This window comes from Homalodisca vitripennis, unplaced genomic scaffold (assembly GCF_021130785.1).
Source record: "Homalodisca vitripennis isolate AUS2020 unplaced genomic scaffold, UT_GWSS_2.1 ScUCBcl_3494;HRSCAF=9056, whole genome shotgun sequence".
NCBI classification, from domain to species: Eukaryota; Metazoa; Arthropoda; class Insecta; order Hemiptera; family Cicadellidae; genus Homalodisca; species Homalodisca vitripennis.
In genome coordinates, this window is record NW_025779607.1 from 1 (window position 1) to 57,137 (window position 57,137).

A 57,137-nucleotide genomic window follows, 5' to 3' on the forward strand; every position below is an offset into this window, starting at 1 on the left:
AGCGAGTTACGCCTAGCGAAAGATTTTCGCCCGGATTTCAGAACCATTGGTGAAGTCAGGCCGTATAAAAATGGTAAAGGTAGTTACAAAGATACAAATACGATTGTTTTTTATGTTTTTATATCTGACAAATTTATTAAAATTCGTCCCAGAGCTGTAAATGCAATACTTTCAGAGATATCTTACGTAAAACACAAGAATTGGGTGCAAACACATTTTTGTGTTTAACGTAAGATTACTTCCATAAATGTTAAATAAAGGTCATTTTTTTCTTAAACAGATTTGTAGAACATTTAATTCTGAAAAGATTCATGTGAATTACTTAGGAAAAAAATTAATAATAGGTATTGAAATTTAGCTTTATTTAAAAATAAAACAGACGCACAAAAATGCATATTCTTATCTGCATAAAATATTAACTAATGTTTAGGTTGTGAGTAACAGCGGATCATTTATTCAACACTTTTTATCGTCATATTTTCTTTGCAAAGGTTGGCAATATCAGCTGATCAACAATTAAGTTCATGAAGTAATATTTGAATAACATTTATGGAGGTTTTTTGTATTGTGGCGTGTGAAGATTGTATTTTGTGAGATCCTGTGATTATTTGGAAATATTTTATACAAGTGTATAAAATATTTTATTAAATATTTATTTTTAAAATATTTTATTAAATATTTTTATAAAAGTGTATGTAATTATCTTAGTAAATAATGGCAGATAATGTAAATGGTATGTATTCGTTTGAAGAGTATACGGACATGATACTGATTTATGGCAAAGTTAACAAGAATGGTTTAGCTGCAGTTCAGGAATATCGTGATACTTTTCCACATCGAAGAACACCTGATCGCAAAACATTTGAAGCTGTGGAGAGACGACTTAGAGAAACTGGTAGCTTTAAACCGAAGCGAATAGATACTGGTCGTCAACGTAGTGCAAGGAACTATAATAATGAATAAGCAATAATAAATGCTGTAGAATTATCACCAACCACAAGCACCAGACGATTATCACGTCAGTTAAATATTTGCCAGTCAAGCGTATGGCGGACACTTCATGAAGCACAGTTGTACCCATTCCATATAACACGTGTTCAAGACTTATTACCGCAAGATCTTAATAAACGGAAGATGTTCTGCCGCTGGTTAAGAAGAAATTGTTTACGACATCAGTATTTTCTTCGGCGTATTCTCGTTACTGATGAATCCTGTTTTACTAGAAATGGAATTGTAAATTTTCGTAATACCCATTCTTGGGCGTACGACAACCCACATGAAACTGCGACGAGGCATTTTCAACATACATTTTCAGTCAATGTATGGCTTGGTGTTCTGGGTGATAATTTGATTGGTCCATTTTTCCTCCCTAATCGACTTAATGGAGTAGCGTACTTAAATTTTTTAAGAACAAACCTGCCTACCCTCTTGGAAGATATTCCTGTTCAAAACAGAATAAATGCATGGTTTATGCACGACGGAGCACCTCCACATTTTTCTAATGATGTGAAAAACTATTTAAATGATACATACGGTAGACAATGGATTGGTCGAAATGGACCAGTAAAATGGCCACCACGTTCTCCTGACCTCACGCCAGCAGACTTTTTCTTATGGGGTTGGATGAAGTCAATTGTTTATTCAAAACGGATTAACACCATAGAGGAGTTATGTAATCGCATTACAGAGGCGGCAGAAACTATCAAGAATGCTCCAAACGTTATGAAACGCGCTAGAAAAGAGTGGATTCGTCGTGCGAAAACGTGCATTGCTAACAACGGAGGACACTTTGAGCAACTATTGTAGGTGATTATTACAGTTTTATAAAGGTAAATACATTTTATGTTAATGTTCAGTCTAGGATAAATGATCAGCTGTTACTCACAACCTAAACATTAGTTTAATATTTTATGCAGATAAGAATATGCATTTTTGTGCGTCTGTTTTATTTTGAAATAAAGCTAAATTTCAATACCTATTATTAATTTTTTTCCTAAGTAATTCACATGAATCTTTTCAGAATTAAATGTTCTACAAATCTGTTTAAGAAAAAAATGACCTTTATTTAACATTTATGGAAGTAATCTTACGTTAAACACAAAAATGTGTTATTTCTTTGCACCAATTCTTGTGTTTTACGTAAGATATCTCTGAAAGTATTGCATTTACAGCTCTGGGAAGAATTTTAATAAATTTTGTCAGATATAAAAACATAAAAAAACAATCGTATTTGTATCTTTGTAACTACCTTTACCATTTTTATACGGCCTGACTTCACCAAGGGCTCTGAAATCCGGGCGAAATCTTTCGCTAGGCGTAACTCGCTAACGAAGCGTTTCCGGGCATATGGTTATATGAACTTTTTTACTTGTTTTTAGCTATAGAATAAGCTCCCGAGAGATTGCCGTTTAGTTTTGAATCACCCTGTATAACGCCAATCTACATCCTCATTATCGTGGTAAATAACTAAAGAAAAAATCATAACTAAATATTATTTTCTTACTCAGAATATGTCATAGTATCCCACACCAGTTACTGATAGTTTTTTATTGATGATCATTCAGTTCTAGCTACACCAGGTTTCACTGTTTTAATTATATAATAGAGGCGGAACAATGGAAGGGGATAAAATATCTAATTTACCACTTTCATGCAATATATTTTGATTGATTGTATTCTTTTACACAAAAAATCTCAAATATGCTGGAAGTGTCCAGATTGATGTTTTGTCTGAATCAACAAATCCATTTCAATAAGTCTTTCATACAAACGATTTTAGTATAAATTTAAAACCACTGTCTAGTGTTCAAATCAGTGTAACTCATAAATATAATTTTATTTACCACCACAGAAAATGCCAGTTGTTGGTTATGCAGTAAGTTATAATTTTAAAGAATATAAGAAATAAGAATATAAGATATATATATATATATATATATATATATATATATATATATATTAATCCATTATACAATTCAAGGAAATTATATTATTAGTTCTGTATTATATGAATATTATTTATCTTGGACAGAAAAATAATTATGATTATTTTATCAAGATAAATATTAAAGCATGCAGGTATGAGTCACACGTTAGTACAACAGCTCTTTATTAGTGTCTTGTGTATCTATTCCCCATATTAGTCTCAGAGCTCCTTTCTGGAGTAGGAAAATCCTTTGGAGGAAGGACAGTGTATTCTCCACAGTGGCGTAGCTAGGAGAGCCTCGGCTCTACCCAAAATATTAAAAGAAGGTCCCGAACTCGTATTTTGTAAGTAGTTTCAACGGTTGTAGTCACTGTAAAAGTATTGATACAAACTCATATGCTGTAGGTTACTGTAGGTGGGGCGGGAGTCACGGGAAGCGTAGAAGCTCAGCTGTTTTTTGTTTCAAGTTAACACAAGCTAGCTACATGTGACGACGATGATTGGTAGGGTTGTCTGGCTTGGTGCAGTGATGATACAAGGGATGACGGTTGGATGTTTCCATTCATGTGTAATATAGTTGTTTTCTTATTCAGCTTGTTTTTATTACTCTCTATGACAGGCTGTTTTAACTTGTATCTAACTGTGTAGTTTTAACGTAAGTTTATTTACAATTATGAGGAGACACACAATCAACCAGTTCTTTAAAGCTAAAGCAATAAAGACTGAATCTGTTTCTGAGTATGAAGCACCGACTGTGATAACCAGCTGTTGCTCTCCGATATCTGATACCTATGAGACATTGACATAGATATAAGAAAAAAACCTTACTTTTTTGACATAGGTGTAGGGTAATATCTTCTGTATGCCAGTGAAAAAGGTTGTTATAACCAGTTTGGTTAAAGATTTTGACCAAACTGTTTGTTCTCTGAAAAACAATTTAATTACCCAATAAGTGAACATAACAATAAGAAACATAAGTTTCAACAAAGCTGGTTATAGAAGCATTGGATTGCATATTATAAGGAGAAAAATTGTACAAATTACAATAATTGCATTATTTTTGGACCTGAATAAACTGGCAAATTAATTAACTAATCCAAAATGGAGTTTCTGTTGGCTACTCCATTTAGGAAATGAAAATATGCAACAGAAAAATTGACAGTTCATGCTAATTCAGACTACTATAAATCTTCAACAAACATTGTTGCAAACTTCTTCCAAGTGTATAGTGGTAAAGTAAGTGAAGCAGCTACTCTACTTGACACTCAAAGGGCCAAGGAAAAGGAGCAAAATTGTGAGTACTTGCGGCCCATTGTTGATTCCATCATAGTTTGCAGAGAAAATTAAATCCCCCTTCATGGTCGTTGAGATTGTGGGCAGCTAACTGTAGAAAAAACTCCAAATACAGATGGAAAGTTCAGAGCCTTACTTAGATTTCGTGCTGAAACTGATGAAAAATTCAAGTGGCTTTTAAGGAAGTGGGTGCAAAACACAACTTATTTAAGCCTTGATGTACAAAATGAGATTATTGATGTTTGTGGGAATTTGATACAAAGAAAACTGTCCGAGAGATAAATAGTAGTGATTGTTTTTCAACCCTAGGTGATGAAACAATGGACGTCTTAGGGAAGCAGCAATAATTGTTGTTATGCATTCGCTACATTAAAGAAGATGCTAAGTTCTAAAAGAGGGTTTTCTATCTTTAACACAGATCTACGATTTATCTGCCAAACAAACTTTCACAGTTATTTTGAAAATATATATGTAGTACACTAGGCTTAGATATTACTAAACTCATTGGCCAAGGCTATGATGGATACTCCACATTCAGTGGATATATAACTAGTGTCCATCAAATATTTCAGCATCTGTATCCAAAAGCTATATATGTTCACTGTACGTCCCACAAGTTAAATTTGGTTTTGAGTGATTCACTTAACATTCCTGTTGTAAGAAACTGTTTAGGTACTGTAAATGATAAATCAAAAATTCTTAGGAATACTATACAGGCTAGTTTTGAAGACCAATATTTCTAATCTAGTCACTGAAATTAAGAATACTCAATTTTGGGATTGTATGAGACTAGGTTCATTGAGCGGCAGGCTGCCATCAATACAATGTTGGAGCTCATCCCAACTATAATAGCCACTCTTCATGAGTCGTCTGAAAGTAACAGGGCAGTATAATCATCATCAGATCTTCTCTCAGGAATTGAGAAGAGTAGTTTTTTCATCTCACTAGTTTATTGTGAGTTTTTATTTAATCTCACTTTGCCCTTATCAAAATACCTTCAAAAAGTTGAAAGTCATAGATCATCACCCATGAACTATGCTGCTAATGTGATAAATACCTTACAAAATCAACATGAAACAAAAGAAGGGAAGGAAAATGACCTTGAAGCCTTTTCTGCATTATTCAAGAAAGCACAAACCTTGATGAAAGAACACTTTGATACAGAAATAAGTATTCCTTGACAATCTATCCTCAAAACAATCCCTACCCCTCACTTCAACACAGAGGAGTAGTACAGGAGAACAAAATTCACATCATGCATAGACATGCTGATTTCTGGTCTTGTAGATTAGTTTGGTAAAAAAAAAAACCACTGTTATAAGCCTTTTATGCACTGCTACCAAGAAATGTAGATACAACCAATTTAAGGTTGTTAAGTGACCTTAAACTGTTCTATCAAGATAGAGAATTACAATCAATTATTGAATCTAAGTACTTAATAAGGTGTAGAGAATGGTCCAACAATAAACCAACAAATTTATTTCATTATTGAAACTGCAAAGAAAATGCTCAGCTAAGCATAGTTTATAGTGATGAGCCAGCACTCAGATAAGACGGATCTAGTAGATAACGCTCCGGTCTCGCTCGTGAGTATTAATTTCGCGTCCATAAGTGCGTGCCAGATATAAAAAGTAAACATTTTGCCGGAGTTTTATTTTTGCAAATATATATTTTCACTGCAATTCGATATATTCGACTATTAGAGATGTCAAGCTGTGAAGTATGTCTAAAGTCAATAACTTCAAAGCAAGTAAAGTTACAGTGTCGTGATTGTGAGAAGGAATTTCACGGCAGTTGTCTCCGGATGAGTAAAGCGGATATCGAATGTATATCGGTCGATGGCTTGGTGTGGAGGTGTCAGGCTTGTGCTCAGACGAGACGTAAGAGCATGAGATTCGACTCTGAAATGACGGAAGGAAAACTTGCACTGGAAGATGTAATGAAAAAGGTGACGGAAATTTTTGAAAATCAAAAACAAGCTGAAAAAATGTTAATACATCATATGAAGCTCTGAGTGATAAACTGGAAGACAACACGAAAGCTGTCAAAGAGCAAACTGCTTCCCTTGAAAAGTGCCTCAGGATGATTGACGAGCTGGCTGCGGAAAACAGAAGCCTTCGAGAGAAAGTGAGCAGTCTGGAGATGCGTATTGACGACTTGGAACAATACTCTAGAGTCAATTCTGTGGAGATACATGGCATCCCTCAACAGAAGAACGAAGACGTAGTGGCGGTCGTAAAGGAAGTTGGAAAGGCGCTCGACTTGGAGATCACGGACTCGATGATTGACAACTGTCATCGCTTGGGAAGGAGACCTGGCCCGAACAGTCCGCAACCAGGAATTGTGGTCAAATTCGTTCGACATCTGGACAAAGAGGAACTGCTGAGGAAGCGCCGTGTCAAGAGCAACTTCTCCACCAGACACATGAACCTCAGCATGGATCAGCCCATTTATATAAATGAGGCTCTATCACAGGCGAGAAGGCGTCTGCTAGTGGCGGCGCGACAAGTCAAGAAAGAAAAGAGCTTCAAGTATCTCTGGGTTCGAGGTGGAAAAATTTTTCTCAGAAAGGAAGAGAAGGCGCCAGTGTTTCAGGTGACTTGCCAGGCGGACTTGGATAGGTTTTAGATATTATTAAAAATTGCATTATTAATCTTAATACAGCTTAATTATCATGTTAAAATAGTGTCCATTAGTGCTCAGATGTATAAACATAATACACCGTAGTAATTTTGAAACAGACAGATAATCATAAATATTTATATTTATCCGTGTGCGTATGTGAATGCATATGAAAATATTCTTATATTAGTTAATCTCTTTTCAAAACACAAATATCTGAAATATTCTATAATACTGTCATTGGCAAAAATTAATTTACTCATTACTATTTTTTAAATATTTTAAACTAACTTTATTAAGTATTATAATATAATTCATCAAAACATTAGAAGTATAAGGAAAAATTTTGACCTATTCATTGTAGACTTGATTGCTAAAGGTAACATACCGGATATAATTATACTGTCTGAAATATGGATAAATTCTAATGAAATAAATTTATACGAAATTCCTGACTTTACAATGATAGCGAAATGCAATAATGATTATAGAGCGGGTGGTGTAGTTATTTATGTAAAGAATGGCATAAGTTTCAATACAACTGAGGTGCATTTCACGTCAGCTAATGCAGTAGGTATAGTTATAACACACTTCAATACAGATATCCATATTTTAGCGCTATATAGATTGCAATTTTTATCAGTGGACTCTTTTATTACTGATTTAACATATTATTTTAGGGATTGTAGTAAAACTAAGAACATGTTAATTGTAGGGGATTTAAATATTAATATTTTAGAGAACACAGTTGCAACAGACAGTTATAAAATGGTAATGGCGGTAAATGGTTTTGAATGTCTGTTAAATGATCCAACGAGAATAACAGCAGATACAGCAACATGCATCGATCATGTCTTTGCGAGGGTTTCACGTGTAGACATGATGTCTGTGGAGGCAGACGTTGAGCATGCAGGCATAACTGACCACTCTTTAGTACGCGTGTGTGAGGCTAGAGACGGTGGCGGTGGCCTTGCCTCCCCCACCCCCGCCCTGGCTTATAGAACTGATTACGATAAGCTCAATCGTCTGTTGGTCTGTGAGGACTGGGCTGATGTGTATCGCCAATCAGATGCGTCATCTGCTTTCGATTGTTTCTTTCACACTTTCGTTTGTTTTATTTCTCAATGTAAAATCCCTATACAGAATCAAACTAAGAATAAGAAACTTAAGCCTTGGATAAATGAATCACTCTGCTTCAAAATAAAGAGAAGGAATTTACTTTTTAAAATTTTAAAAAGACACCCGAGTAACGAAAAATTAAATAAATATTACTTAAGATTTAGGAATGATTTGCAAAAGGAAATTAGAAAAGTAAAAAACGAATATTATTTTAATAAATTTGATAAATGTAAGGGTAATTCTAGAGCTACTTGGAATATTGTTAATGAAGTGACTGGACAAAAGAAAGAAAATAATAGGATAGTGTGTTTAGAGGTGGGCGATAGGATTGAACAAGACTGTAGAATAGTGGCAAACGAATTTAATTCATATTTTCTCAATATAGTAGACAATCTCGATTTAGGCAATACTCCGCCTATTGGGTTCTCTTCGCTGATATTGAAAGACTATTTTCCGGTAACCAACCAACTGAGTTCAATATTTATCTATCCCGTCTTACCACAGAATGTTGAAAGTGTAATAAAATCTCTAAAAAATAATACAGCTCCAGGAATGGATGGAATTAGTTCTTTTTTATTAAAACAGGTTTATTGTAATATATTACAAATTCTAACTTATTTAATTAATTTAAGTTTTCAGACTGGGGTTTTTCCTGAGCGTCTGAAAACTGCAGTAGTCATACCTATATACAAAACAGGCTCGAATAAAAAATGCAGTAACTTCAGGCCTATATCTTTGCTTTCATGTTTTTCTAAAGTATACGAAAAGATTATGAAGCAAAGATTGGTTAAGTTTTTAGAAAACAACAATTTCTTTAGCATGAATCAATTTGGTTTCAGGGAAGGGATGAATACTGAAAGTGCTGTGTCAAATTTTATAACTGATATCTATAATGGAATCAATGAAAACAAATGTGTCAGTGGGTTGTTTTTAGATATAAGAAAGGCTTTCGACACTGTTGATCATGGTATTCTGTTAGACAAATTGTATAAAAGTGGAATAAGGGGTGTTAGTCTTAAATGGTTTAGGAGTTATTTACTAGAAAGAAAACAGTGTGTTAAAATAAATTCGTACATCAGTGAAATGGGTATAATAAAGCAAGGGGTTCCTCAGGGCTCTGTTCTGGGAGCAACCCTTTTCATAATTTATATAAATGATCTATGTAATGCCAGATTTCAAGGAAAAGTTACATCATTTGCCGATGACACTGCCCTTTGCTATGTTGGTAGAAGTTGGGATCTGGTTCAATCGTCAATGCAAAACGATCTTAAGGCAATTCAATGGTGGTTTACCAATAATAATATGCTATTAAGTGCAGAGAAAACCAAGTACGTAAATTTTAATGTAAAGAAGAACATTATTTTTGATATTAATCTGGAATATAAGTGTGCTAACTGTCTTATTTACCAGGGAGTTTTGTGGGATGGGTAAATGTGCTGTTGTGGAAAGAGCGGAATACATTAAGTATTTAGGAATTAATCTTGACGAAAGAATAAACTGGAAAATTCATATCAATAAATTAAAAAACAATTTAAACAATATTTTGAGATACTTTTATTTTTTACGAGAAATGTGTAATGAAACATTGTTACGAATGTTATATTTTGCTTTGGTCCAAAGTAGATTAGAATATGGAATAGTTTTTTGGGGAGGGACATATTTTTCAAACATTAAGCCATTATACATTCTGCAAAAACATTTCATAAGATTAATATCCTTTAAAAATAGAACTGAGTTTTCACGTCCTCTTTTTGAACATTTAAAAATACTTCCATTACAGTACTTGTTTGTCTACAATGTAATGAAACTTTTCTATAAAAAGAATGGTAGCATGCCTCGAGATAATAATACATACAAGCATAGACTTAGGAATAGGAATGCATTTTTTGTCCCAAAACCTTGTACAACTTTTTTTACAAAATCCTATATTTTCGTTGCCCCTAGGATTTATAATAAATTACCGGAGAGTATTAAAACTTCTAAAAATGTAAATATATTCGTAAAAAGACTTAAAAATTGGCTATTTAGTATAAAAGAGATTAAAACACTGCTAGAGATTCCTGGATGAGTAAATTAAAGTTGTAGTAGCAAAAATTGCAGCAGGGTATTGTTATTTAATTGTTCGATTTCTTATATTTCAATATTCGTAGTAGCTGTATTAATATTATTTTATTGTTATATGTATGTATGTTTATATGGATATGTGTGTGAATGTATATTTTACAAGGAGTTATTTTATTTTACATTATACGGCACAATTTAACCATATTAAATAGATGCGTGTTTTGTTTTGATTGTTTATGAGTGAGAAGTTGAATTTTATGTTTTTGTAATTCTGAAGCTGGATAAACCATTTGTAAAAATACATTGATGGAACCTCCAAACAGGCTTAGCCTTGGAGGCCCTATTATTTCCTCATATATATTAATATCATATTTTTATTTTGTTTTAAAAACTATAAATTAAACTGGCGTTTTAATTGAATTTAAGTTTATTTTTAAGTAGGACTTATGTAGCCTAAAAAACCTGGCAACAAGACATTTGAGTTTTAGTTTTAGTTTTGAATTTTTCTATGTAAAAAATGAATAACTTGTAAATGTTTATTTTATTTTGAGGAAATAAATATATTCTATTCTATATATTATTAGTTACTGGGGAAAGCAGAATGTGAGGAAAGCCAGTGAGTCCTGTTTGTAAAACAACTCTCATCACTTGAAAAATTCCAAACAAAAATCTATGTTCATTTTATAATGAATTAATATGCATTACAAATTACCAGCACTATAATGGTTATTTGATTAAAAATTTTTAACATTATAACAGTTAAATTGATATACTAAATCTTTAAAATATCCAAGTAATCATCTCTACTTGTGAATTTTCAAGAAAATTTTGTAACTATTAAACAAAGTGGAAAATTTAAAGAGACCTATATTATGTGTTCTTACCATTTTATAAAGGATAGTTTTGTACACACCAGTAATAAAAAGACCTAGAATTAATTAGAATACACAAACAATATTAGACATAATGTAGCTATGGTTGGAAGGGTTAATTCAATCTGAATGTTGAGTTTAGCTCTAGTTCTCCTTACTCTTAGTGTAGTGTCTGGAATCTGGAAAAGGGAAGTGAACTGGAGCTAATCTCAACATTCAAACTAGATTAACTCATAAACATACTAGAAGAATTTTTGTCTAGTATCAACTGACCATATTCCTTTAGATACTGAATCTCCTAATATAATAAATAATTTATAATAAACTACCACCATTATCAAGATTAATAATATCAACCCGAATGGTGGATCAAATGGTTTAGATATTTGAAGATAAATATGTTTTTAATTAGGAATGTATGTTACTTTGTTAAGGAATTTTTTGAATGTAAATAATGTTAAGCAGGTATGTTTTGAGGCAAATATGAATTGATAAGAGAAATATGTGTGACACTATGTCTCTTTATTGAAAAATATGCATTAAAATTGAAGTAACTGCCTAGTTTTGTCTCGCTTAGAGTTAGTAAGTATTAAAATTGCATTTGTAATTAGAGTGAAATTGTTTGCTTATTGATGGCATTAAAATTAGCAGATTATTGTGGTGCCAGCTACTTTGGGAAGCACTGATTGTAATCTACAAGATCTTGACATATAAAAAGGGTGCATCAGAGTTGTTCTCTGTGGTGCACCATAGTTCCTAACACTTCTCATAACAAGACTGCATCACAGGAGTGTGGGACACAAAGCCAACTAAGATTTCTAAATATAATAATATTTAAACATTTAATTATTAATTTTAAATCTATATGGATTGCAATAAAAACACATACAGGGTCCTCGAAAAAGGTGGCCTTAATTTTGATTCTCTATTGTAAAATAAATAGTTAAGCGATGTGTGCGAAACAAACATCATAATGCAGACAAATTGTTTGTTTTAATTCCGCCACTGGGCTGCCCTTCAAGTGAGCTCTGCGCATGTGCAGGCTTGGCGCGCATCGACCATTTCAGTCAGTAGAGGTGTCGCAGTCATAGCAAGTGTGCAGCAAAAAGCTCAGTGTGTTTCGTGGTATGCTGAATTGAAGTCAGTGACTCTTGTGCAACGACGTTTTCACCAAACATGGACAAAACCCACCTACTAATAAACCTACCTTCATTGGTATAGGTAGTTAAAAAACACAGGAAGTGTAGACATAAAGAAATCGCCCGGCTGACCGACAACATCTGAAGAAAATGTGTAACGATTGAGACAGTCATGCTTGCCTAGCCCTAAGAAGTCCATAGCTCGACGCAGTTTAGAACTAGGTATACCAAAAACCACAATTCAAAATGTGATTCATAAACATCTGAGACTATATGCGTAAAAATTCAATTGCGGCATCAATTTAAACCCACAGACCGACCTAAACGTGTTGACTTTGCTGCTGAAATGCTAAATCGCATTGACGATGATCCAAATTATCTCAACAGGATTTGTTTTAATGATGAGGCAACCTTTCACATTAATGGCAGTGTTAACCGACATCATTGTAGAATCTGGGGTTCTCAACAACCCAATAAAGAGTTTGAATACATCCATGATTCCCCAAGGTAAACGTGTGGTGCAGTCTCATGCAGGATCGTGTTGTTGGCCCATTTTTTTAAAGACAATCTGTGGAACTAACTACTTGAACATATTAGAACTCTATATTTTTCCACAAATTGATGATGTTGAAAGGAAAAAAGAATAGCTATTACTTTCCAACAAGATGGAGCACCGCCTCACTACAGTCTTATTGTGCGTGAAGCACTCAACAGAAGATTCCCTAATCAGTGGATTGGTAGAGGTGGTCCTCTTGCGTGGCCGCCAAGGAGCCCTAACTTAACTCCTTTGGATTTTTTCTTTTGGAGTTACATAAAAAAAATTGTCTACACTCAAAAATATCCAGTGCCTGCAACATCTAAAGGACTGAATCACTGATGCAATAACAACTGTAACTTCTAACATGATAAAGAGGACCAGGACGGAGGTGGAGTATTGCTTCGATGTGTGGTGTGCCACAGGCAGAGTTCACATCGAAACATACTAAATATCTTAATAAAACTTTATGATTTTGTCTATCTTTTGGTGTAAAAATAATTCAATTATCTTTATTGCATTCTGAGTTATTAAAAATCAAAATTAGGGCCACCTTTTTCGATGACCCTGTATTGAATTTATTTACATAATAAATACAATTACTATAATTTAATGCGTTTCAGGTTGTACTCATAAAATCTATCTGAAAAGTAATTTATTATTCGTTAATTCTGTTATATTCTGCAAATTAATTAAGTAACGCCATACTGTGCTTAATAAGATTTATATAACAGTTAGAATCTGACTATTCTTTCAAATTTGTAAATGATGAAAGAAAGATACATTTTTTTAAAAACATTTTTAGCAAATGAACCAGGAAATCCAGCAACTCAAAAATGAGAATTGACTAACATGGCAGTAATATAACAGAATTTATATGTTGTGGCTTTAACTAAGTTGATAAAATTTTCAGGGAATGATATAATGAATCATCCTCATGGTTTCTTCAAAGATTTTGAGCCAGCCCAATGGATGACAGAATCTGGAATGCTATCAAGTTTTACATTTAATAGAACTAATGGCATTTTTATGGTTAAAGAACCAGGAATTTACTTCATGTATGCTCAGGTAATTTTTTATCTCAAAGGATATGTTCATTGTAGAAATCATAAAAAATTTATTAAATACTTTTAAAGCATAAAATATACTGTAAAATAACCATTTTTTAGAAAAACACAACATCCTAAATGATTATCAATTTCATTATAGACTAAGAAAATCATCTTTTCAAATAAAATATACATTGTAGTCACTCACATAAGGTAAACATTGTGATAGTTTTTTCTTCTTTTTCTTCTATTTGTGTAAATTGTGTGATAAATGTTAACAAATTTTTTTATCTCATTTAAGCCTCAGCGCCAGCTATGCCGGCTTCGAAGTGCACTGGTTTTTATTATTATTACTATTAGTACATGATTGGACCTCCCCGGAATTTCAACCCGTGATCTCTCGGTTAGAGAGCCGAGACTATAACCATTAGTCTATGGAGGAGGACTATCAAAAAGTTCCAATGTTAACCTTATGAGAGCATTTTTGTTTAGCGTAAGACAGCTGATTACTAAAACCCATGTGTTATTCTCAATCAATTAAGCAACTAATTATCAGCTGATAGGTATAACATTCTCAAACCTTGCCAGCTTATTCTTTATGATGGTTTAAAGTCTTTACCATTTCTTTTATTAACACAGAGGGAAATTATTTAATAATTAATGATGATGAATGCAAGGTATTTGTACGTAAATAAATGCACTTGAAATAAGTTTTTAAAAAACATTGAATTATTTTACAATCTGAATACTGCTACTAGCCTACAATGTTGTAATAATATTTATAAAATGTCTGAGGTGAATAATATTGCTAAGATATGCTGGAGGATCACAGAGCACACATGCAACCTGAAGTAAAGTTGTTAAATTTAGTTTATTTTTTACTGCATTTACTTCAACATTATGTTTCCTCAAGAAGTTATTCTTCTGAAATATCTATGTTTTGATATATTATGAGTTAAATAATTTTTAAACTATCATCTTAAAATAAATAAGTAAAAAAAATTAATGTTTAATTTTGTAATATACATGATTAATGTTAACATACACACAAACTTTAGTTTATGTAGGTTTTAAACCAAAATAATGCTAAAATTAAAAAATACGATTAAAGCTAAAAACAAGCTCACTAATAGTATAGGAACAATCCCTTCAAATATCAGATGAGAGTTTTGAAATACATTGTGTGCTTGAACGTAGCCAGGAAAAATTTTGGTGATCAAGACGACTGATATTTTTCTGTAGTGCTCATTCCCCATTTTAATCCTTGAACATTTCTTGACCCGTTTCTTTGTTGAGAACGATCTTTCAGCACTACATGTAAGTAATACTGAATTATTTAATAATTGTTAAATTATTTAATTATATAATAATCGTTTGCTAAAAATGTAAATAAAAAAATAAAGATTTGGGTGGTTCAGCTAGCCCACTCTCTGGCTATGTCCTTGCTTGTGTGTACATTAGTATTTACATTTAGGTAGTCTACTTTTAAGAAATGACTGAAATTAAAGCAAAGGTACTTATGTGTAAGGCCGAATTTCTATATATTTAGAACTCCTAGTTATATGTAGGTGAAATGAGGTAAAATCTTAATTCCCTTTATGAAAGAGGAAACATTCATTCCCATCCACTACTGTTGACAACAGATTTAAATGTGTCTGCTTTTTATTTCTACATGGTCTAAACATTAATACTTATTTGCAGATCTTCTTCACAGCAAGACATGAACGCAGTGGATTCTACATTAAGAAAAATGGAGACAATGTCGCTCAGTGCATGACCACAAGCCACACTTCAGGCAGTGACGTGAAACGTAATACCTGTTTTACTGCAGCTATAATACACCTGCATGAGCATGACAAACTGTCTATCAGAGAAGTAGATGGGTCGAGGTTTAGAGACACAAGTTTCAAGGATTCTCACAGCTTTTTCGGCTTGATCCAGTTGAAATCTACATAATGCTGTAAAGTGGGACTATAACGAATTAAGACCAAAGACATAGTGAATTTTGTTAATTATATCGTCTTTCTGTATTACTTTTTAAGTATTCTTAATATTATTAACGTAAAATGTTTAAATTATACAAAATTTAAACATCACTATCTGACCAATTTGCTTATTTGGACTGTATGAATTCTATAATCTCATTTATCTCATCTTATTACTGCTGTATAATAGTTCCACATGTGTCAACTAAAAGGAACTCTAGTCAAGATTATAACAATTTCTTGTTGCATCAAGATAATGATCCACTTTGTGTTGTGGTAACCATACAGATTTTTTAAAACATTTGTATTCTATTCTTGTATATTAATTAGCATAACAAATTCATCTGTATTGTTGTTGAACTTATGTCTCACATCCTTACTAATCCAGGGACTAAGAAGGCTAAATATAGACAATACTTCACATCACCACTATATCTAGGAAATCTCTAGTATTACCTAGGGAAACTAGAAAATCTCTAGTATATCTATCTAGTATTCTAGGAAATAATACAACTATCTGACCTCTTCGGTTTATTTGATAGATATTAAAACAAGATAGTCTACCCTGAGCAAAGAGAATAAGAATAAATTGAGAGGTTTTGGTAGAATTTGGTAATATCTTAGAAATTTAATAAATGCACATATAAGTCAAGTCACTATGATTCCTTTACGTAGGTAATCTGTATGTTAAAAAAATAATCTAGATATTTATCATACCTACAAAATAAATTTTGATTCACTGTGTAAATAATATAAAAACTTAACCCTTTCCCTGGATTTGTCCCATATATGGGACGATTTTTGTAATAATATTAAAAATTAATAAATGGCTACTCTAGGCCTTGGAGTGCATTGAACTGCCACTAGATAGGACTACTGTACAATGTTGTACAGTGTTACACTCTATTAGAATTTCTGAAAAAAACTTAAAATACACTTTCCCACTCAAAACAAGGTAACCTAAATTTATCGATGAGGAAGGTACTATTTATGTTTATAACAGTTTGGCATTTTACTATTTTGTCAAATAAAAATTGTTTTCACAAAATATATGATATATACAATCCAAATAAATATCTCTCAGATGATTTAGTAGTGAAATGTTAACTATGGTGATATTTAATGAATCGTCCCACATATGGGACAAATCCACACAATGGTGTCTCAACTGATTGTTGTTTCAGTAGGGATATATGCTGCCGGTACTGTTATGCCTGATCGCTTTTCAAAACCTCCAATATTGTCAAAAAAAGAAATAAAAGCTCTTGGTCGAGGATCCTTCTATGAAGTCCTTAGTGATGATGGAATCATATTGACTCAGTGGAATGATAATTCAACTGTAAATTTGGCCTCAAACTTTATTGTCTCAGGAAAAGTAGACACTTGCAAGCGATGGGACAAAAAAAACAAAGTTTACATTCAAGTCCAAAGACCTGAAGTTGTTCAAAGATACAACAAGAGTATGGTAGGAATGGATAAGGTTGACTTTCTTGTTTCTATTTATAGAACATTTATTAGAAGCAAGAAATGGACACTCAGGATGATCACACATGCCATCGACCTGGCAGTGACCAATGCTTGGCTTCAGTATATTAAGTATATTAGGGATGCCACACAACTAAAAATTCCTAAGAAACAAAAACTTGACTTATTAAAATTTCCTCAGCATGTAGGAGAAGTTTTGATTGTGAGTGGAAAGACATCTAACAAAAAACGTGGCAGACCATCCAATGAAACACCTCCTCTAATAGCCGCTAAGAGACAGAATGCTATCAAACCGGTAGACGATGTCAGGGGGGACGGTAAAAACCACCTTCCTTCTTTGATGACTCTAGGAATAACTCTAGATGTAAAAACCCTGGTTGCAAGCAGAAAACCTTTGTAATGTGCGCAAAGTGCTGTCATCTTGTGTGTTGCTAGAAACAGGAACTGTTTTTTTAAAATTCCACAGCAAATAAGTGTGTTAAAAGTGGGCAGCATTATTGGAAATATTATAAACTGTAATGACAAAACATTTTATGCTACCCCCAGTTATAAAAACCTGTGAAAATTTGTATTTACTGTAAACTTTTTTGAAAAACCAAAAATTTGAAATTTTAGTTTATGGTTTTATTATTATAACTCAGTGGCAAGTAACTGTACACTAATAAATTGAAGAAATAATGTAAAACGTTGTGTTTTATTGCAGTTTTACCCAACAGAATCGTAATTAAAAAAAAAAAATTATCTTAACTATAAGCGACCTTTATGTGGATGTGTCCCATATATGGGACGATCCATATCTTGGTAACCGGAAGTTGGATCGTAAAATTATTTTCATCAAAATTCATTAAAAAAATTAAAGAATTCATATACTAAAAATTAAATTTTTATCACCATTTTTGAAAATTATCCAGTGAAAGGGTTAAGATAACTCTAAATTAGTTCTATTGTAGCATTGCATGTATATTTTTATGTAGATTTAACGAAAATTATCATAGCTTAAAATAAGTCAATGGAGCGGAGAATTGTTAACTTTTTTTAGGAAAAGGGCAATGTATACCAAAGGGTTTAGGAAGTAAGGAATATCACTACATTATGAAGAGGATTAATTGATAAATCCTCCATCAAAAAATGTAAATTATTTGGGCTTAATATTATGACGTTAAATTTACTTAGATTTTAAGGGTTGTATGGATATTTGAAATTCGAATACTCGTAAAATAGACTATTTTTACAAATAACAGAGATCTACTTTATTTATGTTTAAAAAGTTATGTAAATACTAAATAATGTTTTTTATCAAATAAACTAACATTTACTTCCTTTTTTAATTTGTGTTGTTACTTTTTTGTAATTTGCAAAATAGTTAAATACTAAATAGCACTACGAACTGTCAACTCACCGGAGGTTTGTCAACCTAAACAGCTACAATCATCAACATATACGTTGATTGAATGCAGAATTGCTATGTCATCTATCTATATATATATAAAAATGAATGTTTGTGTGCTTGTCCTTTATGGAATCGTAAACTATTTGACAGATCATTACGAAAATTTGTATGTATATGTATTTTTCCACAAGGTTTCTATGACAATAGACAATATTTCTTTATTCATGTACATAGAGTTACAGAATTGGCGTCAAGTAGGTAAAGGTAATAATTTAGAATATTAGTCAGCAATGTAGAAAACAGTGGATAAACCATTTTAAGCACTATGATTAATGGTTCCTCCAGTTTATAAATTCTTCAAGGGAGTAAAATGTCCTCTGTAGAAACCATTCTTGGAGTTTCTTCTTGAAGCATTTCTGTCCACTGTTTATTTTCAGATGGTCTGGAAGAATATTGGTGAGTTTAGGTCCTGCATAGCTTGGCTTCCTCTCGTACAGAGCAAGGCGATGAATTGGTAGAGCATAGTTCATGGCGTTCCGGGTGTTGTAATGGTGCATTTCTCCCAGCCTTGTAATGTTCTGTGAGACAGCATAGCAGATCACTTCAGTCACAAACAGAGATATCACAGTCAAGATTTTAAGATTTTGAAAAGCTTGCTGGCAAGTAGCCTTTGGGTCTAGTCCTGCCAATGTTCTCACAGCTTTCTTTTGAAGTATTAGTACCCGTTGGAGATTCCCGATGGAAGAGTTTCCCCATACCACTAATCCATATCTTAGATGTGCTTCAAAGAGTGAGAAATAAGCAGTTTTTGCTGTGTCCAGATTGCTCATTTTTGTTATTCTTTTTAATACATATATGCTACTGCTGAGCTTTCTGCAGAGTTGGTCTACATGTGGAGTCCAGGTTAGATTGTCAATGATGATTCCTAGGTAGTTAGCTTCATTTTTCAATTCAATATCTGGCAAGCCATGTATTACTGCACTTGCTCTTCCTAAGTTCAGTTGTTGGGTTTTGCGGTCATTTAATATAAGATTGTTTTGGTGACAGTATTGCTTTGCCATGTCCAGGGCTACAAAGGAAGATATTTCAAGTTCTGGTATTTGTTTCTCGGCCACAAGCAAGGCTGTGTCATCAGCATACATCATGACTTGGCAGAACTCTTGTAGATATTTTGGGAGGTCATTGGTTAACAGAATAAAAAGCATTGGTCCAAGAACTGAGCCTTGGGGAACACCTCTGTCAATTAAAAGTGGTGATGATCTAATTTTATAAATTGTATTGTTTTCTAAATTGTATGCTATGTCTATTGATGTAACTCGCCTCCAGGTGGTTTTCAGAGATAATAGTTTTCAAAGCGCCTGCACATTATAAACTGCAATTACTAGACAGTTATGAATATTTAATAGCCAAACATATTTGAAGGCGCTAAGTTATGATGTATATTTGTCTTGAAGATAAATTTCTGGTTGAACTTAAAGCTTGAGTGTTAGACCACTTTATAATAAAACACATGTACGTGTACAATGGCTATAGGACATATACAGATTTTCTTGATCGTAGCAACAAAGCAAACTCTACATCGGCGTTGGAAATATAATTTACTTGAGCCAGAAGTGCACATACACGGGTAACGCTTACGAAAAGCGTGCGAAGCCGCAGGAAACAGCTAGTATTGCATAAAGTAAAAGACAAGACGAGGTTCAAGTTGCTCAAGTCGTTGTAGAACAAGGACTTAGCCTGCAAGGGGGTCCAAAGGGTCCAGACACCCCACAAATTTTCAATTTATTTAATTTTTCAATTTCTTTTTTAGTAAACGATTGTTATTATTTAAATAATTCAGTATTACTGAAGTGTGCTTCTGAAAGATCGTTTTCAACAAAGAAATGGGTCAAGAACTTTTTAAAGAAACAAAATAGGGCCTCACTCTCTGTCCATTATGGGACAATATCAATTGTCTGTCTCCCCAACATTTTTTTCCTGGCTATGTTCTTGTTGTAGAATATATCTGATCAGAATGATAAATGATTACCCGATTAATACAATAAGATGTCAACTCTGAAACTTTCTAGGAAATCCAGATGGGTGTTCAATGACCCCTGCCCATTTAACTGGCTTCAAAGTTGTCTTCCTATCATATGTATACCACAACTGAGTGGGTATAAATGGATCCTTTCTAACATACAGAACTACTCCAATAGTATTTCACTTTCTATGTCTAATTCTCTTGTTCTATGTACATTTCTCATTATAATTAATTTATAATGCAATGAGCCACAATGATTCAGGTAATCAAGGATTGTATCTCACTTTCCATGTCTGATTTTTTTGTTCTATATACGGTTCTCAGGATAATTTATTTGTAGTGCAATCAGCCACAATGATTCAGACAATCCAGAATAGTATCACATTTTTCATGTAAGTATATTTAATTTTGAATGTATTGGGCCAGAATGATAGATTCAGACAATCAACAGTTTAACTCACTCTCCATTTCTGATTCTCTTGTTCTATGTATGTTATCAGAATAATTTATTTATGATGCAATGAGCCACAATGATTCAGATCATCTAGCATTGTATCTCATTTTCCATGTCTGATTCTCTTCTTCTATGTAAAATTGTATAGACTAATGTGTATAGAGTTGAGTTTGAATTGTTTCACTCCTCATCATATTTTGACACAACATTTGGGGATGGGAAAGGTGCGTGCCAAGATGTATAAAACAATTGACAATTGAAAAAAAAGACAATCGCAAGAATGTATGCCTTGATCTTCTTGACAGTATTGAAAAATACCCACATTTTTTCAGTCACGTGATCACTGGTAACGAATCATAGGTTTTGGAGTATGATCCCGGGACAAAACGACAAAGTGAAGAGTGGCACATTCCCCAGTCTTCTCAACTAAGAAAATAAAAAAATCAAGGCCATGCTTATTTTTTTTCTTTATAGCAGGGGCTATAAATTCACTGAGAATTTGTGCCTCAAGGACATCCTGATAACCAAGTCTTTGATAAAGAAGTCCTTGAACGGCACAGGAAAAGGATTCTTTGCATCAGATTGGACCTTTCAGACTATTGGATGCTCCATCATGACAATGCTCCTTGTCACACAGCAATCTCTATCAACCAGTTTTTGACCAATAAAGGTATTCCCATGATTCCCCAGCCCCCCCCCCCATTCACCTGACCTCAGCCCCTGTGACTTCTTCCTACTTCCTAGGATTAAAAAAACAATTGAAAGGGCATCATCTTGGTACAGGTGAAAACATCCAACAGAGCACAACTAAAGACGATACCAGTTGAAGTCTTCCATCACTACTATGGAGAGCAGGAACAACGCCATAGCTGCCAGGGAAACTACTTTAAAGGTTACAAAATCAATGTGTAAAAATAGATTTAAATAGGTCAAATAAAAAATCAGTTTCATTACCTTTCTGGCACACCTCATATTTTAAGTTGTGTTCCAACCTACATCTTGTATAAAATACCAATATCAAGTTTTCTATACTGTACTAATATTTATACAACAGTATCCCCCATATGGAAACAACTGAAAAGTTCTTCATCGTATGGTTGTTGTTATATCTAGCCATGAAAGTGCCGGCCTGGATGGATGAATTGGTCTGTTTTAGCAACTGAGAAGGCAAATTTTCTCACCAAACAGAGAATGTTCACTAGTCATTCTGCTAAGTGATACCTGGAGCTCGACAACACTTATATCTCCTTCTGCTACTTTTGTAGAAGTGAGAAGAATGAAGAAAAGGATAATTAGTTAGCTCTTGTTGAACTCTGTTGACTAGAAAATAATTCTTGAACTTTTAAGTTTCATGACACCTGTCATAAAATTATGATGTAATGTGATACTAAGAATAAATAAAGAAAAGCAAGAGTGTGCTACCTCCATACATAGAGCATGCTGCAAATAGGATCAGTAGAAGAAAGATAATGTGCTTTTGGGGCTGCCCAGCCTGTAGAACAAATAGTAAATTCTTGGAAGACCAAGTAAACATCCTCTTTGAAAGAAGTTCTAAGAGGATGCAATGTGTTGGCTATTGGATTTTCTAGTGGGTGGAAGTCCCACTCAGCAGCAATCTATGGTGAGCACTTAAAGTGTTTAAGTATTTTATCCATTGAAAAAGTCAGATCAAAAATATTGTTTTATGCTAAATTACTCAAATTATTAAACTTCAAAGTTTTGCATGTTTCATTAAAAGTGTAAAATGTAGATTAGGTATCTCTAGACATATAATTATTAAATAACTGTTATTAATTTTAGAAATACAAAATAATTTTATGATTCAAGAAAAAAGACTCTTGCTAAATTACTGATTGAGTACCAGTTAGCTACAATTCGGTAATAAGTTTGATGACAATATTGGGAAATTACAATTTTAACATATTTTTGTTATTAATTCTACTAGTAACAGTGGTGGATCAGGGACTAGAATAACAAAAAATATTTACTATCATCTGTTAAATGTGTATAAACAGACAAATTTACAGGTTAGGAACCAATTTACTATCTCCTGATTAATCCAAATATAATGGATAATGGTGTGTTAAGGAAGTTTTCAAGACCAGTGGGATATTGCCCGGAGGGATTTTCGAAATATGAGTAGGTCTCTATGTTAACCAGGGGCCCTAAGAATTTCCATGAAAATTTCAGTAGAACCAGTCTAGTAGTTTTTATGTGATTAAATATCACACAAACACATAGACAGATACCATTATATTGTTTATAATAGTATAGATGTCAGAAGAGGTTCAATGCCACCCATTTCACATATAAAAATTGTATAAAACTGCTTGTGCTGTGGCAGTTATTGCAGGGTAGCCAATGAGTTTTAATGTTTCATTATGAATTTTAAGTGTTATGAGAGACTCACTGACATGCAACAAACAGAAAGGCATAGATAGTACAACACTAATAAACAATTTATTGTTACCACTAATCAAATAAAATAATACACACTTAATCTTTTTACATTTTCAAAGGAACATTTTTCACACTGCTGTGTGACATTATTACTAAATTGCATAATTATTGTGGTACAAATAAACATAATTATAACAAATACTCTTCTTTGTCAGAAAGACTTAATAATTGTTGTCTATTAGATTACTATTACTATTAAGTATTACTACAAGTTATGACAATAAATTATTTTGATTTATCACATTCAGCTAAAATATTGATTAATCACATTTATCATATAACTAAAATAATCATACAACTAAACAAGTTCTTTATTAGATCTTTAAGAGAAAGTAACTTATTTCTATTATGTTAATGGTGTTCTATTTTTAATTAAATGTTATATTATTTATTATATCACAGTGAGATTTAATACAGATAGAACTATAGGATCATACAAATTGTCAACCAACAATGAAACCAACCAAAAAACCAATCAATTATATTGATTTTCACACTCTTAATTGAAATCAATGTGTTTCTGTCCTATAGATAGTATTAAAAACTGTATGGTTTATTTATGACACTGAAATTTAAAGAAGTTAAACATGTTTTTTGGGAGATCCTCAACTAAAACTAACATATTTCTATATTACATATATATCAAAACAAATTAACAAGGAAACAGATACACACTTCATGTACTGTACATAATAAATATTGTCCTACACCTAAGCATTGTTTGAGCTCCTCAAAGTTTTAAACAGATTTTTCACTCAAAATTATACAATACTATCACAATTTAAACTGCACTTATATTCTATCAGAAAAGTAAAAGCCATCACAGTAACGAATCACATTATTTACTTGTAAAAAGGAAAATACTACTAAATAGACTCTGAAAAATCAAACTTAACTCATTTTGTCTAAGGAGATGACAGATATAAATATACTAAACTATCTGTACCAGATGGTGTCCTCTATACTCCTAGACAATGCATAATCCTCTGTTGATGGAAGCATACTTCAAACGTTTTGCTGGACCCACGGTATATTCTTCATCCTATAAAAATCAATAATAAACAAAATATAAATACATTACATATTTACATAAGAATAACTTTAATAGATGGTAGGTTTTATTCAGGGTTGGTGAAAAGTCCCGGGACAACATAATATCTTTTTAACCGTTACAGATGGAGCTATACAAGTTGGTACACTGTTATTAGGCATAAAACAATATTTTACTACAATTTCAATGAGCTGCTACCACTTCAGGGCCCTCAAGGAGTTGGAAGAAAATCTTAAGTAGAAGCATAGGTTGATATGCACATCAACAACTATGCCGTTCCAGGACTTTTCACCAACCCTGTATAGATTCATTCAATAAATAAAAATTAATTTTCATTCCTGGCCTGTTATATAATTTTTCTAACCATCCTCATGAGTTGAAGTTCTGTTTAAAATTTTTTTCAAGGAGTCAGGATTCAAACCTGGGCAAGGGCGTACCCACGATCAAAACTATGGGGGAGGGGAGAGGGGGAAACCATGGTCATTCAGGTTGTAACATTTTATCACGGAAAACATAAATAAAACAAAACAATTTTAAGAAAATGATGAATAATTATAACAGAACTTTATCAAATAAGTTATTACAATTATTTGCTAAAAAAAATCTTGGATTTATACAAAAGTTGTTCAAAGCTCTCGTTTCAATCCGGTCCTGATTTTCTATAAAGAATTTTCGATGGACGGTCATCAAACACAACCCAGCCAATCTGTCCTCTCCTATTGTTCTTCTCTGCCAGGTTTTTACCCTTTGAAGGGTACTGAAAGTTAGTTCAACAGTAGCCGTACTGGATGGGAAGGCAATTCAAATGAGGAGTGCATGCCTTGTTGCAGGTATACAAATATTAGTCTCCTCGAAAAGTGCAGCCACTTCAATATCCTTTAATTTTTCTCCTGCTATATCCTTCTTTTTCCACAGATTATACCACACATCTAATTCTGCAGAGATATTACCCAACTTGTAAAACTCCATGAAAGACATTTTACCCTTATCTTTTGAAGTAATTTTTAGTATATATAATGAGGGATGTAAGTGGAATAAGGCAAAAGCAGGTGTATTTTCTTGTGAGAATCAACATTCAATGATAAAGTTAAGGAGTTGTCTGTCCCCAGTATTCAATCACAGTCTTAGATGGTGCATTACTTCCTGATTTGCTTTGAACATTTCGTGGAACTGTTAACTCGACACCGACTTCATCTGCAATATGATGTAATTTTTTAAAGTAATTACTCCGAAACATGTTAAATTTCTTGTCGATATTTCTTGATAACATCAAGGATTTAACCAATTATTTATTTATTGTCGATCAATTATTTATTGTGGAGACAAAATACATTTTTTATAGCCAACGTCAAAATAAGTTAAAATTTGGACATACATACTACATTGACCTCTCATTCAGATACCTCGCATTTTATCATCACCATCACCAATACTTCCCACTTTGTTCGAGAGTCAGTCTTGTTATTGAGTGGTCTCCCAGTCATGCTACAGAAACTCTTTTACATTATAAAATGCATTTGACGCTAAACAGAGTTTCAAATGAGTTTTTAACGCCTTCAGCTTAGAGGCTTTTCTTAATTTATTAGGCACTCTGTTAATAAAATAAACCCCTGTCTGTGAAGGCAAGTGTTCATAAACCACCGTTCTGTGTCTCCCAGTTCGGTAGTTTTCTCTGCCTCTAGTCTCGTATGAATGAATGTCTCAACCTGTAGTGAAGGCACATTTAGATATACAACGTTGTTTCCAAAATGTAGAGGCTAAGCAGAGTTAACAGTTGCAACTTTTTGAAAGTTGACCTGCATGACTCTCTAAACCTCAATTTTGCAATGGTGCGGATCGCTTGCTTCTGTAATTTAAACACTATTGAAAACTGATTACTTTGCACAAGCACCCCACGCTACCAATCTGTATGTGAGGAGGAGATAAATCAAGCCATAATACGCTGTTATCAGAACTTGACTTGGGCAGTATTTGGCTAGAGACCTCAGAACATAAATGGCTGAGGCTAATTTAGCGCAAACATGATTGATGTAAACATTCTATGTCAAACCTTGATCAAGGTAAATTTCAAGGAATTTCGAGGAATAGATTTCTTCTAGTATTGTATCCGCTAACATATCGCTAGGTCCATACTCGAAGTCTACTGAGTTTAAAGTGAAATTCAAAACGTTAGAGTTAGATGAATTTGTCTTTAGATTGAGGCTGTGGAAGTGTTGGACACAATTGTTCAATCCAGCAAATGTGTTTTGTTCCAAATCTGATTTAGAAGATTCATCGAAACAGAGTCGTATCATCAGCATACTGCATGATTTTCCCGTGAGGCAGTGATGATTTTATGTCATTAATATAAAGCAGGAAGAGAATTGGACTGAGAATGGATCCTTGAGTGACTCCATAGCTCATATTTATAGAATTTGAAACATGATTAGAAATTTTGACAACTTGAGTTCTTTGACTTAGGAATGAACTAAGTCATGTGAGAGGCATGCCTCGAATGTTATGAGATTCCAGTCTGTTAAGCATTGTAATATGATCAACAAAATCAAACACTTAAGATAAATCTATAAACGCACTTAAAGCGTAATTTAGACTTTTCAATCCCCCTACAATCATATTGACAAGACCCACAATTCCATCCATTGTCGATTTACCCTTTCTGAAGCCAAATTGGTTATTTGAGAGCTGATTGTGTTTGTTCTAAAATTGAACCATTCTCACTAAAAACAACTTTTCAAATATTTTGCTTAAAATAGGCAAAATAGAGAGAGACCGATAGTAATTCATGAGTGTAGGGAACTCTTTTTTAAAAATAGGGGTTACTTTGACTCTTCAGGAGTGAGGGAAAAACTCCCAATTGAAATGAGGAATTTATTAATGCGGTCAGAGGCTTCGCAATATGCTTTGAGCATTTCTTTATGAGCTACATTGAGATTGAATTAAGATCATTCGGTTTTTTTGGTTGGGAGCTGCTGAATAATACTGACGAGCTCCCAGTGCCAGGCCCATAGAGGCTGATGGAATTTGTCTTCTTGTGGATTTTGCTTGAGGAGCTGATGGGTGAGGAGGACCTTGGTCACAATCCACAGTTGCAAAAAACCTGTTAAAACTAGTTAGCCACCTTAGTTTCATCATCATAAGCCGATCCCAAATTTTGATCTGGGGTATTTTTGAAGGAGTTTATTTATTGCTAATGATGGCCCAAATAGTTCTATAAATGTTTTTGGAAGATATAATCGCTTTTGAGACATCATATGCTTTTGCTGCTTGGATCACCTTTCTATAAATCCTTTTATATTTCCGGAAAAATGTTTTTAAAATCCGGAAAACTCAATTAAATCTGGAAGTGTATAACAGGAAAAGATGTACCCAAAGGGAAGTGGCAGAACACTTCCACCATTTCCACACCAAAATAGTGGATAATACACTTGCCAACAACCCACTTCACACAAAAAATAGCCAACAGTATGCAAGTACAACCTATAAAAAGTCACCTCACACATCTGCTAGACACTGGCATAGAAGAAATTCGAAGCATAACCAAAGGCTTCAAGTTCAAAACCTCAGCAGTAGTGGATGGAGTCTCGTCCAAGTTATTACGTCAATGCTGTGAAACTACATCACCTCTGATTTTCAGAACCAATATGTTACTAAAACCAAGAAAATACATTATGGCCTTAAAACTGGCCAAATTATGTTCTAAGTTCAAAAGCGGAAGTCCAAAGCATGCCAGTAATTAGAGACTAATCTCGCTCATCTCTACTTCTCTAAAGTGATTGAACCAGTTGTCTTTAAGAGATTGATGGACCACTGTGAGTAATATAAATTACTGACGACAAGACAACATGACAACATGGATTCTCTAAAGGACAGTCAACTACTACTGCAATAATTAAACTTGCAGAGTTTATAATCGACCACCTTGAGAATGGAAAACTAGCTAGATGCATTATGGTTGATTATAGTAAGGCATTTGATTGCCTCGATCATAACTTAATTTTAAACAAATATGACAACCTGGGTATCATAGGCCCTTGTTCTCGACTGGTTTAGGAGCTACCTTGAATAACGCAGCCAATTGATAAAAGTCAAAGAGGAAAACCCCATACTATAAAATCCAAGCCACTTGCTATAACCAGAGGTGTACCTCAAGGATCTGTCTTTGGCGCTATGATGTTTATTTTATTCACAAACAACATGTATGACATGTACCTGAACGGACTTTGTCATACGCTTATCTATGCAGATGACACAACTCTTCTGTCCAACGGGAATTCCGCTGACCAACTGCCAGTAAGCTCATATATACATATATATATATATATATATATATATATATATATATATATATATATATATATATACACATATACACATATATATATATATAAGATTAAATATGGCTTATCAATGCTGCCACACACAAATGACCTTGTGGTTAATACTTTTAAGACAAACCAGTTAGCAACTCTTCCAGAAGTTGAAGTGAATCCCCAGGCCAAATTTCTAGGAATGACTATTGATAAAAATATGTCATGAACATGTGTTGACGACCTGTGTAAGAAATTGAATACAAGTCTTTTCATCTTAAGACGAATAAAAGCCATCAGAAACACTGGAACAACAAAATCAAGATACTTTGCCCTGTTTGAAACGCAGATACAATGTCCATGTCGCTAGCTCACCTAAGTCAGAATTTCTTTAAGAAAATTACACCACGATTTAGTACTCATTTTGTACTAATTTTTACAGCTCATCAAACTTAAGACCAGATTATGTATGCGATTTCCAGTAAAAATATAGACAAATAGATTACATTAGTAGTACTCAGAATGTAATGAAAAATTAAAATTTAGTTCACATTTTGTTCCCATAATCAATATAAAATAAAAAAATATATAATTACGACTTCTTTGTTTAAAGGTTATTTTTGACGATGGAAGGATTGTGAAGGAAACAGGATTTTTCCGGACATTTGCCATCGTTCAGTGAAACAAGAAAACAGTAACACTACGTTTCGAGATCTGCAATCTGATCTCTTCTTCAGGTAAAGAACTAACCTAATACATAATTACAAACTAGGTTAAAATAAACAAATCTTACTAAAGCGTTGTGGCACGCCTAAGTCAGGAATCACAACGTACATGTTGTTGTCAACTTCACTAACACTAAAGACATGCACTTAATACAAAACTATACAAAACACTAATCATTAAAAACTAAACTACGGAATACAGGTCACAATACGTCTTCACTCGTCTACTAACCACCTACGACTGACCAGAGGGACTAGCCAATGGCAATCGTGACGGCTGCTGGCTAAAACAAGATGGCGGAAATACAAGGGAAGGGGAACAGGAATGGGCCCTTTCGTTATTATTGGTTCATGCGAGATGAACTTCTTAAAACCATATTGTGACTCCGCATTGGTTTATTACAAATATCCGATCCGTTTGATACTTTTGGTTTTCTCTTTAGTTCATTTTTTAGAATTGGCAACCAAAGCGGCCTAATCTCGACTGATGGTTGACTGATTGGTTGGTCTGCCAATTTAATGTATGTTGCCTCAATTAATTTCCTTTTGAAAAAATGTGGTTCCCGATGTATTATGTGGGCTTCATCCCAATTCATATGATGGTCTTCGGACCAACAATGGTGTGCAATTTTTGACTTTTCTGTGAAACCCTTTCTCGTGTTTTCTTTGTGTTCTTTTATCCTTACGTTTAGTGGTCTTTTTGTCTCGCCTATGTATTCCCTATTGCAGCTACATTTTATACTGTAAACACAGTTTTTGGAATCCTGTGTGCCATTTTTTGGTTTTGTTTTTACGAGACTTTGTCTAAGAGTGTTGTGTGTTTTAAACGCGGTTCTAATGTTGTACTTTCTACCTACTCTTCTAATTTTTCTCCGATAATCCCGGCACATAAGGGATTGACATAAACACAAATTTATCACAATTCTGTTTTTCTGACTCAGGAATGATTCTTCTGGTTCGTTTGCACTTATTAATTACTAATTGAGGGTATCCATTGCTTCTGAGATCCGATTCAATTTTCTTAAATTCTTCTTTTAGTCCATCTTTATCTGAGCACAAGCTCTTTGCTCTATCAAACAACGAGTAGGCTACTCCTTCTTTGACAGATTTTTGATGGTTGGAATGATAATTTAAATATTTTCCTGTGTGTGTTATCTTTCGAAAAACAGTTTGTCTTAAGGACATCCCTATCTCTTAATACACACACATCCAAAAAGGGAAGCTTGTTTTGGACTTCCACTTCCATTGTGAGGCGGATGGAAGGAGAAATACTATTAATGTGATTCAAAAAATTATTTAATTCAATGTCTCCATGAGAAAAAATAACAAAAGGTATCATCCACATACCTCCACCAAATCTTCGGTTTGAACTGAGCTGAAGCCAAAGCTTTTCGCTCGAATTCCTCCATAAAGATATTGGCGAAAATAGGAGACAGTGGAGAACCCATTGCCATCCCCTCATCTTGACGGTAAATTTTACCCTCTAACTCAAAATAATTGCATTGAGTGCATAGTTCTAACAGTTCCATAATTACTGGCACGGGAAGTTTAGTTCTATCCTTTAATGTTTGGTCTTCTTTGAGACGTGATTTAATAATTCCGAGAGTTTCTGGAACTGGTACAGTTACCTGCCGACAAAGGCAACGCTACTACTGTGGTACTTGACTCAGTAGCGTATAAAGAAAAGATTGCGGAAACTTTAAATACTGGCAAATATACAGTTTTAAATAAAGACCCGACTGATTCATTTGAACGCAAAGTAGCAAACACCTTAAGAAAACATAAAGAATTTTTTTCAGATAAATTTAGATCTAAATTAACTCCTCACCACTCAAAAATCCCCCATATGTATGGCCTTCCCAAAATCCACAAACCTACCATCCCTCTTCGGCCCATCATTAGTTCTCGTGATTCACCTTGCAGGGAATTGTCTAAAGTCCTCTTGGACATCTTAACGCCATTGGTAGGAAAAACTGACTCTTTCATCAAAAATTCCAGGGATTTCGTAGAGAAGTCAAAATCCCTAAAGTTGACTGAAACTGACAAACTGGTAAGTTTTGATGTCGAAAGTCTATTTACTAATGTACCAGTTCCAGAAACTCTCGGAATTATTAAATCACGTCTCAAAGAAGACCAAACATTAAAGGATAGAACTAAACTTCCCGTGCCAGTAATTATGGAACTGTTAGAACTATGCACTCAATGCAATTATTTTGAGTTAGAGGGTAAAATTTACCGTCAAGATGAGGGGATGGCAATGGGTTCTCCACTGTCTCCTATTTTCGCCAATATCTTTATGGAGGAATTCGAGCGAAAAGCTTTGGCTTCAGCTCAGTTCAAACCGAAGATTTGGTGGAGGTATGTGGATGATACCTTTTGTTATTTTTTCTCATGGAGACATTGAATTAAATAATTTTTTGAATCACATTAATAGTATTTCTCCTTCCATCCGCCTCACAATGGAAGTGGAAGTCCAAAACAAGCTTCCCTTTTTGGATGTGTGTGTATTAAGAGATAGGGATGTCCTTAAGACAACTGTTTTTCGAAAGATAACACACACAGGAAAATATTTAAATTATCATTCCAACCATCAAAAATCTGTCAAAGAAGGAGTAGCCTACTCGTTGTTTGATAGAGCAAAGAGCTTGTGCTCAGATAAAGATGGACTAAAAGAAGAATTTAAGAAAATTGAATCGGATCTCAGAAGCAATGGATACCCTCAATTAGTAATTAATAAGTGCAAACGAACCAGAAGAATCATTCCTGAGTCAGAAAAACAGAATTGTGATAAATTTGTGTTTATGTCAATCCCTTATGTGCCGGGATTAATCGGAGAAAATTAGAAGAGTAGGTAGAAAGTACAACATTAGAACCGCGTTTAAAACACACAACACTCTTAGACAAAGTCTCGTAAAAACAAAACCAAAAAATGGCACACAGGATTCCAAAAACTGTGTTTACAGTATAAAATGTAGCTGCAATAGGGAATACATAGGCGAGACAAAAAGACCACTAAACGTAAGGATAAAAGAACACAAAGAAAACACGAGAAAGGGTTTCACAGAAAAGTCAAAAATTGCACACCATTGTTGGTCCGAAGACCATCATATGAATTGGGATGAAGCCCACATAATACATCGGGAACCACATTTTTTCAAAAGGAAATTAATTGAGGCAACATACATTAAATTGGCAGACCAACCAATCAGTCAACCATCAGTCGAGATTAGGCCGCTTTGGTTGCCAATTCTAAAAAATGAACTAAAGAGAAAACCAAAAGTATCAAACGGATCGGATATTTGTAAGAAACTCTCGGAATTATTAAATCACGTCTCAAAGAAGACCAAACATTAAAGGATAGAACTAAACTTCCCGTGCCAGTAATTATGGAACTGTTAGAACTATGCACTCAATGCAATTATTTTGAGTTAGAGGGTAAAATTTACCGTCAAGATGAGGGGATGGCAATGGGTTCTCCACTGTCTCCTATTTTCGCCAATATCTTTATGGAGGAATTCGAGCGAAAAGCTTTGGCTTCAGCTCAGTTCAAACCGAAGATTTGGTGGAGGTATGTGGATGATACCTTTTGTTATTTTTTCTCATGGAGACATTGAATTAAATAATTTTTTGAATCACATTAATAGTATTTCTCCTTCCATCCGCCTCACAATGGAAGTGGAAGTCCAAAACAAGCTTCCCTTTTTGGATGTGTGTGTATTAAGAGATAGGGATGTCCTTAAGACAACTGTTTTTTCGAAAGATAACACACACAGGAAAATATTTAAATTATCATTCCAACCATCAAAAATCTGTCAAAGAAGGAGTAGCCTACTCGTTGTTTGATAGAGCAAAGAGCTTGTGCTCAGATAAAGATGGACTAAAAGAAGAATTTAAGAAAATTGAATCGGATCTCAGAAGCAATGGATACCCTCAATTAGTAATTAATAAGTGCAAACGAACCAGAAGAATCATTCCTGAGTCAGAAAAACAGAATTGTGATAAATTTGTGTTTATGTCAATCCCTTATGTGCCGGGATTATCGGAGAAAATTAGAAGAGTAGGTAGAAAGTACAACATTAGAACCGCGTTTAAAACACACAACACTCTTAGACAAAGTCTCGTAAAAACAAAACCAAAAAATGGCACACAGGATTCCAAAAACTGTGTTTACAGTATAAAATGTAGCTGCAATAGGGAATACATAGGCGAGACAAAAAAGACCACTAAACGTAAGGATAAAAGAACACAAAAAAAACACGAGAAAGGGTTTCACAGAAAAGTCAAAAATTGCACACCATTGTTGGTCCGAAGACCATCATATGAATTGGGATGAAGCCCACATAATACATCGGGAACCACATTTTTTCAAAAGGAAATTAATTGAGGCAACATACATTAAATTGGCAGACCAACCAATCAGTCAACCATCAGTCGAGATTAGGCCGCTTTGGTTGCCAATTCTAAAAAATGAACTAAAGAGAAAACCAAAAGTATCAAACGGATCGGATATTTGTAATAAACCAATGCGGAGTCACAATATGGTTTTAAGAAGTTCATCTCGCATGAACCAATAATAACGAAAGGGCCCATTCCTGTTCCCCTTCCCTTGTATTTCCGCCATCTTGTTTTAGCCAGCCGTCACGATTGCCATTGGCTAGTCCCTCTGGTCAGTCGTAGGTGGTTAGTAGACGAGTGAAGACGTATTGTGACCTGTATTCCGTAGTTTAGTTTTAATGATTAGTGTTTTGTATAGTTTTGTATTAAGTGCATGTCTTTAGTGTTAGTGAAGTTGACAACAACATGTACGTTGTGATTCCTGACTTAGGCGTGCCACAATGCTTTAGTAAGATTTGTTTATTTTAACCTAGTTTGTAATTATGTATTAGGTTTAGTTCTTTACCTGAAGAAGAGATCAGATTGCAGATCTCGAAACGTAGTGTTACTGTTTTCTTGTTTCACTGAACGATGGCAAATGTCCGGAAAAATCCTGTTTCCTTCATAATTACGACTTACCATAGATTCCTCATTATGGACAGTAAAATACTTAGTGAATGCTTTGTCCTTCAAGTATTCGATTTTAATAGTTCGGACATTGCTGAAACACAAAAGCATAAATGTTTTATCCTCATACAATAATAATTCATCCTTAGTAATACAATTTTTCTATTTCTATATGTGGTACTCTGATCTCTTGAAATTATTATTATTTGTATATAAACTAAAACTGTCTGTAACTATAAGATTTAACATTAACAATAAGTCAATGATTAAACATGTTTTTTTTTCTGTAAAGAAGCAGGGGATTTCCAATGAGTCAACTGACATTTTGGGATTGTAAGTAAACAAAATTCATCACAAGTAATAATGTGTACTAAGAAGGCAGAAACTATTTGTTTCATGAACATACTGCTATGTCCATGTGGAAACTTTCATGAAGAATCTATCTAACATTTTTCTTGTTGATTCCTGTTAATTTAGAAATTGCTCTGATAGTTAAACAGCGGTCTTGCTTAACTATCAGACACCCTTGTTATAATTCATCCTGGTGACACCCCTTGTTTGTTTTTGAAAAAACCAGAGAGGCACACTGCTGAATCAACCTAAATAGTAAGGAGGCAGAAAAATCCTGCTCTGTCTATATTGTTAGTTGATGATTGGGTGGAACTTTGTACACAAATTCGGGTAGGGGAGTCAAGGCAAATGAGACGACTGTGGTTGGATTTCATTAGCAACTTTTCCTAAATGGAAACCTTACTACGACATTAACAACTAATCTTATATATATAAATGCGAATGTTTGTTTTTATGTTCCGTTATAACTCTGGAACCAATGCACGAAACATTGTGAAATTTTGTACAGTGATTCTACACGTTCCTGGAAGTAACATAGGCATACTTTTAGAGAGGTGGCTGTTTAAATAGTTTATTTAATGAATTTTTTAATTATAAATCGTTGTTGATGTTAGAGTGTTTTATATTGGATCCGACAGACTGCGCTACGACACATAATACAAAGCGAACTGATACTTAACAGCTGTTAATACTTTCAGCTGAAGTTCATCAAAGAGGCAGAAACATTTGTTTACATTTAAAATTTAGAAAATTTTTATTGTAAAGTGCTTGATCAGTAGTGTAATGCAGGTTGCATAGAAGACAGAATTGCCAATTTTAAATTCAGATTGCACCAATGATCAATAAACTATCTAATGCAATGAAAATACTATTAAACGCTATTATGAAAACAACCTCATTGAAAACCAGAAATATGGTAGTAAGGATATTGAATTTGAGGACTGGGTTATGAGATCAGAGGCTGTAAGGGGTAGTGCTAACCTGATAGGATCTGTCTACAGAGATGATTTCAAGTAGCTCCACCACTGATAGTTATGTTTCAGTGGCATGAGTTTGGATATCAACATCAGTTTCAAATTCAGTGCTCACAGCCCTCATGTATCCTGTGATGATCATGAATCTGTATCCTTTATTGAATTATCTAATATAAAAATGTGTTTTATTTGTATTATATTTCTTCAAATGCTGGTAAAATAAATGTATACCCCTCTCCACTAAGTAAAATAAAAATTCAATAATCAAAATATTTTATACGAAAAAAAAATTGAAAAATTAATTATACTAGTTTTCTTGGGCCCCAAAATAACAATGTTAAACTTAAAATACCTTAACCCTTTCCATCCCAGGGTCCGGTTTTCCGGACGTTCGAAAAACATCGCAAAAATCCCCGCGTCCGGTTTTTCCGGACGTTCGAAAAACATCGCAAAAATCCCGGCGTCCGGTTTTCCGGACGTTAAGAAAAAAATTTTTTTTTTTAATGTTTATTAACTCGGAATATTTATATAAATTATATATAAATGTTCGCAATAACATATACCGTTATAAAAACATCGATTTATTACGCTATAATGTTTTATTATTGACAACTTATTTACTTCTTTCTCTCTTAGTGTTGTGTCATCAACTGTGTTGAATTTTATCAGCTGTATTTGTTGGGTTTCATTCCAGCTTGTTGTTGAGAGGGGTAATAACATAAGTATTACAAGTAAACCAAAAAATGATAAGGGAGTACAATGACTTTATGGGAGGGATTGATGGAAATGATCAGATGCTATATTATTATTTCAATGAAAGAAAAACCATCAAATTTTGGAAGAAACTTACATTTAATAATTTCTAGAATGCTCTTAAATTTATATACATTGTACAAAAACAACACAGATAATCCTGTAAGTAGGCTTCAATACATATCAAACTTGGTTGGTGAATTGACAGTTAAATAGGCACATGGGAGAGGAGTAGGCCTAGGTACTCATCAAAATGAAGCCAGTAATGCAAACAACGGTGGTACAAAATCATTTTTGAAAAAATACCAGAAAATAAAGAAAAAAACTGCTGTATGTGCAGTGCAAAAAGTACAAGAACTGGAAGGAAAAGAAACAAGTTTACTTTTATTTGTGTTAACTGCAAAAAGGGCCTGCACACTAAATGTTATCCTTTCCATAGATGTTTGTAAACAAAAACAAAATTTTATTGACTCGGATGGTAATTTTTAGTTTTTATTTTGTTAGGATTAGGAGTTTTTTTTTAGTTTAAAAATATGAAATAATTCATTGTTTGCCTATTGACATTCAATATATTTGGTTAGAACTATATGTTATGTAGAAGTGGAACATGATATGCCATATTGTTGTTATAACTGGGGAAAACTCCGAACTACAGTGATTTAAAAAAAATCCAGAACTTTTTTATTTCTCAACATATTAGTGTGAAGTATGGATTTTTTTTGAAGACTGTTAAATGTGGTTTTGTAAAGTGTTATCAATCTTGGTTAAATAATTTTTTATGCCCATCCACAACGCAACAAAGTAAAAAAATCCTCAAAATATTTTTTAGTAAGTACATATTATTAAAAAAAAGTTATTGTAAAATATTTGCATGTCGTTTTATATTTTATTTTATGGTATATATAACATATTTAGGAAGCTAATAACACTTAAACTACTAAAATTGCTTCATAAATAAATTTTTTATGGGTTTTCTAGTAAAATACGACAAAATGAACTAAAAGAGCCTGGGATTTTTGGGTATGTCATTAGTAAAAATACTTAGGATTTTTGGAACAAATTAAAAAAAAGTGTCTGGGATGGAAAGGGTTAACAACCTTATTTTTAATTGTAGATTTATTTGAGATTTTAAAGATATGATTAATACATATCCAAACACTTTTTAATGTTTTATAATTTTTATTATGAAAAAATCTGCAAAATTATTGTATTTCAATGAATACTTACAACATTTTACAAGACAAATTAAAAAGTTTTTGGCTGCGTATTATATCTTTTAAAAGAACCTTCTTGTATGTATTCCTATGACTAAGAATAAGGATGTAAGTGTTTAAATTTACTATTGTTCTTATAGCAAAAATCCCAATGTTGTATCACTACAGCCAACTCTTTAAGTGTTTGGATTAACAAAATTTTTAGATTAGTAGAGTTTGTGACCTTTTTTATTGACCATCTTAAATTTACGGCTTTTAACGTATAGTTATAGCATATAATCTATTTCAATGCTTACCCTCTCTTGCCAGTAGGAGAGCAGAGAAATCCATCAGAGTCAAGCTGGTTGAGTATCTTCTGAGCAACTTGTCGAGGGAAGTTGAGTGTACTTACAAAAGTGTTTGGTGATACTCTAACTGAGTTCAAGCACAGAATCAATGCTCTTCTATACAAAGCTTCAAACTGAAATAAATGTATTATAATTAAATATATTTTTGTGTTTGTATAATAATTAATTTGAATAACAAATATGAACTATATCTTGATCAACGAGTTAATTACCCAGGGAAATTTTAACAATGAGAGAGAGAGGGAGTTACAATAGGAGTGTGATAATTCTTGACAAACTCCACTGCTGTGCCTTTGATTAATTAACTATTCTCTACGTAGTAGATCTCAGCAAGTATGTATGAATGTATAGCAGATAGTAACTGGGAGAATAATGATTATACAATTAACAATTGTCAAGATTGGTTTTTAGCCACAGAGTTTATATATTATTGGTTTATAAGATGTGTATTTGTTGAAAAAATGTATTAGTTTGAAAAGATTCATACAGTAATAGACAAAAAAACGAAATTCCATTAAAAACTACAGTTAGTTTGAACATTTGAGGTATGAGATGAGGTCTTGTGTTACATATTATATATAAACCTAAGTATGGTTGCCAAATATTCAGTTCTGTGGTTTTATAGTAAACCACGGTCAATCAGAAACTACAGTTAGTTTGAACATTTGAGGTATGAGATGAGGTCTTGTGTTACATATTATATATAAACCTTAGTATGGTTGCCAAATATTCAGTTCTGTGGTTTATAGTAAACCACGGTCAATCAGAAACTACAGTTAGTTTGAACATTTGAGGTATGAGATGAGGTCTTGTGTTACATATTATATATAAACCTTAGTATGGTTGCCAAATATTCAGTTCTGTGGTTTATAGTAAACCACGGTCAATCAGAAACTACAGTTAGTTTGAACATTTGAGGTATGAGATGAGGTCTTGTGTTACATATTATATATAAACCTTAGTATGGTTGCCAAATATTCAGTTCTGTGGTTTATAGTAAACCACGGTCAATCAGAAACTACAGTTAGTTTGAACATTTGAGGTATGAGATGAGGTCTTGTGTTACATATTATATATATAAACCTTAGTATGGTTGCCAAATATTCAGTTCTGTTTTATAGTAAACCACCCCGGTCAATCAGAAAACTACAGTTAGTTTGAACATTTGAGGTATGAGATGAGGTCTTGTGTTACATATTATATATAAACCTTAGTATGGTTGCCAAATATTCAGTTCTGTGGTTTATAGTAAACCACGGTCAATCAGAAACTACAGTTAGTTTGAACATTTGAGGTATGAGATGAGGTCTTGTATTACATATTATATATAAACCCTAGTATGGTTGCCAAATATTCAGTTCTGTGGTTTATAGTAAACCACGGTCAATCAAAAACTACAGTTAGTTTGAACATTTGAGGTATGAGATGAGGTCTTGTGTTACATATTATATATAAACCTTAGTATGGTTGCCAAATATTCAGTTCTGTGGTTTATAGTAAACCACGGTCAATCAAAAACTACAGTTAGTTTGAACATTTGAGGTATGAGATGAGGTCTTGTGTTACATATTATATATAAACCTTAGTATGGTTGCCAAATATTCAGTTCTGTGGTTTATAGTAAACCACGGTCAATCAGAAACTACAGTTAGTTTGAACATTTGAGGTATGAGATGAGGTCTTGTGTTACATATTATATATAAACCTTAGTATGGTTGCCAAATATTCAGTTCTGTGGTTTATAGTAAACCACGGTCAATCAGAAACTACAGTTAGTTTGAACATTTGAGGTATGAGATGAGGTCTTGTGTTACATATTATATATAAACCTTAGTATGGTTGCCAAATATTCAGTTCTGTGGTTTATAGTAAACCACGGTCAATCAGAAACTACAGTTAGTTTGAACATTTGAGGTATGAGATGAGGTCTTGTGTTACATATTATATATAAACCTTAGTATGGTTGCCAAATATTCAGTTCTGTGGTTTATAGTAAACCACGGTCAATCAAAAACTACAGTTAGTTTGAACATTTGAGGTATGAGATGAGGTCTTGTGTTACATATTATATATAAACCTTAGTATGGTTGCCAAATATTCAGTTCTGTGGTTTATAGTAAACCACGGTCAATCAGAAACTACAGTTAGTTTGAACATTTGAGGTATGAGATGAGGTCTTGTGTTACATATTATATATAAACCTTAGTATGGTTGCCAAATATTCAGTTCTGTGGTTTATAGTAAACCACGGTCAATCAGAAACTACAGTTAGTTTGAACATTTGAGGTATGAGATGAGGTCTTGTGTTACATATTATATATAAACCTTAGTATGGTTGCCAAATATTCAGTTCTGTGGTTTATAGTAAACCACGGTCAATCAGAAACTACAGTTAGTTTGAACATTTGAGGTATGAGATGAGGTCTTGTATTACATATTATATATAAACCCTAGTATGGTTGCCAAATATTCAGTTCTGTGGTTTATAGTAAACCACGGTCAATCAAAAACTACAGTTAGTTTGAACATTTGAGGTATGAGATGAGGTCTTGTGTTACATATTATATATAAACCTTAGTATGGTTGCCAAATATTCAGTTCTGTGGTTTATAGTAAACCACGGTCAATCAGAAACTACAGTTAGTTTGAACATTTGAGGTATGAGATGAGGTCTTGTGTTACATATTATATATAAACCTTAGTATTGTGACGTCGGGGCCCATGTTCCCGCCGTCTGGAAGTACTGGAGGGGGAGGTCAGCAAGGTGAGCGCCCGAGGCGGTGTGTACGTGAGAGGACTCCGGCGCGAGCGGACGTCCGAGCTCCCTGAGGGCCGATCTAGTGTAGGGCTTAGCCTAGTGATGGTCGTGACGCGTGGTGTCCATGGGTTCGGAAGTGTTGTCGTTTGAATAAAGTTGCTGTAATCTGAGCTGCGTTTGGTTCCTGAGTACACCCCCTTCGCCCCAGCTGAGCAGGTGGCGTGACAAATTGGTGGAGGCAGCCGGGTATCCTGAGGTGATCCAGAACCAAAGACGGATTAACGATCCCAGGTTAGTAATATAATATTTAATAGTAATATAATATAATAGTAAATATTTCTTTTTTAAATTCGGATTGTTTTTTTTAAGTAAATTGATTAAGTTGAAAAAAAATGTAGATTGAAAGAACAAGAGAGAAAGTTAGTTTTTGATCCAAATAATTGTAGTTACCTTTTGAAAGCAAAGTGTAATTTGGAGTAAATAATTTTATTTGTTTTCTCGTAGCTTGTAAGCCGAACATAATTTTGTAGTTGTAAGAGTAGCCTATTTAGCAGCCACAGTGCGTCGAACCAAGGTACCGGTAAGGGAGGCAACCTACCCGTGATGTAAACAAAGCTGTTTCTTTTTATTGGTGAATAGAATAATTTTGAGAAATAGTTTTTGTTTTTATAAAGTAGTTAAAAAAAAAAAGAGAGAGCTTGTCCATGGGTAGGCCAGGTCAAACCCAATTGGTACGACGACTGTCGCGGCATTGAAATTTTGTGGTGTCTTGAATAACCCTTGTGTTCAGGGGAATATGTATATTTAAATTGTTGATTTGATTTGGATTGTGATTGTGATTTTGATTTTGTTTTGATTTAATTTTGTTCTGATTTGGTTTTTATTTAAATCTTAATTCGTGGTAGGGTGGAGCAATCGTATGTCGTCCCCAAACATCAAGTTTAGTGTAAAAACAAGAAGTCAGTCAAGGCTGACATCAGTTAGTGAGGTTCCCGAAGACCCAGGACAACCCCAAAGACATCTTGAGGAAGTAAGAACCGTAGCTGAAGTCGATTTAATTCCCCTACCTGGTAGTGGTCCTGACGGTGAAGAGGAAGTAGAAGCTATGGCTGAAGCCAGGGGGCCTGTTATTACTCCAGGAAAGTTCAGGGGCGGAATGGAGGACAACGTGGAGGAGTATCTAGCCCAATTTGGGAGAGTGGCAAAGGCCAATGGCTGGAACGAGGATAAGATGTTGGTTATTCTCCCCTGTTACCTGGAAGGGGCAGCTCTGAAATGGTACGAGAACCTAGAGCAATCTTTAGGAGCCAATATCACCTGGGAGCGGGTAAAGAATGGAATGAAAGATACGTTTCAAGCAATCGCTTGGGATGAACAGATGGAGTTCCGACTGCGGATGCGGATGCAAGGGGAGGAGGAGCCCGTAGAATCGTATGTACAAGATGTGTTAAATTTATGTTCAAAAGTGGACCCCGGAATGAACGAGAGAACTAAGATCAAACATGTTTTAAGAGGATTAAGGCCATCTCTATTGGAGAAAGTGATGGTGATGACCAATGACACTCTAGAAAGCCTACTGGCTAACGTAAGGAAGATCCAGACCGCACGTTTCATGGCTGGACAGCGGGTAGACCACCTACTGGCGGAAGTCTCATCAAAGGCGACAACTACAGGGAACGCCAGTCAGCCATCAAAGACGGAAATAACACAGGAGCTAGAAAGCAAACTAGAAAAACTTAACATCTGAATTTGCCAAGTTAAGCATGCGTCTTCTAGAACAGCAGGAGAAGAATCGATATACACGAGGCCGCATGACTGAGAACAATAAGCAACAGCCAAGGGTTCAGTTCGAAGTTCCGAGGGAAAGAAGAGCACAAGATGGTGAACAGTATGGAAGGTGGAACCGAGGGAGAGCAAGAGGAGCCTACTCCACCTCGAATCGTGGAAGAACTAGTGACGGTCGAGTGATATGCTACCAGTGCAATAGACCCGGTCATTATGCTGTTGCCTGTCGCTCAGGAAATCAGGGAAACGACAGAGGGAACCACTAAATCAGGGAGCGAGTGGTTCCGCTAGAATGAGCTCCCAACAACAGAGGATGAGCGTCTTGTGCCAAGAACATGAGCGCCGAGAATGGTATGACACATGGAGGAGATACAACCGTAATCCACGCCATGAGTATCGCCGTGGAGATTTTACCCACGCTATACCCAAGGAATTCCCTCGTCCCGAGGCCAGTACTGTTAGAACCGTGGGAGTATTGGAAATAAAAGGAAAATTAAATCAGAGGACAATGCCAATAATATTAGATACTGGGGCCTGTGTGAGTTGTGTTGATGAGAATCTGGTAGCCAACGTGAGAGACAGGATTAAAGCAGTACAAGGAATGAATGTTAAGACAGCCACCGATGAGCCGGTACAGATTTTGGGTAGAATAGAAATTATCTTAGAAATCAGCCACTGTGTGATATTTGTTCCCAGTGTTTTGTGGCCAAAGGAGTGGGTGACTGTTGTATCCTGGGTAACGATTTCCACCTGAAGTTTGGTACAACAATAGATTTCTCGAGGAGAAGAGCCCAATTTATAATCGCCAACGGAAGAAAAATCTCAGTAGATTTCCTCAGCGCGGAAAAAGACGCCAAGTATTTGCGTCCACCTCCAGACCCCTCGTGGTTGAAGCACATACAGTTTGAAGAAAGACAACAGATACAGGCGAGAGTAATATGTGATGATTCTACTGAAACTCCCTCCAAGAAGTCAGAGACTCCTGAAAATTAAGTACGAAGGTTTGTTGCCCACTTTAGGAGTTATGGAACCAAAGGAAGGAATTTTTAGAGAAAAATCTGTTCTATTTTGCCCTACGGATTGACTCACGCCGAGCCACCTAACCAAGTATTGGTGATGAATCTGGCAGATGATAAAAGGTGCCTACAAAGAGGCGAAGTGTTAGCGGAGGTATATGAAATCTGTGAACTGCGAGAAGAACCGACCAGCGAAGTCGAGGGAGCAAGACAAGAAAAGAGCGAGCTTGAGGAGGCGAACATAGATATTAATCCGCAATTATCCCCAGAGAAAAGAAAAGCCCTACTTAAACTGCTGACAGAGTTTAGAGACCGCTTTGCCTGGAATAAATCCCAAATAGGACAGCAAGTGAGATGGCTGAACTCGAGCCTCAGTGGGAAATCCGATGTATATGTAAAGTCTAATAGTATGTCTGCTAGAGTCCAGAGGAGTTTAAGTGTGATAGGAGATTTCGCCCATTGGTGCTGTGAAGTAACGACTAAACGACAGTTAAAACCTTTATTCACTAATCAATATTTAATGTCAAAATTTGAAAATAGCTTAAGTGAGCAAGTAACTGAAGCCTTTTCAGAAATAGAGAATGTCAATTTAGGTATGAAGAATTACAGCGCAGAAGTAGAGAGGACCTTCGCACGTGTCGTGGATGTTGGCGTTAACATAACCAAGTTAATCGATCGATTTCAGAAGCAGGAATTCACAAACGAACAGAGAAATGATCACAAGAGTTTTAGTTTGTTACAGGTGAGCGCGCACCATACAGTACGTCAGTTACAATTGTTACAACTTGTTACACACGCCTAGAGATATTGAGTCAATGTCGAGAGGGGAAGATCCCGAATTCTATAATAACTGTAGATAAGCTAAGAGAGGATTTTAACAAAATTAACAGTTGCATTAAAAAGCGGACAGCTATGACCTAGCGATACCAGTGGAGGGAAGTGTCTAAATACCTTAAGTTAGAAATAGCTGATTGTGTAATTTCTGGTAACTCAATCTTAATAAATTTGCAGATTCCAATCAAGAAACTTACGTCCCAATGGAGATTGTATACCCCTTTAATAATACCTTTTGCGTGGAATAACCAGACTTGTACCATTAAGCAGGAAACGTCATTTGTGGTTAACAGTGAAGACAGTATGGTAGTGATACAGGGAGCAGCCTTGCAGCACTGTCAGCCGAATATTAATCCACTATGCTATGTCCCTAGATACGCCGGTGATGCTGTGTCCGGATCACGTTGCCCTAGAAAACCATTTATGGGTGCGACCATACAAGAGCTGAGCTCACTATGTGTAATTTTCATGTGTGTCAGGTGACGTGCCACTTATCACCCAGATAGACGACTTCACCTATGTACTAACCCATATTGTTGAGCATTTAGAGTTTGTGTGCAGATACACTTCGAACACTACAGTTAAGATAACAGAGCGTAAGAGCCTGGGTGCACTACACGTGAGAGTGCCGTGTGATTGTAGCTTAGTCGCTGACTCCCACATTTTGGTTTCAGAAAGCTATCCGTGTAGGCAGGAAGCGGATAAGTTAGCTGTGGCACACATACTTCCAGCTTCGTGGTCAAAATTAAAAACTTTGAAAATCACCTCTAAAATTAATCATGTTTCCAGCACTTTCGAGACACTAGACACGAATGCTTAGACAACGAATGGCCTAGTCAGCTGCCGCACTGGAATTTATCTTTTTCAGAACATAGAAAGTTAGAGAGCCCGACGCTTAAGGTTTTGTCAGTGGAGAGGGACATGTATACATCACTGTCAGCCGTGCTGCACTCCATTTATTTTTGTTTTACTAACCATAATTGTTGTGAGAAATCCCCATCTAGTAGGCTTAGGTATAGGAGCATTTGTGAGAGCAGAAAATGAAATATTCTCCCCGAATCAGGAACAATTTATAGTGGATTTATTTTGTGGCATTATAATAATATTGGTTCTGATTGGTTGTCGGTACGTCGTGGGATTATGGGTAAACTGGAGATCCAAGGTATCGAGACGAAAAGGCGACGACATAGCGATGACCGCCAAACGTGACGTCAGAGACGATGGCTTGCCAAAGAACTTACCTATCACGGAGGTCGATGGAAAGGAGCTGAGAATCACTCTTGAATGGTGGGACCAAGTTCGTGATCAGGTATAAAGGATACCAGGTAATCGTTGTAACCATAGGTAAACTTCGAGGTAAACTGTATAACTGTTGTGAACGTTATAGTGTATGATTAATAAAATGTATAAAATATATTATTTCAGGAGATTATTGTTATCATGAATTCGTAAACATGTAAGTCCAGTGTGTGAATGAAAATGTGGGGAGTGTGAAAGTTTGAATGAAAAAAAAAACCGAGTGGCCACTCAGAGTGAATGTGAGCGAATGTGAGTATTAGCTAATATAAGAGTTTATATTCCAAAACTGTTTATTATGATTGACTAGGTGAAATACATGTTCTGTTTTCAGCGGTACGTATACATACGCCAATATCAGCGTGGAATGGTTAGAAGTTGATTTTGACTAATAATAATTAAATTGTAAACTCATAATTATTCTGTAAATACAGGGGACCCTGAAATAGTTTTAGAATTCCTAGATTAGGTTAAGACTTAATGTTTAAGAGGATTGGTACGTCGCAATGACATAATAATTTGTTAGTAAAATATAATTGCCTATTGTATTATAACACTGATGTAAAACATTTAATAATAATTTATGTTGTCCTTCCAGTTGTCATTAACGTAATTATGAATTAAGCGTTGACAAGTTAGTTTCTAAGATTGTAACACCGTATGTGAAACCAAATGTTTGTATATGGTTATGCTAACCAATGTGAAGAACTAAGTAATTACTTTTGTAATTTGTTTGTAATTTGGGGAATAAAAAATAATCAAGTATTAACTTGTCAATGCATACAAAGTAACTTATAAGTTGTTCGGGTATAGTTAGCTATTAACATATTCTTGTGTGGTATTGAGGTAGTTATGTTAAAAGGTAGTTAGATGTATGTAAAGAATAAAATTTAAGAGATAAGAGCTTTGTTGAAAAACGAAGTCATTTCATGCTAAGTCTTAGAGCACCGGTGGGAAGTCCAGTAGCTCAGAGCCAGGCCGGTGACCCCGAGAGGTCAGGTGACCAGAGAGGCCGGACGGCTACTGCTGACCACAGCTACTTTTGTCACGTAGACACTGCCGCTGTGCACAACTTCAGTTATAAAACTTTGTACCACCTCTTGCACTGTAAAATATCTGTATCCTGTAGTACATGGTTACGCTTATAATGTCCTACTATAGTTTGTTTCACTTGTCTATGTTAATGAGTAGGAAGATGTCAAATATCTAAAAGCCTTGTCGTGGACTTATAATAACAATTATTTAGTTTGGGTCCCTATAATAATATCCACTTTGTAAGGTTATTATCTATAAAAAAAAGTGTTTTTGCAATAGTAAGTTATAGTATGGGTAGATAATAAGGATTAATGTACTAGTTAGTAATTTGGTAAATAGTTCTAATAATAATATTATCATGTCTGAATTGGAATATCGTCATTGTACTAGATCATAAGAAAGGGCAATATAGAGGATTAATATATTTTGTTTTGTATGACTCGCACAGAACAGCGGAATGGTTCCGGAATGTGTCATGAACTCATCTATTCATATACAATTATAATTTCTCGCTTCAAGTAGTTATAAAGACATGTAAAGTTGATTAATGTATTTTAATATAAAATGTCGAATATACCTACACGTAAGGATAGATGTATAATATAAGGGAATGGACACCACCGCGGGTATTTGAGTAAGTTTTTATGAACTAATGTTTCTGTCAAATAAATGCGATTACACCAATAGCAAACATTCCTAACTAGAGTAGGTAGATAGGCTCTCGTAGGACCACATGTTTTTGTAGAAGGCAAACCTTTGTGAGGAACGATTCATTGCCTGTTGCTGGAATAGCATTAACATTAATAAACTTTCCCTGGAAATGTATTAGTGAAGTCGGTTACCGATGGGAGCGAACGACTGAGGCTCGTGATCGGGCCGTCCCAACGCCAGAGACTTTACGTGTGATCGAGCCGTCCCAACTTCAGAGACTTTATGTTTGATCGAGCCGTCCCAACGCCAGAGACTTTATGTGCCAGTGTAAATGACTGTCCCTGAGAAGCGGCTGCCGCAGTGTCTAAAGACAACTATTGACTGTTGGAGAACCCCGACCGCTAGCCACACTTTTAGCGATACGCGGCGAAACGTGAGGGTAGACGCCATGGTAACTTGTGCACGTGACCCAGCCGCCCAGCTGAACACAACCATGGGACCGGCTGCCAGGGCCTGGAAGAATTAAGAAGACGAACTCCTAGAGGGCATCCCACCCCAACAACCACCCTTAATTTGGCTGGGGGTGTGTGACGTCGGGGCCCATGTTCCCGCCGTCTGGAAGTACTGGAGGGGGAGGTCAGCAAGGTGAGCGCCCGAGGCGGTGTGTACGTGAGAGGACTCCGGCGCGAGGCGGACTTCCGAGCTCCCTGAGGGCCGATCTAGTGTAGGGCTTAGCCTAGTGATGGTCGTGACGCGTGGTGTCCATGGGTTCGGAAGTGTTGTCGTTTGAATAAAGTTGCTGTAATCTGAGCTGCGTTTTGGTTCCTGAGTACACCCCCTTCGCCCCAGCTGAGCAGGTGGCGTGACAGTATGGTTGCCAAATATTCAGTTCTGTGGTTTATAGTAAACCACGGTCAATCAGAAACTACAGTTAGTTTGAACATTTGAGGTATGAGATGAGGTCTTGTGTTACATATTATATATAAACCTTAGTATGGTTGCCAAATATTCAGTTCTGTGGTTTATAGTAAACCACGGTCAATCAAAAACTACAGTTAGTTTGAACATTTGAGGTATGAGATGAGGTCTTGTGTTACATATTATATATAAACCTTAGTATGGTTGCCAAATATTCAGTTCTGTGGTTTATAGTAAACCACGGTCAATCAGAAACTACAGTTAGTTTTGAACATTTGAGGTATGAGATGAGGTCTTGTGTTACATATTATATATAAACCTTAGTATGGTTGCCAAATATTCAGTTCTGTGGTTTATAGTAAACCACGGTCAATCAGAAACTACAGTTAGTTTGAACATTTGAGGTATGAGATGAGGTCTTGTGTTACATATTATATATAAACCTTAGTATGGTTGCCAAATATTCAGTTCTGTGGTTTATAGTAAACCACGGTCAATCAAAAACTACAGTTAGTTTTGAACATTTGAGGTATGAGATGAGGTCTTGTGTTACATATTATATATAAACCTTAGTATGGTTGCCAAATATTCAGTTCTGTGGTTTATAGTAAACCACGGTCAATCAAAAACTACAGTTAGTTTGAACATTTGAGGTATGAGATGAGGTCTTGTGTTACATATTATATATAAACCTTAGTATGGTTGCCAAATATTCAGTTCTGTGGTTTATAGTAAACCACGGTCAATCAGAAACTACAGTTAGTTTGAACATTTGAGGTATGAGATGAGGTCTTGTGTTACATATTATATATAAACCTTAGTATGGTTGCCAAATATTCAGTTCTGTGGTTTATAGTAAACCACGGTCAATCAGAAACTACAGTTAGTTTGAACATTTGAGGTATGAGATGAGGTCTTGTGTTACATATTATATATAAACCTTAGTATGGTTGCCAAATATTCAGTTCTGTGGTTTATAGTAAACCACGGTCAATCAGAAACTACAGTTAGTTTGAACATTTGAGGTATGAGATGAGGTCTTGTGTTACATATTATATATAAACCTTAGTATGGTTGCCAAATATTCAGTTCTGTGGTTTATAGTAAACCACGGTCAATCAAAAACTACAGTTAGTTTGAACATTTGAGGTATGAGATGAGGTCTTGTGTTACATATTATATATAAACCTTAGTATGGTTGCCAAATATTCAGTTCTGTGGTTTATAGTAAACCACGGTCAATCAAAAACTACAGTTAGTTTGAACATTTGAGGTATGAGATGAGGTCTTGTGTTACATATTATATATAAACCTTAGTATGGTTGCCAAATATTCAGTTCTGTGGTTTATAGTAAACCACGGTCAATCAGAAACTACAGTTAGTTTGAACATTTGAGGTATGAGATGAGGTCTTGTGTTACATATTATATATAAACCTTAGTATGGTTGCCAAATATTCAGTTCTGTGGTTTATAGTAAACCACGGTCAATCAGAAACTACAGTTAGTTTGAACATTTGAGGTATGAGATGAGGTCTTGTGTTACATATTATATATAAACCTTAGTATGGTTGCCAAATATTCAGTTCTGTGGTTTATAGTAAACCACGGTCAATCAAAAACTACAGTTAGTTTGAACATTTGAGGTATGAGATGAGGTCTTGTGTTACATATTATATATAAACCTTAGTATGGTTGCCAAATATTCAGTTCTGTGGTTTATAGTAAACCACGGTCAATCAGAAACTACAGTTAGTTTGAACATTTGAGGTATGAGATGAGGTCTTGTGTTACATATTATATATAAACCTTAGTATGGTTGCCAAATATTCAGTTCTGTGGTTTATAGTAAACCACGGTCAATCAGAAACTACAGTTAGTTTGAACATTTGAGGTATGAGATGAGGTCTTGTGTTACATATTATATATAAACCTTAGTATGGTTGCCAAATATTCAGTTCTGTGGTTTATAGTAAACCACGGCCAATCAGAAACTACAGTTAGTTTGAACATTTGAGGTATGAGATGAGGGTCTTGTGTTTACATATTATTTTCCACTTGAATTTTCACTAATCAGAACATCTGTAACACCAGTCATACAATATCCTTAGGAACATATTCATTTATATCACAAATAGAGTGGGCCCTAGTAAACTCCTACTGTATATCATATATAAATTAGAGAGGGCTTCTTAGCCCTAACTTCGCCTGGTAAAACTAAGACATTCTTTACTTTACTTTCTTTTAATTTCATTCCATCAGAATTTTTAAGTATTTATATTACTGGCTGCAACTGATCTTTGTAGTCCATGTGGTAAATATCATTCAATCAGTGATAGAACTTTTCTTGTTATCCCTATAAAATCATTTTACCTTATGAGTTGGTGATCAACACAATCGAAAGCCTTGGACAAATTGCAAAAACTTCACAAACTGACTGCAACCCACCCAAAGCCTATAATACCCAATCTACAAACAATGACAACCAATTCTGTGTTCTTAATCTTATGTAAACCATGCAGTTTAAACTCATTCATCTATTCATCCTGTCTTGAGTTTGCTTTGTGTTACAAATGTTTGAAATACTATTCAAATGGTTTTTAATTTACTAAAACAAATTCTGAACATTACATTCGGTGTTTATATGATGTGTCCGGCTAATAACCATTTGAATTTACACCAAATTATTGTAAGAACAAATCATTTCCTCTTAATAATTAAATTCTACATAACCATAAAGATAGTCAACAAAAAATTTTAAAAAATTACCTTTCGATTCTCATTATAAACAAGATCTGGATGTGTGCATGATTTTTCTGAGTTGTCGGGCTCATGACAATTGACACAGATGTGATGTGGTATCTCCTGGTCATTCAGTAATTTATAACATGCCTGAAAACACACAAATTTTTTTTTAGTCCACCACACCTTCTCTTATACAATATAAATATACTAGATGAATATTGATATAGATAAATATACAATATGAACATACTACTGTTTATATTGTACATGTTTTTATTTATCAATTATCAACAGCAAAAAAGCAATAGCTGTATTTTGTGTAATGAAATCTAATAATGGCATTATTATTTTAATTTGTTGTCAACACTGTGAAGATGGCTTTAATGCCATCATATTTATCATAACATGAATAAAATGTTATAAAATTATAAAAACAAAGATGAAAAAATGTTATAACCCTGATATAGGCAAAGACCCAGAATTGAATGGTTATATCATATTACTAATAATAGTGCAACATATCGGATCTTCGAGAACACTTCCTAGCTTCATTGTTTATTATGTGTTTAGTCAAATAGTATTGAAACTGACCCTTCTGAGCAAGGAATGTTATCTTGAAAAATAATTAATTTACTTAATGGTTTAACCCATTGCGGATCACTGACGAGCTGGGCTTGTCACCCAGCGGCCGGGCCTAACGATGATGAGCTCAGGTCGCAAAAGCGGTCTGCTTTTAAGTTTCCATCCAAATAGTTCTTTTAATGTCTGATAGATCAGGCGATCGTCTTCGCTTGTCAACTAAGAGTGTTTAACAACAGTCTATGTTTAGAGTTTTCAAAAGTGTTATAAATATCCTATAGATCGCAGTTGTATGTCGAAGTTGAAAAATAATTCATATGACTTTACTCTCTCTGCTTTTTAGCGCTTTTGATTGGATGTTTTTCCTCAGTTGTTATTATAATACTTTTGAGGTTAGTGATACAACGAAAAGACGCAGACGTACATATGTACATATTGTCTGGGTTTAGTCTAGACAATGGCTCGGATGTTGTAATCACTTCGCCCGAGCCGCTTTATTTAGACTATGATTCAGACATCATCCCTGCCACCCTGGAACCTTGCTCACGTGTTATCATTCCTACATCACGGATACTCCAGCAGACCCATGTTCCATCTGAACGAATACCTTCACAGCTGAATTTTCTAGTATACAATAGCGAGCGATACGATGCGGCGCACTATTGCTGTTCGTACGGCCGCTGACCGTAAATTAATTCGTGCTCGCTGGTGCCCCGCGCGCCAAAACTACACAATCCGCAATGGGTTAAATGCTTGTTTGACATTTAATGATAGACAAACTATTGGTTAACATTCTTCTGTTTATTATTTGGAAACATTGAATCATAAATTGCTTTATACAGCTATTGTTATTCTGTTAAACAGTTGCTGTAATTTCTTACATATTTATACGCCTATGTCAGAGTAAATGTTCATATGGTGCAACTAAAAATAATATCAGTGTTTAGAGAGTTGTTATACAGGGGTAAAGGAGAAACATAGAGCTGGAAACTTTAAATTTTGTTAGTGCAAATAAAAACACATTTTAAAAACGTATTTAGTGGACTGCTATGCTTCCATGTGGACAGCCCACAAGGTCTCAGAGTAAAAGTTTTAATGAGAGCATAGGTCAAATAGCGTATCAAATTAAAGATCTTTATTAGAGGAATATAATGCCACAAACCTGACTTCAGAAGGTTGACTCAAACCAAAATGTCAGCTTATTGAAGTTTTAAAACATTGTTAGTATTAGATTTTGTATTATTTTCATATTATATGTGAAGAGCAAGTAAAATAGTGACAGAACAAATATAACAGCAAATTAAAGATTTTTATTAGTAACACACAGTTTGTTTTTATTTATTTATTTCTTAAAACACCAGAAGTCAAATCATGTTCACATAAGGGATAAATAATGGCCTCACACCAGACCTGAAAAAGTTTATCCACAAAAAATAACAGCTGATTATATAACCAGGAAAATTTAAAATGTTTACTTCTTAATTTTTTCATACCTTATTTACATTGTAAACCTCATAGATAAAGAACAGTGATTACAAATTTATCCATCAGCTGGGAAACCTGGGGTCCACCACTTTCACTAAAAAAAATCAATGTATACCTTACTAACAGTTTCTTTCCCTGCCATAGTTAATATTGATAATTTTGAAGTTTTCTTAAAAGAAATTTATCACCAGTCTTTATTTCTGTGGTGACAAATCTGAGTAACAGATTAGTTTTAAGTAAGTCTAAAATCCCCAAAACAAACATATTTTGTGATTTTTTTCTCACCTGACTAAGATTTTTATAAATCACATGATTTATATAGTCCAGTCAAATATGTTGGATGATCAAAGTGGCCATATCTCAAATAGCATTTGAAAACTCCAGCATTACATTTTTTTCTTTCATTGGGCATGCCTATCTAATCTACTATGCTTAGAAAACTGATTTGAACAAGATTCTTTTATAAATATTATTGACTATTGCTTGTAAGACAAACTTCAGGTTGAAACAAGCACTCCTTGAAACGAGAACCTGTAGAATAAGGGTCTTCCTAAACCGCAAAGTTGCAGAAATGTTATATTCACATTTCAAGTTTCATGGGATGGAGATCAATACGGGGAAAGAAAAATTGTTCTATGAGAAACCCTTAAAATTACCCATGATGGTGATACCCTATGGGTGACTTAATTAAGTGTCTTACATCAGGAGGAGGCAGGCCACAAGCAATCATGAATTTTCCAAACATCAATTTAATGGTTTTTTTCTTTGTTGTTTGGTAGAAATGGCCCAGATTTGACACATGTTCTGTATAGTTAAGGAGTTGAAGTATTACAAATTATTTAGTTGTGCCGAGAATAATAATATTTTTCTATGTTCTATGTTACATATCACAAATAGCTGATTATTACATGTGACTAAAATAATTAATAAAATAAAAGATAAGTCCACTTTATACTGGACACAATTTGAGTTATTTAATTGTGATAATCGCTAAAGAAATTTAAATCTATTGGCGATATTAATGAACGTCAAGGTAAAACATATTAGTTTGGGTCAGAGGTTGAAAGAGCTCACAACCCTGGTCCATAGACCTGGAAGCTGTAACGGATTGTCAGCCTTTTTATTTTATCTATAAAGAGAGAAGACATTGTTGGTGGTCCTCATGCTAGAAAGCACATGTTTTTATAAAATTTGATTATGAAATTTGTGAAGTGCCCATTGGAATTAATGACTGGTACTAACGAAACAATTACAAACAGAGCACTCAACTTCACTATCAAAACGCCTTAATAAAGTTCCACTCGCTGGAATAAGTGTCACTGAAATTTACAAGCACGTTTCAGCATTTTTCAGCTTGATTCAATACTACTAATGAACACGTGAATACAGACATAACTGTAACTAACTTGAATAACTACACTGACATAACCACATTTTGACAGCTGACAGTTACCTGAATAGTGACAGTGGCGCGACAAGCGGAGGTTATTCCGATGTTGTCGGTAGTTGACATGATTGCCAATAAATAGGACACTACAGTGCAGTTAACTGCAAATGAGTCAAAAAAATCAAATAGGTTCGTTGTAAAACTGAATTCCGGGACTATTAGATGTCCTGAGCCAATTTTTCGGGACAACATATGACATGTTAAAAAACCGGGACAATCCTGGTTTGGTCACCCTAATCTAAACTGAGGTGAGCGTTATGTCCTTCCTCGTCACGATCTTATTGTCAACAGCCTTCCTGGTGTACTTACATGACTCACTTACCCCCACCATCTCCCACCATTATGAAGTTCTAATATACGTATACATGGAGATTTAGTTAATATAAGTTTCAATTCATATTTTCAGTCTATTTTAACTATTTTTGATTATTTTTATTTGTTTTAAAATTTATTCAGACAGCATGATGGAATATGATTTCTGTTTGCAAACATTCCTTACCAATACTTATTTTTATGAATATTATTTTGTAATATTACTGATAAATATGACTAATTTATACAGTCTATCCTTAGATGTATTTTGAAATTTGATATGGTTAAAACCTATTGATAATTCATTGAAAAAGCCCACTCACAGATTACTAAAGTTGGTTTTTAAACAGTCTTGCATTCAAAACTACTGATATTTTTAGTCTACTGTAGGTGTAAAGTTGAAAATAAAGTATGGGAACAGAAAAGTAGACTGTAATTACTTTGCAATACATGAGAAATCCATACACATACATGAACAAAACACTAATATAAATATTAGAGTTTTCGAAATGAACATTGGACAAAAACACATTTCAGTGTTTCAAAAATAGATTTAGAATGTACATACTATGTAGAGTTCCATGATCTTCCATTTTTGTTAAATTTATTTTTTAGCTTGAAAGTCAGTTTCAACTATAGGAATGTGGAAATTAAGCTTAATAGTGAAAGAGACTGACCTTGTGCTGAAATTTAAAACAAGAAGAGCACTTGATAACAGCACTCGATTCATTGTTACAATCACAAATGCAGCTAATCTCCTTCTCTCTCAGACAGGTTGAGGACAACGTCTCTGACAAGGTCCTGGTCTCAATTTCTATCACTGGAAGAATTAGTACAAACAACATTAATTACAACTTTTTCGGATTCACTGGAAAATTATATTCAAATACTATAAAAACATAAGTACTATAGCAAAGAAATCATAAAATTAAATATTAGTGATATATGTTTGAGCATGTATGTGTCTGCATGTACAGAGCCGGTTTTTTAGCACTACTAGTGCCCTGGGTGAGATTTCTTCGGCGCCCCTTAACTGCAATTCAATTATATACGAAAAAAAGGCTACCCTTTTCGTCCGGCGCCTCTGGGCGGTCGCCCTACCGCGCCCTACCCTAACGCCGCTCCTGTGCATGTATCCTACTTTTTTTTTTAAGAGAGGCCAGTCTCTTTATTATTTAGATCCCCTACCATCAAGAGCCAAGGGTCTCATTAAAAAATTGTATCAAAAAGAATAAGAGAACGTTGTACTAAATGTAGAATAAATAACACAAATGAACAAAGAACTGGAAATAAGTAGGTAGGGAGTGCTAGTACTCACATTTTCACAAAACAGTCACCAAATTATTTGCTTAATGATAACCTTTTGTTTGTTTGTCCAGTGGAGAAAATCTTCTCCATAAAAAAGTACTGACGAATGCTCACCAGTTTTCCACATTGCTTCACAAGAGTGCCTTCTTAATTACGACCCCAGCAATCATTGCTGAGTTAGATTACATTGATGCTATGAAATCTTTTAAATTTATAGGTCTAAAAATGTACAATAAACTTTCCGATGACATTAAAATTGTAAAATAAGTGTATACCTATTAACAAAAAGGGGTATAGTTTTAATGAATTTGAATGCATTGACTCAATTATTAAAATACATGTTTAATCAAACAGCATTTCAGAAATTTGTGTTTATATACTTTTACTTTCATTTTTATTCTTAACAAAGGTTAAGACTAGCTAGTTTCTATACAGTTATACTTAATTTATCTTTTTAAATAAAATTATATGTTATTCTTTGGCGCTTAAAAGTTAAATTAATTTTTAAAAGGAACCTCAAAACTGGCTATTGCCATATAAGCCCCTAATGTTTTTGAGGAAAACATTTATGTTTTATTTGAAATATTAATGTTGTAGATTTATTTATTAAACATTACTAGTTTTAAGATTGTTATTTAATTGCCAATTTTGTACAAAGGTATTGTAAGAACGTTTCTTTCAAAAAATAAAAATAAATTTATTCTTATTCTTTAATTTTTTAAAAGAATTTTTAATTGCCAGAATCCTTTACATCCATCCAGATTGGATTTCATATAGTTTATTACATATATTCATACAATTCTCTTTATTCTTTTACAGGTAATGCCCCA

General features: G+C 34.4%; 3 protein-coding genes across 3 annotated transcripts; 2 read left to right on the top strand and 1 right to left on the bottom strand.

Annotated features, from left to right (window-relative positions):
- Positions 1-2,389: 2,389 nt before the first annotated feature.
- Positions 2,390-16,320, top strand: LOC124372558 (protein eiger). The gene is made up of 3 exons (XM_046830960.1): positions 2,390-2,458; positions 13,484-13,638; positions 15,321-16,320. The coding sequence occupies exons 2-3, from the start codon at positions 13,495-13,497 to the stop codon at positions 15,573-15,575; spliced, it is 399 nt and encodes a 132-aa protein (XP_046686916.1). The 5' UTR covers positions 2,390-2,458; positions 13,484-13,494; the 3' UTR covers positions 15,576-16,320.
- LOC124372559 lies at positions 6,302-6,847 on the top strand. Its single transcript, XM_046830961.1, has one exon. It carries the CDS (start codon positions 6,302-6,304, stop codon positions 6,845-6,847), a length of 546 nt encoding a protein of 181 aa, XP_046686917.1.
- Positions 16,321-24,238: 7,918 nt separating the features above from the next.
- Positions 24,239-55,819, bottom strand: LOC124372560 (HORMA domain-containing protein 1-like; the record flags this gene model as incomplete). Its single annotated transcript, XM_046830962.1, is given in 5 exon segments — positions 24,239-24,458; positions 34,513-34,594; positions 38,089-38,252; positions 51,201-51,323; positions 55,677-55,819. Coding segments are annotated over 5 exon segments (587 nt in total), but the record flags the coding sequence as incomplete, so codon positions are not given.
- Between the last annotated feature and the right edge of the window lie 1,318 nt (positions 55,820-57,137).

Coding starts and splice junctions, on each gene's coding strand:
- LOC124372558 (XM_046830960.1), top strand. CDS start 13,495: ATGAATCATCCTCATGGTTTCTTCAAAGATTTTGAGCCAGCCCAATGG. Junction 13,639..15,320: donor TTTACTTCATGTATGCTCAG/GTAATTTTTTAT, acceptor ACTTATTTGCAG/ATCTTCTTCACAGCAAGACA.
- LOC124372559 (XM_046830961.1), top strand. CDS start 6,302: ATGATTGACGAGCTGGCTGCGGAAAACAGAAGCCTTCGAGAGAAAGTG.